This window comes from Anolis carolinensis, chromosome 3 (genome assembly GCF_035594765.1).
Source record: "Anolis carolinensis isolate JA03-04 chromosome 3, rAnoCar3.1.pri, whole genome shotgun sequence".
In the NCBI taxonomy this organism is placed as follows: domain Eukaryota; kingdom Metazoa; phylum Chordata; class Lepidosauria; order Squamata; family Dactyloidae; genus Anolis; species Anolis carolinensis.
The window spans coordinates 106,873,854-106,945,942 of record NC_085843.1 but is presented as its reverse complement, the minus strand read 5'-3'; the positions used below and the strand labels follow the sequence as shown (position 1 = coordinate 106,945,942).

General features: G+C 38.2%; 1 long non-coding RNA gene across 1 annotated transcript; it reads right to left on the bottom strand.

Moving 5' to 3' along the window:
• Positions 1–27,609: 27,609 nt before the first annotated feature.
• On the bottom strand, positions 27,610–68,031 carry LOC134297529 (uncharacterized). The gene is made up of 2 exons (XR_010004298.1): positions 67,345–68,031; positions 27,610–31,784 (listed from the first exon to the last, which is right to left on the bottom strand). It is a non-coding gene; the product is annotated as an uncharacterized LOC134297529 (long non-coding RNA).
• Between the last annotated feature and the right edge of the window lie 4,058 nt (positions 68,032–72,089).

The window sequence follows — 72,089 nt, the reverse complement described above, 5'->3', positions numbered from 1 at the left end:
CAAAATCCCATTGGCTTTTTTCGCCACCACATCATATTGTAGGCTCATGTTTAACTTGTTGTCCATGAGGACTCCAAGATTTTTCTCACATGTACTGCTGTCGAGCCAGGCGTCCCCCATTCTGTATCTTTGTATTTCATTCTTTCTGCCTAATTGAAGTATCTTGCATTTGTCCCTGCTGAACTTCATTTTGTTAGTTTCGGCCCATCTCTCTAGTCTGTCAAGATCATTTTGAATTCTGCTCCTGTCTTCTGGAGTGTTGGCTATCCCTCCCAATTTGGTGTCGTCTGCAAACTTGATGATCGTGCCTTCTAACCCTTCATCTAAGTCGTTAATAAAGATGTGTAGCAGAACCGGGCCCAGCACGGAACCCTGTGGCACTCCACTTGTGACTTCTTTCCAAGGTGAAGAAGACACATTGGTGAGCACCCTTTGGGTTCATTTGCTTCACCAATTACAGATCCACCTAACCATAGTTTTGCCTAACCCACAGTTGACTAGCTTGGGGTTGGATTTCCCCCAATCCTTCATCCACTCCATGTTGCCGAGGTTTTGGCAGGCTTTCTTTCTTTCCCCCCTACAGTCTGAAGGGGAAAGGATCGCAGAAAGAGTGGTATCTTAACTCTGATACTTTTAAATCCAGGTTTTAATGAAGAATATAAGGACAAATGATGCTATTGCCTAAAATGATGGGAAGGGGAGCCTGAGGAGCCCCTCATTGCTGCCAATGGATTGTATTTTCCAGCTGTGGTACAAAAATGGCTATCTAGTTACCCGCCCATTTTCAGGAGGTGTGAAAATACGAATACAGGGGTATCCGGCTAGCAGAAACGGATTGAGGTTCAGTCGACATGTACAAGCCTAGTTCCAATAAATAAGCTATTCTATCTCTGGATCCAATTTTAATTATTATAACATATCCATTTGTATCCTAAATGTAGTAGGATTTCAGCCACTCATTTCTCCCTGTTTGAGATGTTGCTTACAATGTTGTTGGTATGATTTCCCTTCATTTTTTGTACTATTCCTACCATGAATTCAACATGCTCCTTCATGCTCCTTCCCCAATATACCTGTCTTGCCTGACTTGTTTATTTATTTATTTTGTTGTATCACTTTAGCGACACTGTCAAAAAAAAGGAAAGAGACATATTCAGTTTAACAACATTTTATCTTTTAATTTATGTTTAAACTGTTTTAAAGAATTTTATTATCAGGCAGGATAATTTCCAAAGTTATCTTCATATTTTCAAAGGAAACACAGAGAATGTCTAAAAGGAAGAGGAACAACTTGCCTCTTCAGCAGAAACACATAAAAAGATTAAAATTAGATCAGAGAATAGATTTGAATTCTTTGAGGGATGGAAAAATGAATCTGTCTGTTTTACTGTCTCCCTTTCCCCTCTTCCTACGTCATAATCTTTATAACCTTATTCTTATCATTCTTCAATGATGAGAAGAATGTTTAGGAGTGTTCCATATCATGAAAGACTTTGCCCTTGTAGCTAGAGTGTGACTTTTTATAGTGAGCATAGATCAAATTTCTACACTACTGAAAGCAGATTGCAGCACTTTAAAAAATGTTTTTCTTCTTGAACTAATTTATATTATTTATTATTAATGAGTCTATGGTAAAAAAGGTTATAAAATTAGTGATGCAGTCAAACACTGTTCCAACCACTATGAACCCTTTGTAACTCCTGTATTGTTTTATGCTGTTCTACACTCTCTGTTCTGATTCATTTAGATTACTACTTTATGCATTGTACATTTTGTTGAAAGAATTTATTCTGTGCAAAATTTACAAAGGGTTGTTTCTTGTAGAAAACAGAATTTTATGCATAGGAAACATTTTCTTTGTGGCAAAAATATTCAGTGCAGAAATATTAATTCATGTACATAAAATGCTGTTTCCAGTGCAAAAATAATGCTTTTTAGGCAAATCAATCATGTGCAGATTTGCATAAAATAAATCTTCCACTATAGGATTTTTCACACAGACGACAGGATTTCCTGCAGTTTCCTGTGTAGGAAATCTTTTTTTTTTGGGGGGGGGGGGGGGCTTCCAAACAAATGCAAAATGTGATTAGAATTAGTCGTGAAATGGGAATTAAAACTATATAAACAGGTTTTTAAAATTCTAGAGACAGAAGATGAACCTGTAAGAGTACATGATGAGATGGGACCTATGGTCAAATGGAGGATCTTCTATTTTTTTTTCCTTAATATGGTCATCCATCAAACATAATGTAGCAATTCTGGTTGGAGACACTTACTGGTCTAAAATTTGTAAGCTGCCTTAAGTCCCCTGAGAGGTGAGAAAGGTGGGCTATAAATGAAGTAAATAAATAGATAGATAAAATTTACATGTTAACAAAAATAAAATTAAATGTAGATTTTCTAATGCTCCCAGAAATGTTTTGTTGGGTCTTATTGGGTGCTTCACAGCAACACAATGTGGCTTGAACCAGCACAAAAATGGCAGTTCTGAGCTCCATTATGGCTATGTGTGACAGCCCCTCCAAAGTTCTGTCATGTCGTCAGTGAGGACAAACCATGGACAAACGATGGTAAGAAGGTTTTGTCTTTGATGGGGATTATTGGGAGGCAGAAGGGCATGGAAGGCACTCTCATCCCAGCACCCCAAGCTGCCTGAGCTCAGGAAGCATGGAATGGCTGCAGGGACACCATCTGGGATCAAACTTAGCAATCTGAGCTGACAGCACCTGCAAAGATTTTAATCTTTGTAAAATATCCCATTTTTTTGCAGGTGTTTTTAAATCTGGATGTACGCCAGAGTAAAAGGCTTACCCTGGGACAAACCATATTAGTCCGGGTGCGTCATTTGGACATCCCAGGCTAATGTGTCAGCTGCACTGCATTATATGGCATTGTAGATGAGGCCATAGATAAAGACTTAAATAGTATAAATGATTACTTCTTTGATACATGATATCAAAAGCAAGAATACAGAGAAGCACTGGCCATGGAAGAATGAAACTTTAGGGTTGCTAAGTTTGCCCAAATGGCCAAATTAATGTGGGTTCTGAAGGACAAACCAACTGAAGATTTTTTGAAAGATCTGAAAACATTTATGCACTTTTTGAGCAAGAACAACGTTAACAGTTTAATAATATATGCCTATGATTATTAGTAATTTTAGTAAGATTATTTAATTAGATCTGTAGTGGTAGAATAATGTTTTCCCTCTTTATTTTATATTTTATTGGGTTCCTTTATTTGTCATAGCCCTATAGTATTTTCGTTATATGTCTTTTCCTCCTTTCCTTCTTTATTTTTCTGTTTTTTTAAAAAAAATGTATATTATTTTGATTGTAAATTAGATTGTGTTAAAATCAATAAATAAATGTATTGAAAAAAATGGAGGAAATTTATTAAACCTCTTTTGTTATTCAGCTTCACTTTATTGCTACTCATCCAGCCAATGACAATCCAGGCAACTCCTTTGACTTTACTGATAAGGAGATATTAAGCTGGGTGTTCATTATATAGTTTACTTTATGTTTTTGTGAGGTTCATTTTTGGTATTTTTTAAAAATACTAGGCTTCAGATTAATGTACTTTTTTCAAAATAGTATGTTTCTATCAAAGTATTGGTTTTGAACTTTTAAGGTTGCCTTTGTTACCCTACTCTTCCAATCATTTTGTTTTAGTCATGCACCCATATTGTGTTACTGCATGTACCAAATTATTTTTCAGAATCTTAACTCTTCAAGCTTTGAGGTACTTTCTCTTGCTGGTCTGCTTAAATGGCAGCATTCTGTCTCAGTGAACAATTTGAAGGTGTTTCCATTTCCCAACAGCAGAAGTATGCTGAAGGAATGTGATACTCCTCCTGTTGCCATAGCTTTATGGAGTTATTTTCCAATGCAGTCTTCAGCTGGATAAGGTGACATTATTTAAATGCATCTGATACTGAAATTAAATGGAAAAAGTGATAAGAAATCTGAAGATAACAGCACCATTTCTTCCCTACAAATTTAATGACTTGGAAATAAAATAAATTTTAAAAGTTAGGGAACATAACTGCATAATAGGCAAGGAACAATTTAGTATCTAAATTAAATGTCTGATAAATCTTCTCATCTATTGAGAAAGGAAATAAACAGTAGCCCTACGTCCCTCCAAAGCAATTCTTCCGCTCTCCTCTCCAGCACCTATACATACTATTGGCCCTTGGCCTAGTTCTGCTACACTGCTCACCAGCCTCAGATACACATGGGTCATTTCAAGAGGCAGAAACTGGGCTTTCAATGTGACATCTGCCCCAGACCTCATAAATCTTCTGAGTGGCCCTGGCTCAGGCTATGTGAACTATTATGAATGACTTCTCAGGCAAGAACAAGAATTATACAGGAAACATGTCACTGACGGAGCACCTGAGGAAGCTATGCAATAATTCTCAGCTTTGGGTGTCCACATAGTATTCAGCCAGAAACTCAGAATCACTGACCCTTCTCCATATTGACTGAATGTCTGGAAGTTGAACTCCAACAACTTCATTAGAAAATCACGGAGACAGAAGAAATGGCCTCTATCAGATATCTTACCTTTACCTTTTCATTACCTTAATATTTTCACTAGCTTGTTAAGATGTTGACTTCTCATGCATAAGTAAATGTAAAAGCCATTAGTAATCTTTTTTCCTGAGCTTTAAAAGCTGAAATAGCCTGCCTCATTCGTTCCTCCTCATCTAATTTATGTAAGCTAGCTCAGTCTCATTTAGGCAGTGAGTTTTTGCAAGTGAGGGAACAAGGATAGTCTTCACCAGCACCAAATAGATGCTAGATATGATGGAGGCATTCCACGCACATGATACATTTGTACAGTATACAAAATGAGCATTCCTATGTAGCTCTATGGAGCATATCCTATAAGATGACATTACTATTGGATTGTTTTGGGTGGTTGTTGTTCAGGTCCTCAAATGTTACAACTTATCTATGCAGTTTTTCTAACTTTGATTATGTTTATTGATTGTATGCTGTTTTCTCCTAACCTATGGATTATTAACATTTCACTTATTTTTTTATGCTGAATTTTGGAACTATAAAGCATGGCAAAATTTCCACATAAATTTCCATGAAAAGGATCAGACAAAAAGCAGTAGAAACATGAGTCACTCTACAATACAGAGTTCAGTGCACAATATCATGATTTTTGGCTCCTTTGGATGTCTATATAATTGGTTTCCTATTTCTAAGATCATACAAGAATCTCACTGTTATCCCAAAGGGAATCAGGGTTTTGTGAGTTTTCTAATTAGACACTTGCAAAGGCTTAATTCTTTTGTGAGACATGAATGTTGTTTTTAAAAAAGCTCATAGAAGACCTGTGAAGTATTTTCTTCCACCACTGTTTCTTCATATCATTGGACAGATGCCTAGGAACTTCTCTTGTAGTATAAGAGGTGAAGGTTCTGAGGGGAAAGTGTGTAATGGCTTTATGGCAGTTGTAGTGTCTCTTCCTACTGGGATCAGGCCACTGGTTTGCAGTAGAAAATGGAGGCTACATGAATAGTTTGTACCAGATAAAAAGCTGTCTGAGAGATACATGCAACTGGAGTTTTGCCTACGATGTTCTCTTTCCCACTGATGCTACAAGATTTTGGAGATAGAAGAGGGCTTTTTGTCCTCTGGATACATTGAAGGGTTTTTAAAAAACATTTTTTCTAGCTCAGAAGCAGTGCTTGAAAAAGTCATATTTTGAACTAAAGCTTTCAGATTCCCCCAGCCATCCTGGCAGTGTTTGAAACATTAATAGTTTTAATTCAAGTAATACCTTTTCTGAACTCTGAAAACTTGGCTAGAAAGTACATTAGGATCTGCATCTGTAGGTGATCTGGGGTTCTGTCTCACAACACAGTGATAGCACTTTTGATTCCACTTTATCTGTCATGGCAGCATCCAATGGACTCCTGGCAGTCTGAAGAGGATCATTGATAATTCTTAGTCAGAAATCTCTAGTGCATAGCCTAGGATGTAGCCAGAGTTGTTTAATGGAATCACAATACTATACCTGTGTTTTATGATGTCTTTTGCTGCAGTAAATTAGTAAAGATTTTGCAATTGTTTAAATAATGACAACAGCAAAATGACTGTATCCCCTTGCCCAAGGGGAAAATGTTGGGATGACTTAAGGGAAAGACTTAGAAGTACTATTCAGTTCTGGTATATAGATCAGGTTTGAGGCAAATAATTATTTAATTGCAAGAAGATGATTTTAAGCACCAAGCTGTGGTTAGTCATTTTCATTTTTTTTTTTAAAAAAAACTCCCATAAACATAAAATCTACTCAATTTTTCTCTAGAACAATATGGTCAGCACCTACATCGATATCAAAGAAGTGGTTTCTCACAGCCCTAATGCTTGTTATATAGGATGTTTCAAAATGATGGATGCTGTGCTTTTCCACTTACATCAACAACCTATTGTCAGTACCAATGATAAATACTCTTTGGCATTGACGGATCAAAGCCAAAACGCTGTTGAAATATATGCTGCACCACAACTATAGATTCAGTCTTACTGAACTGCAGACAAAATGGCGGGGTCACCATCTTGTGAATGACTGAGACTAAGGTCTATTGTATGCTGGGAGAGATATCTGGTCATTAGAAACGTTATGCCCCACCCTTTCAAGTGGTAAGAATTTCATTCATGGGCAGTTCGTGATTGCAGAGATACAGTGATTTAAAACTGAATCCAACTTTTTGGAACATCCTTTGTTTCATCTATTGATTGAACAGCTGAATATTTGGTTTAGAAGCAGGTTTGGCAACTTCTTTAATTGCTTCTACTCTTATGTATTTGGCACCAGTGTGATTTGCAGGCATTAGCAGGTGATCTCTTATACTTGAAAAAAGTTCACATTGATCCCTGCAAAGCAAAGGAGAAGATTTATTTCAATTAGATAGGTTTAGCACCCTAGTACCATTTTGAATGCCATGCTCATATACTTTGGAATCCTGGAATATGTAGTTTAATGACAGCCTAGATTTTAAATTGGTAAATGATTCAATTTTATAATTTTTTTAAAAAATTTTTTATTATTATTAATGAAGTCTGACATAGATGTACAGAACTGGGTACCCCTGTTACGAGCTGGTCATTGACCGTAATAAAAGTTTACAATTACAGTTACATAGATTTAGAATTCTGTTCCAGAGAGCTTTAGCCTCTCACCAAATACAAACATCAAAGATTCTGTAGGAGTGAGCCATAACCGATAAGGAGTTCTCAATGTCGTATCACTGTGTAGCATGAAGGAGATCCAGGACAGCCCCACATCCAGCCCCCACCAGAACATTTGCAACCCAATTTGGAAATGCCTATTGAGGTACCCTCCTTCCCTAGAAGCAGAAGTGTTCTTTTTATGGAAATATAAAACCATGGGGATTTTACATGGTGTCTGCATTCCAAAAAAACACTTTATCTTACAATTTTTTTTACAGCTTTTGGATTAATCCTCTTCGTTTTCTGTATCTTGGACAAACACGACATTGTCAGGCTAGATCCTCTCTCAAATCCCGTTTTAGCCAGTCATGGGAGTTATGTTTCTGAAAACAGGTACAAATCATGAAAACTCCCTCACATAAAGAGGGCTAAGTTTCCCCTTGTCTTTTGAACTCATTGATGTAACACATAGCTTGACTGCAGGATTAACATTTATCAAAGGGATTCATGAAGAATTATTACACTCTTTTTCCTTCTTTTGGAAATAAAGCGTCACTATATCTTGATTAAAATGCTTGTCTCAGAAGAGTTAATTATCAGCTTTACCTGTAATTTATTAGCCTTCAGCACAATGCTTGCTGCCACACAGGGTAGGCAAGAAATACCAGTTCACATCTACAGATGAGCCCAGGTTTTAAAAACTGGCATAGATCTATGTAAGCATGAGTTAGCTCCTTCGGACTCTAATCCTATATATGGGTCTGTTTCTGGACCTGATTTCAACTTGGGAAAGCTCTGAAAGACTGCATTAAAGCAGTGCATAATGCCAAAGCAAAATGGGTAGGGAGAAATATAAATCTTATTAATTTGCTCCTAGAGAACAACATTTAGGCACGTAAAGCCTTGGCAACCTGCAAATAATTTATCTGCTACGGAAAACATTGCCGTTCAGCAAAACAAGAGTTTTAGTGCCATGTAAAACCATTGTCTAACTTTGAGGCTGAATGCATGTAGCAAGTGGTTTTCCATGTCCAAGCCAGGATTTGAACCCTGATCACAAGAGAACACTTACATGCTACCATGTTGCATTGAACTCAATAATATTTAGTACTGAGTAGCTCTGCGTCGGGTTGTTCTTTGCTTGCATGGTGCTTTAAATCGAGAATATCTCTGTGGAGATTTTTTTTTACTCATAAGTAAGCATATGGAGCCCTGATGTGGCTTCTTTTCTAATGTTTACCCCTTCTTGCATAGGGATAAAAAGCTCAAAGTCTTAATTGTATTAGGTAGACTTCTTTTGTGAATATTTTGAAAAACAGGCTCTGAATGGTGAGATTCAAACCTTCAGTGTTTGTACACACTAGTCATGAGATGAATTAAGGCCTTGCACACATATGTGAAAATTGAGACACACACACACACATACACACACACAGAATACTAGCTGCATGTGAGGTATTTACAATCCTTAGAAAATGACTAAGAAAAGCTGAGACTATGGGCCTCATCACATGACCAGAGGGAAGCAGGGAGAATAATCTCTGCATCATATGAAATTGAATCGCTTCACTTTATGATAACAGCTCCCATCACACACATACGTTTTTCAGCTTTTTTGCTGTTCTCCTCAATGTTTGGAACCATTACACAGGCAAGCCTTTTCCCGCTACACACACATACACACACAGAAGAAAGTAATGAAAACATTATTTTTGGCGGTAATGGCCATGGAGATTCTTCTGGTCCTCCTCTTCAATGTTGAAATTGAAAGAATGAAGAAATCGTGTACTTGGGGAAATGTTAGTGGTTATTAAAAGAATGCTTGAACATGATGCCAAGCAATGGATCTCGCAGCAAGAGAAAAGGGAGAGGTGCTTACATGGCAAAGACAATCCCAGAGCTAAATAATACACAGTTAAATCAGGGTACTGTCATCTCTCAATTGTGCAATTTCTGTTAGTATTAGTGACATAAAAAAAGATTGCTCCATCTATGCTCACATGAATACCGCCCCATGGGAATGCCCACCACTCCAGGTCATTGAAACAAAATGTTAACTGTGGAATCTGACAGATCCTACCCCATGGAGAACTATGGGGTTTAACACAACCCCCTGCTTTACTGGCAGATATGAAGATTTGCGTAAACCTGCATTGCTACCAAATGTGAAGATTTCCACAAATCTCCCTGTTTCCACCAAGTGTGAGGACTTTCCCTTGTCTCCAGCTCTGCCACCAAGGTAAGGACCTCTTCCTGACCTGCTGCTTCTGCCTCTTAGATGCCCTCAAGGTACTTCATGAGATATTATGCAACATCTAGAATAATAGCATTGGAAGAGACCACATCTAGTCCAACTTCCTGCCATGCAGGAAAAGTGCATTCAAAATACCCCTGACCAGGAGCGGCCCTAAGTTTTCTCAGTATGTAAGCAAACCTAGGGCCGCCCCCCCCCAAAAAAAATTACGCCCCCCACCCCAAACTTACCGCTGCCGCCACCGGAGACCATTGGGTTGCTCGCTGTGGAAAAAGGAAGTATTTTGTATTCTTGTGAGATTTCTTCCTTGTTCTGCGGCAAGCGACCCAATGGCCGCTGCCACCGCTGCTGCTGCTGCTGCCCGCCGCCACTTTGAGTGCACCCAGGAAGGGCTGTGCCCGAAGCGGCGGCTTCATGAGCCTCAATGAAGAACCAGATCTGCCCCTGACAGATGGCCATCCATTCTCTGATAAAGCCTCCAAAGAAATACCCTCACTGGACATCACCCCTCTTTATCCACTGCTGCTGAATCCAAGCTTGCATTTAGCATTGCCAGAAGATAAACACATATAAATACAAAAAAAAATTACTTTATTAAAAGGAGTCAAACATAACAAATCAGATTGTTTATTTAATGTATTTAAAACACATCTCACATCCTTTCACACATTTCTCTTCCAGCTAACTCAGAATCCTTCTACACTGCCATATAATCCAGATTATCAAAGCAGATAACCCACATTATCTGCTCTGAACCAGATTATATGAGTCCACACTACCATATAATCCAGTCTAAAGCAGATAATTTGGATTTTATATGGCAGTGTAGAAAGGGCCTCAGATCATTAAACAATTTACATTAATTCCTAAACCAGACTGACTGGCTCACTCAGCCTCAATCCTCTGTTCATTCCTCTACCCACTCTCTATCCCAACTATATCAACTTTATTCAAATCCCTCAGCTATTCCACACTCACGCTCAATCCACACTCACGCTCAACATTCCGCTTTCACGCCCTATCTGAAATCTTCCTACCATATTAACTCTAAAAGATAGTGCATAAAGTTTACCTCAATATAGATAGAAAATAATACATTTTAGACCAAATTCCATGAAAAGGACTTGGAATGTCATTAAACAATCTTTCCAAGCCTTACATTTTGGTTAATGTTTTCTATATCTTTCTAATTGTTAGCAATGTTATCAGTGATTTTTAATAAATTCTTTTCCATGGATGTTACTATTTTATTATTTTTAGCGGATAGTTTTGTTGTTGGCTTTATTTATAAAAAAGGAAAAGTAGAATAAAAATACCTTCCCCGAAAATGTCTGCATGCCTAAAAGGATGTGTCTAAAAATATTCACTGCCCTTCTCTGTTTTCCAGTAACATATTTAAAAATATCACGCCAATGAGAAAGAAACCTATCTGATTTTGCTTGCAATCTCCTTTGGCACATTAGTTGTGTACATTGCTTTCCTGGAGTTTTTACAGTGAAAGCCTTCTATAGGAAAATGGCACCCTCTTCTGGATGAACTAGGTTCATGTTTTTTTCTGACCAAAAAAACTTACTGTAGATTGTTTTTGTAAATGCTTCTAAAGAAATGCTCACTTGATTTTGGGACTCACCATCCTTCCCCAAGCCATTTTGCATTTCATGCGCTTACCTTTTGTTTGAGATGAGTGAAATGGGTAAGATAAGAATCAAATCCCTCTGAGAATAGTGAGTTTTTAAAAAATGTTCTTTCTCTTTGTATAAAAAGTATATACCGAGTTACTAACATTGGACTTAGAAATGTCTCATAGTTACAAATGGAGTTGAGACAACAGGAAGTGAGAGAAATTTAACCCGAAAGGAAAGAGCATTTCATTCAGTTGTTTAATTGATTATTAGTTTTATTAGTGTCTTTGCAACAGACTGAAAAGTTTTCTGTGATTAAATAAGAAGTAATTATTTCTTTAAAGTTCAATTTCATATTCAAGTCTGAAGTAAATATATTTTAAGAGATTTTCTACCCCCCTCCCGCCCAAAAACAAAATGTTAGCAAACCTGAAACTTCTGAAAGGTGGTTTCCCCCATCTTGCATAGGGATAAAAAACTCATACACTCTCTGGGTCATGCTCCCTCTCTTCCTCTTTCCATTTTTTTCTTTCCATGAAACCATAGGATTAAGAATAAAAAATGATCCTAAAGATCATCTACTGCTCTGTTGCTTAAACTGTGGGTCCTGATGCCAAATGGGGTCCCTTTAGGTCAATGTTGGGATTATGAAAAAGTGACAAAAGCAAACACTTTCTGAATACCACCCATTTGCACAAATTTGTTAGCAACTACATGTAGAAAATGTTTTAGCTGGCCTCCACAAATAGGAAAATCAGCTTGTTTAGCAATCCTCAAAAACAATGATTTATTTTCAGTAATTATTTGATTTTTATACCGTGTGTGTGTGTGTGTGTGTGTGGCAAAGTATAAGAAACCCTTCTCTAGTGCAATCCCCTGTTGAAGAAGAAAATTCACAGCTTCCAACTGTTTTCTGTCAGCAAGAATGATGCTCTTGGAAGTGTTTCTGGATAACGATAATGATTTTGTCCTCTGTTTAACCTGTCAACTTTTCATGCCCTGTTCACTGGCATATCACTTCCAACTTTGCATCATGTGAAATTAATGTCCCTGCAGGCATTTAAGTTCAGTCCAACCATAAGAATCACAGATGGAAAGTGTCATCTTAGAACAGCGGTTCTCAAACTCTGCTCCGCGGCGCCCTTATGGCTCTGTGAAGCGGTCAGGAGCTCCACAGAGGATTTGTGTCCCCCACTTCTCTCTGCCTAGGAAGAATGAGGCCTCCCTGGTACCACCAGCAGCACGGTCTATGAGGCCTCCAAGTAGTCACTGCCTGCTGGGAGCCTGGCTGCAGACAAGAAGGATGAGGTGCTCCCAATGCTTTCACCTTCTTTGCTGCCAATGCTTTCACTGCCTCTACTGCTGCCCCTCTCTGCGCTGTCAGGCCTGGTTTTGCCAGGGAAGGAACACTCCTCCCGCATGGACACCGTGCTCGATCTGTCCTCCAGCGATGAAGTGTCCAACACGATGCCTGTGGAAGAGTGGTGGGAGTCACTGGCTGCAAACGGTGCCCAGAGAGCCCTCTTGTCCGAGAGCCTAGACCAGAGGAGACATCGTGCACCATGTTGCAGTGGAGGAGGTGGCATTGGGAGAGGCAGGGCCACCCAGCCCCAGACCCTCTGTCCTCTTTGTCAGTCGCATGGCTGGTAGGAGCAGGAGTCGCTGCAGAAGAAAGAGAGGGAGAAGCAGCTCCATCTTTATGCTTTCATCACTCACTACATTGCCTACCCTTTCAACACCAAGCAGCCCACTGACATGGCCCACTGGCAGCAGAAGGTGGATGTGGTCTGCAACCCAGTGAGACGGCATAACTGAGACCCAGGAACTTTGGCGCTGGCTGCAGCTGCTTGGATCACACTCAGTACACCTGCCTGCCTACCCTCCCCCTCTCTTTCTTTCCCCTTTTCTTTCTTTCCTTTTCTTTACTTCCTCCCTTTCTCCTTCCTTCCTTCCTTTTACTTTTTGCCTTCCTTCTTTCCTAACTTCCTTGTTTCCCTCTTTTTTGCATTTCTTCCTTCCTTCCTTTCTTTCTTTCTTTCTTTCTTTCTTTCTTTCTTTCTTTCTTTCTTTCTTTCTTTCTTTCTTTCTTTCTTTCGCACTACAAAGAAGACATGTGAAAGTACATAGGGATTGGTTCATGGTTTTAAATTAGTTTGCACAATCATTTTGTGAGGTACTTCCCATTTAATTTAAATAGTCAATTCAATTTTCTTTTGATTCTTTAATCTGGTGATAGATCTGCATTTTGCAATTTGTATGGCTAGAAATCCTCATGAACATTTGATTTCATATATTCATATGTTCAAAGTTCACAATGCCATCTTCATTTACTAGATGACTAGCTTCTTTAAGCGGTACGTAACTTTGTAACTGATACAGTTTGAAAACAAGTGTAATAATCTAAAATATAGTTATTGGCCTGCACTTTCCTATCTGATGCGTGGCAGCTGTCTCTTAGGGGCATGGAGACATACCTGGGAACCTGGTTAAAATTATGTGGGAATTTATCTTTGTCTTGGCCAAGAGAATGTGAAAACACAATTAAAAAAACATGAATATTGCAAAAATTTAACAAATATACATATATCTATAGAAGATCCACATTAACACTGCATTTCTATGAATGCATATTAAAATACACAAAATATACACCAAACCAAGGACATGAGTTTAAGATTTGTAGTTGAAAATTGTCTGGGTAGGCCTGCCAGAAGAGATGTGTATTTAGATGGTTTTATAATTCCAACAGCTGATCTAGGCCATTCCAGAGTCTTGGGCTGGCTAATGAAAAGGTCCTCTGGGTGGTGGTTGCCAGTTAGGTTCTGGGAGTCTGGAGTAGATGCCCCCCAGACAGAACTATAACTTATATTCTCTGACTTAGCACACACATATAGCATATTTTGCCTCCTTTCCTACGTCTAGATCAGAATTGGAGCCGCTTCCACAGCAGCCGCAATGGGCTATTCAGTGGATAAGATAAAAGCATTGGGCAGATGGAAGTCTGGGGCCTATCATGCATACGTGCATCATATGCCTTTGTAGTTATAGTTTTTGTCTTTTCAGACCTGGTCCTGTTGGCAAGTAGATGTCGAATGCTGGGCTGCGGGCACAGCTATATGCCCTGGGCACAATGACAGGCAAGTAAAGGTACCTACGGCCAACATCTCGGCTTCACTTCCATGGCCTTTGTTGTTTGGAAGGGCAGAAGAGGCCTTCATTGGGATGGTTTGCTCCCCTTGTTGTTCAAATCAGGAAAATGTTTCCATCCTGATGTGCTTGTTATACACCTTGGTGGCAATGATTTGTGACTGCTTAAAGGCAGGGCCCTGTTTTTACAAGTTTTGGATGACAAGCACAAGATTGAGGAGGCATGGCTTCAAACCCACTTGACATGGTTTGCAATTATTCCCAGGCCACGTTAGCCACATGGAGATGGAAAGAAATTGGATGGGGCTCGAAAAAGGGTCAATCGGGCCATATGGATGGTTTTTTAAGATGGCATGGGCTCTTGCATTCCACACAATGTTATAAAACACAATAAATCAGAGCTTTATAGCGGTGACAGTATTCATCTTTTGGAACTGGGCAACAAAATATTTTTGGCTGATCTCCAAAAAGGAAATAGGGCAATTCTAGAGGATTTGGTGGGGGCCAGGAGCTAAATAGACATTTGCCCCTGATCTGTGGCAAGCACAATAAGGAATTACATCTTCGGTGTACACCCCAAGGCACCTCATTTTGGTGTAGGCCAGAACCGGAAACTCTCACCTAGAGTTCAAACAATCCCAGCGAGGGGGAACGATTATGGCCTATGAATGGGAGACTATGACCTGCATTATCCTTGAAGCAGAAATCTCCACCACATTCCCCTTTAGGTCATCCAGGTTTAATTGAGCCAGGGACCTCGTGTTTTGCCCAAATTCACATAAGGGGTAGGTTGGGAATGACCACCACATGGGCTTTATGCCTCACCAAATTCCTAGAAAACACTTTAGAGTTAGTTTCAAGTTGCAAGTTTGAAAGACTTAATTAGGTTACATTCAATAAAATTGCCCTGTTTTAATCCCAAGCTTGTTGTGTCGGCTCTTTATTTCAGAGGGTTGGATGGCAATAGATTCTTTCCTGACTTAAACAGATTCAGGAGAAACCATAACAGTATTTACCCTGAAAACCACATGTTTCTTGGGACTTCTGAGGGTCGTATTTGCTGTTTCATGTTAACTTGTATGACATAGAGAATTTATAGATTTTAGATGTGAAGGGGTCGACATGCTGTGGTCTAGTGGAAGAAAATATAGCTTCCCAGGGTCCTTTTACACAGTCATATAACTCAGAATATCAAGGCAGGAAATCGCACAATATCTGCTTTGAACTGGGTTATCTGAGTCCATACTGCCATATATTCCAGTTCAAGCAGATAATGTGGGATTTTATTCAGCTGTATGGAAGGGATCCCAGGCTGCCAGAAGGTATCTACTTCTACTCCCAAAGTATCAGAATTGAAGGGTACTTCATTGATTTTGGAACATGTGCACCAGGAAAGCAAACATCCCTCAAGCCAATGCCCTCCACCACACAGTTTCCAACCGCCATATATCAGTGTCGATGGGGGAATAGTTTTCCCATATATTGTATCAGTCAGGTTTATTAGTTTCCTCCTCATTCCAACTCAGATCTCAGTTGCTGGTAGAATTAAACAATTGTACCTCTACTAAACTGCTGACTTTCCAGGCTGAGTTACTATTCCAACCCTGGAGTTTTAGCAATCTTAGTGAGCTGTACATCAAGAAGTTTCCAGTTGTCTTACATCCCTGTCCAAATCCTTACCAACCTCTTGTTTTAAAGCAGTAGTTCTCAGCCTGGAGTCCCCAGATGTTTTTGTCCACCAACTCCCAGAAATCCCAGCCAGCTTACTAGCTGTTAGGATTTCTGGGAGTTGAAGGCCAAAACATCTGGGGACTCTAGGTTGAGAACCACTGTTTTAAAGGTTATTGATTATATATTAGCAGTGGACATAATTCAAATACTTGCTACTTTAAAATTCAGAAGTTAAAGGTAAAGGTTTCCCCCTGGCATTAAGACTAGTCGTGTCTGACTCTGGGGATTGGTGCTTATCTCAATTTCTATGCTGAATAGCAGACGTTGTACATAGCCACATCCAAGGTCATGTGGCCTGCATGACTACATGGAGTGCTGTTACCTTCCTGCTGGAGTGGTACATATTGATCTACTCACATTTGCATGTTGTCGAACTGCTAGGTTGGCAGAAACTGGGGCTAATAGCAGGGGCTCACCCCGCCCCCTGGGTTCGTACCACCAACCTTTCAGTTTGCAAGTTCAGCAGCTCAGCAGTTTAATGCCACCAGGGGCTCCCTAACCCATTATAAGAGACAGTAATGAAAAAATGTATAGAGGCACAGCATATTTCAGGAAAATGTTTCATTTATATATTGAAAACATATTATTTGTTATTATTGTTCCACACAGACTCAGAGGTTTCTCTTTACATTTGTGTAACACACACACTGCAGCCCATACACTAAAGCAACACACAGTTTGGAAAACACTGATGTAGAAAGTTCTGGAATTTGCAAAAGACTCACCACTAGACCACAGAGTGTGCCCCCCACCCAGGTCTTGTGCTACTGTTGTCAGGATTAATAGAATAAGGTGATTTTACTTCTGCCACTTCCTCTCCAATTTGATATATTCATGCATTACTAGGAAAAAGGAATACTTGCCTTACCTGTGAGATGTTCATTTCAAGTTCAGCAGCTCAGTGATTTAATCCGCTGCTCCACCGGGGGCTCCTTTTAAAAATTTTTTGCACCTTTAATAAAAGAAATCAGTACTTGACTTTCTTGCTAAACTTTCTTGTTAAAGTACAAAAGTGTTTAGCTTATCTAAATAAGTACCTAATTTCTTAAGATTACATTTCCAATAGTGCTTATTCAGATATTCTTGAGTCACTTACAGGGAATTTCTTGTTATGTTTCTGCTTTAGTGCATAAGCTACAATGTTTTACTTTCTCAAATTCTTATTTTATGATAAAAATGTATGTTTACTATACATAAACTAATACACACCATGTTCCTTTTCTGTCTAACTCTTTTCAAAAAGACCTCTCTCTCTCTACACCTGATTTAAATAATGAAATATAATTCGAAATTTTTTAGAATTAAACTATTCTATACATAAATAAGAGATATATGCACCATACAAACAACTCATGATTTATATTAGAAATTTAAACACACTCATAGTATAGTCCAAGTAGCATTTAGTCTCTGTATAGCACCACTGTAAAGTACTATGCTGGAAATTCTATTGAGATTGAGCATGCTACACCAACATAACCCTTCAGGATACTGAGAGCACTGTCCTGATTTCCTTTGTGAAACAATGAAAAGTTTAAGACCTTGCATTCTAGGCTGGCTCTAGAACTCATTCCTCCAAATGTTTTCATCCCTCCTTTATTTGTATAAAATTGCCAAAGTTGTTGTTGTTGTTGTTGTTGTTGTTGTTGCTGCTGCTGCTGCTGCTGCTCTCCCTTCCCTTTCCCTCCTCCTTCTCTCCCTCCTTTTTGTCCTTTCCTATTTATGAGCATCCTAAGGCCAACCTATAACTGCATATTCTAAAGCTGAGAATGTGTGACTTAACCATTGCCAAGCAAGGATTCAAACCCTGATCTCCAGAGTAACAGTCCAAAACTACATCACACCACACTTCTAATGCCTTAAACAAAAGGGGTCACTGTGGCTAACAGATATTTTGAGCTTCAGTTCCCAGAAACCATAGTCAGGATGGTCAATAATATGAAACTGTGCTACAAAATATTATACAAATAACTATAATGATTAAGTGTTGTTTCTTTCTCCTCTTATTGTGTGATTTGAAGAACTTGGGTGAAGTACTTTTATAGCTTCAAAGTGTATAAAATAAATATAATGTTCTCTCCCTCCTCTCTATATATCTGTCATACCTTGTACTCTCCTTCTAGTGGCCAATATAGAAAACATTTGTTTGCTGCCTACAACATTTTCACACCTGTTGATTTTTACTAAGAAAAACATTTATCCTTTCAAATGATTATTGGACCCAGCACATGAGAGAGAGAGACTATTTTGGTTTGGCAGCTGCTCCTGAGCTGAGCTATGTAGTCCACATTAACAGGAGCATAAAGGGTTATGTGTACAACTGTGATAACAATACAATTGCTCTCCAGTTGTTAAAGTAATCCTGAATGCATATGCTGGGAAACCGTGCCAACATTCTGACTTGGAGTATAATTGACAGCCAGGGAATGATTCTGCGTTATAAAGGATGGTTGTTTGGCAGGATAGTTTCTTGGCAAAAGAGTCACATTTGTCACAGGAAAGTTAGGAGAACCTTGAACACGCAGGAAAGACATGAGCAATTGGCACAGCTGTGGCATCTGCCTGGGTATATCGAGGACAGATGGCATCTGCTGCAGGGACTTCAGCCTCCTCCTGCTACTCAATATTTTCTTAATGGTAGTACCAGCAGCAGTTTTGTGGCTCACAGCATGTCAGGAATTTAAGATATCTATCTCTGTTTCTAGCTATCATTGATCTATCATCTATCTGCAAAAATGCTTGTACTTATTTAATGAAAATCAAATAAAGTTGTACTTCAAATACCCTTTTGTATATTTTTAATTCTTTCTCTGTATGGCTGATATACCAATGCTGACATACAAGAGAGAGAGAGAGAAAAGCATGGGGAAACTCCAAGATTTGAAATAATAACTTCTCACAGACCATTGGGTGTGGTATTTCATTTTGATATTTGATTAGCACTTTGGTATCATTTGGAGTTTGGAAATACAATTTTGATGCACTGTTATGATAAAGCTTTTCATAATATTTGACATGCAATGGTAATTCATATATTGTAGATATTGGAATGTATTTTCCTTCTGTTAGTATTTAATATCTGGTAAATTGGTCAGAAAGCATAGCCTGAGAGTTTACATTTGATGCCAAAGTAACAAAACTGGAGAGACATCAGCAAACCTAAATCACTGGATATTTAGATGTATATTTGGAGTGTTGTGTTCTGAATCCATCATCATTGCATATGTGGGAATTATTGTGATTTCAGCTCTGGGACTAACTTCCAACAGTTTGGGCAAAAGCTCAGAAAAAAACATATAATCACTTGACTTATCATTCTGCCTTCAAATGAATCTCCTGAAGTCATTGGGAAATGTTGGAGGATTTGGCATACTTGCAAGGATCACATCACACTCCTCCGTTTCCCCTTTTCTTTCTTGGTAGCTCCTAACAGAATTCCACCTTGGTGGATGAAATGAAGTACAGTAGAGTTCTGGTTATTCAACCTCCGCTTATCCGACAGTCTGTCTTATCCAACGGAAGGACTTACTGTATCTGAAAAAGTCCATTTTGTAATTGTACTAAATGCATAAAGTTGTGGGTTTACTACAACTCACATCATGCCAGGCAACCCCAAGAAACTCCATTAATGCATACTGAAATGTCTCTCCTATCTCCTTCTCTTTGCGCTGGCTGAGCATGCAGCCCTTAGCCATGCCCACCAGGATGACAATGTGGCGCAGGGGAAAGGGAATGAAGCAGGTGCTCCTGGGAGGGAGAGCCCTCCTTTTCTTCTTGCCACCCTTCCCAGTTGTTAATCCCCTCCCAAAAGCTTCCAAACGCTGAGGGCTTCCCAAGGATCGAAGGAAAGGAGCTCCTGGCCTGGGGGGTGGGGATGGGGCCCGCTTTGGGATCCATGTCAGCTGTTGTTGCTGCAACCCAAGGAAAGAGAGAGCGAGAGATAAGCTTCTCTCCTTGGCAGAGCTCCCCATCTGCATTGCAAGGAAAACCCGGGCTGGAGAGGCTGGAATGGAAGGCGGTGGAGGAAAGAAGGGAGGGCACCCTTCGGGGTTGGCATGAAGCCTGCACTGCCGCCGAGTCAGTCAGGTGGGCCAGGAAGGAAGGGAAAAAGGGAGAAGAGGAAGGACAAAGTGGGTTTGGGGAGGAGGCCCCTAAAAAAATTTAATATCCTTCCTTATTATCCGTCATATTTGTTTATCCAACATTCTGTCCACCCGTTTGTGACGGTTAAGCGAGACTCTACTGTACTATCTTGGATAGGGGAAATATTTCCTCCCTGTGGAGGAGTAAGGAACTATTACATCAGAAGCTGCAAATATTTCTCTGTGGATTTATTTATTTCTAATTGCTTGGATGTGTGGAGACAACTCTTATTCACAGCAGCAGGTCCTGAGACTTCCATGCTCCATGGACTATGACTGCAAATGAAAGTACAGGTGTGATCCCCAATTCAAGATGGAAATGATCAAAGGAAGCTACAGTCAATGTATTAGTGTTGCTACAACCTGAACTGGTGTGCTCACATTTCTGAGCACTAATCTTAAAATAACAATTTCATTTCCAGTTAGAATTGGCTGTGCATCCTTTTTCTGTAGTCAGTCCCCATGGGTCTTCAGTTAATATTTTTGTTGGAACTGAAAACCAAAGTAAGTCACTCCAATTGGTACAAACATTGTATGTAAATGTATAGAGCATCACCATAGTCCCATAGCCCTACACAATTGACTTGTTAGTCACACATTTAGGGCAGTTCCAGATAGCACTTTAATGCAAGTTTGTACCCTCTCCACAGAAAGTGTGTGCTTTCTTTTCTTTTCTTTTTTTTTTTGGGGGGGGGGGGGTCCAGATGCCCTGCTGGGATTTTTAGCAGGGCATCAGGAAACAATAGAAAACGCCTTTAAAAAGCCTTAAAAACAGGAAAATAACTCGCACAGCAGCCATTTCCCCTTCTTCAGAGTTGTTCTGGCTCATACCAATGATGTTCCAACAAAAGGGGGGAGGAGGAAAATAGCTCCTGCATTGCATATACCTTATTTCTAACCTGGGAGTGAGGCAGTAGAAAAATGATAAGACAGTAATACCGTTCAGTCTCTACAAAAGTATTGCTCAGTGAAGGTATTATTTTGTTCTTGGCAACAGTTTGGCTTTACCTAATCCAGTATCAGCCTCAAGTCCTTACCCTTCTTCTTGGCCCCTATTTCACCGATGAAAGCTGGGCCTCACATAATTTCCCTTCAGTGGAATAAACAGCAGTTAAAACAGTAAATTAAGACTATGTTTCACAAATATAGATATCTTTTTTTTTCAAGTGGGGGATTGCATGTTTAATTAAATCAAATACAATCACTCAGAACATGAGCACGGCAATGCTCAACAGCATAAGAAACTTAACAGTGGAATCACATGCATTTCTAATAAGAAAAAAATTATATCAAATTCAATAACATATACACTTATGTAAGCAGGCACAACATTGCAATTTAAGTCTTTATTTCACTAAAGCAAAAGCACAACAATAGCACTGAGACAAAGGGATAACTTTAAAGTGAGTTCTTCCTGCAATGCCAAACTTTTGTGATGTGTTCAATACTTCTTTTTTTAAAAAAAAGATAAATAAATATATTAATAATATTTCTACCAAAGGAAATATAATATAAAATTTGGTCCCAACCTCATCCTACTTGACTGTTTTTATTTGATCCTGCTATGCTTGGTTGGTTACAGCTGAAAATATATAGTACTTGACAAGCAATGTAATCATCGGGTATAGCAGTTAGTAAAATACATCATTATTGCTAAAGTTATGAATTGACTTGTTAGAAAGGTAACTCTAGAATATATTTGGAATAAATTGAGTAACTTCGAACCACCAGAGGGCACCAGTCACTGCAGAAACGAAACCTTTAATGAGATACTGGAGTCATTTTTAAAGAATCTCCTTTTCATTATAAAGTACCAATTATAACTGACAAAATTCAGAGGAATCATTTAAATTACTGCAAAAAGCCATTAGTGTGCTTTTGATGAGTATCCTTCACACACTGAGTGAGGCTGAGATGTTCTTTTCTGTCCTATACAGTATTAAAATAGGTTCTTTTCTTTCTTTTTCTTTTTTGTCAGAGATGAGCAGGCTTGTTCTTAAAATCTCAGCTTCTAGCACCGTTGCCATGCTGTTTGTGGAATCCTCATCTCTGTACCATGCTAGTCCTTTTCAAATGCTCAGCCTCTTCCCTTTGGGTTAAATGCACATCTTACAAGCACTACTGCTTAAAATAATAATTGCAATTCCAATCACAATTGACTATGCAACCTTTTCTAGGCTCTCACCTCCATTGATTCCCCTGTTTGTGACCATATCAATTGTATGTATCTACATAATAATTCTCATACATTTGTGAGATGTTCTCAATGTAATCAAGAGTCCTACACATGTGTGCACACAGGTATATCCATGCAGATATATCTACAGAGGAGCACATGGTGGAAAGAAGCCTGGAGCCACTGTTCAACATGATCAAGCAAATATTGTGATCGATGTTGCCCCTGATTGCACCGTTCTGGTGGCCCCTTGTCACTGCCTTTTTATTCCTGTTGTTGTTGTTGTTGTTGTTGTTGTTGTTGTTGTTGTTGCTGTTGTTGTTGTTATTATTATTATTTGAAACACAACAAGATGAGTCCACAGCAGACACTCTGCTGGCTGTTGTATTGGATCACACGGACACTTCCCAAGTGTCTAGGACTGTGTGATGTATCAGTGAATAATGCGTGCAGATCCCAGTAAAATGGCCTTCTGCAGCTGGCAGATGGTAATTTTGTCAGCACCAATTGTGTTCAAGTGCAGGCCAGGGTCTTTAGGCACTGCACTTAGTGTGCCGATCACCACTGGGACCACCTTGACTGGCTTGTGCTACAGTCTTTGCAATTCAATCTTTAAATCCTCATATCATGGCAGCTTTTCTAGTTGTTTCTCTTCAATCCTGCTGTCACTTGGGATTGCAACATCGACAATCCATACTTTGTTTTTTAACACGATCGTGAGGTCCGGAGTATTGTGCTCCAAAACCCTGTCTGTCTGAATTCGGAAGTCCCAGAGTAGCTTGACATGTTCATTCTCTGTAACTTTTTCCGGCTTGTGATCCCACCAGTTCTTTGTCACAGGCAGATGGTATTTGTGGCACAAGTTCCAATGAATCATTTGAGCAATTGTGTTATGCCTCTGCTTGTAGTCTGTCTGTGCAATCTTCTTGCAGCAGCTGAGGATGTGATCTATTGTTTCATCTGCTTCCTTGCAGAGTCTACATTTAGGATCTGTTGTTGACTTTTCAATTTTGGCTTTGATGGCATTGGTTCTAATGGCTTGTTCTTGGGCTGCCAGAATCAGGCCCTCCATCTCCTTTTTCAAAGTTCCATATGTGAGCCACAGCCATGTTTTTTCTTGGTCAATTTGGCTCTCAAGTTTTCCCAGGAACTGTCCATGGAGAGCCTTCTTTCGCCAGTTTTCTTTTCTGCTCTGGATTGTGTTTTTATGGTACTTGCACTTGAAGTAGTTTACTACTGTTGACTTCCCTCAATGCTGGTTCTTAACTGCCTTTCATATAATCTTCCAGGGCATGTTTCTCTTCTTCTACCATTTGTTTTACTTGCAGAAGCCCCCTGCCTCTTGATTTTCTGGGCAGGTAAAGTCTGTCGACATCACTACGCAGGTGTAATGAGTAGTGGATTGTCATTAGTTTTCTTGTTTTTCTGTCCAGATCATCCATCTCTGCTTGTGTCCAGTTCACAATTTCAGCAGTGTATCCAATGGTGGGTATGGCCCATGTGTTGATAAACTTGATCGTATTTCTGCCATTTAATTTGCTCTTCAAAACCTTTCTGACTCTTTGAATATATTCTTTGCTGACCACATTTTTCACATGGCCATGCTTGATATTGTCTAACTGTAGTATGCCCAGATATTTATAGGCTTCAGGCTGATTGCATTTTATGGTTTGTCCATTAGGCATCTCTATGCCCTCGCTGTGAGTAATTTTCCCTTTCTTTAATGCCACTGTGGCGCATTTGTCTAGGTCAAACTCCATACTGATGTCAGTGCTGAAGATTCTGACTGTGTTGGTCAGTGATTGGAATTCTGTTTCTGATTTTCTGTAAAGCTTTAGATCATCCATGTACAGCAAGTGGGAAATTTTTGGTGAATTTCTTGCTGTTTGGTAGCCCAGGTTTGTTTTCTGTAGAATAATAATAATAATAATAATAATAATAATAATAATAATAACTATTATTCCCCACTTTATTTCCCTAAAGGGGACTCATTTTCCTCTTGGGAGCCAAAAACACATCTGCTGAAGAACTATTCACTTGGATTTCAAGAGAGGAGAGAGATCTAGATGGTACTGATCAGGGCTCACATGCCATAGATTTGAGGTCCCCAAATGTTGGTCATCCAGATGTTTTTCACTTCAGCTCCCAAATTCCTTACTGTCGTCAAGCTAGCTGGGGCTTCTGGGAATTGAAGTCCAAAACACATAGAGGGTCAAACTTCTGGAACAATTGCCTTAATCAGGTCCTGTTGTCAGTTTCATCTCCCTGTTATATGCAAGCTGTTGACTTCTGTTCCAACTAGTCTACAGGTTAAATGAAAAAGATATCATTCTGATACCATCACACAAGCCCCCACTGGTGTGTGAGCTAGTTGTTACAAGAAAACATTTTCCTGTATATTTTTGTTGTTATACTTTTAGAGCGTGGAAGGTGTTATACAGCAAGGATGGTCAGATGGCCAAGACCCAGCCTTGGTACATATTAATTTACAATGAAGAGATTATAGTTTCCTTACAAGGAGAAATCTTACTTAATCACCACTAGATTACCTTTCTGAAATGGGGGAATGGGAGGATACCCTAATTCTGGTCCATTAATTTATACATTCCTCTTAATAACTCAACACTGAAGAATTAGTTTTCTTTAACCATTTGGGTCAATGTATTAAAAGTAATAGTAAATCCCAGACTCTTTTTTAAGGAATGTACTGGACTACGATCCAACATTTTCCAACATTAACTATGTTGCCAAGGGCTGATGGAAGCTGCACTCTGAAAACATCAGGTAGGGCACATTCTGCCATCTTGCATCTAGCCATTTCATTTTAAAATACATATAGGTACAATGCAACATTGTAAAATGGAAACCTGTCCTTTGTGAAATTCTAGGGAAGGTAAACTCAGTTTCTCATTGTCACAACATCTTCATTTTAATTAATATCATGAGCGATTTTGACCTATAGGAAACAGATACCAGCTGCAATCCAACATGCCATCAGCATAACATAAATAACTGCAGGCAGAGTTATGCTGGACTAGCACAATGCGACTCTCATGCAGCATACAAATGAACATTGGTGGTACACACAATTTATAAAGTGCAATGTCCAACCACAATGCACAATGTATAAACACAATGTACAACATTACATTGTATACACAACTCCATTTCTTCTACCATCAGCAGAATATCTGTTATGCTATGACAAATAACTCATTCTCCATATGTAGTACAACATATGGGTCTGTGACCAGAAGAATGCCACCACTGTGTGTGATGAAGAATCATATAAGCTTATTCAAGTGCTTCTCGATTGAGTTTGTTACCATCCAGTATTTTTAAGCTTCCCACCACAATGTACAACATATTGAAAAAACAAATTAATAAATGTATTACAATCAACAGATCAGATAAACAAACAGAACTGAACAAATAATATTAATAACAAGATTATATAAAAATAAATATTATTAAATACAGATTAAAAAATTTCTTAAGTTTATGGTTTTTTCTGCTGACAAGTGAGCGCTGTAGCACAAAAGCTGGCTGCTTTAACTGTTACCATTGGATTTTGATCTGCCAACGAATAGTGTATGTAAAACTCATCAGTTCTTGTGGTGTTGACTCCACTGAGCCAACACCACATGAACATAAGTGTGTATCATAGAGGACATTGTTATAACTCCCCCCTAATAGGACTGAAATAATACATTAAATTTTGCTTGGCTGAATGCTTTTCTGTATTCTGGAAGAATTAAAATATTAAAATGACTTGCTAACATAAAAGACTGACCACTATCTCTGAATTCAGGATATACAGTAGCTGCACTTACATTGTACTGCAACTCATTATCTATTCGCTGGTATATTTCCTCTTTTGCTTTCATATATCTCATTGCCAAAATAGTGGTTTGTGAGAAACCCAGTTTACCTAGTTTCTCATCCAGTGTCTTTTTCCGTCTAGAATGGATCCTGTCAGTAAATATTAAAGGAGCCAATTCCACAGGGGTAAAAAACATTTTTAACCAGAAATTTAATTCAAGGATCCATGCCCGAGACTCAATTGACATTTGGCCTGTTTCTAATCGCAAGAGTGCATTTGGCACACAACTAGAAAGACCAAGGATAGATCTCAAAAATTTCATCTGTGTGGATTCCTGGGCAGCAAAATTGCTATATGCACACCAAATGCTTTTCATGAAGATGGTAAAACTAAAGCCACAAGTTTATAACAGAGCATCATTTATATAAAGTGCTAGACTTTTCAAAAATACATCTTTACTTAAATTATAAAAGAAATTGCAGAGAAAGCTATTTTTCACATAGTGCATACAACACTGTTTTCAGAATGTTTTGTGTTCAAAATGTTTGTCTTATTCCAGATTTTAAAGGTCCTACATTGAAATATTATTTCATCTACACATTGTTCACACACATATCTTGTTTAGTCAAGCTACAAACATTATGTTGGATCAGTGATATAAATAATATCCTGATTTTTTAACAGATTCAGCCAATCATTTATCCAATTGTAAATTTACCGAGGATTATTTAAAATGGTTAATTCTGCAGAAGAAAAGATTAGTGCGTCTACAGGGAATTTGTAGTTTGTGCAATGTTCTGTGAAAATTGCATTTTTTTTGCACTAAATCTAATCTTATACACAAAGAACATTAAGGTTCAAAATGCAGGACAATATCAAAAAAGGGTGAAGAGATCTTCTAAAATTTTATTCAGAAGAAGGGGGAAGCATCTGAAAAGCTATATGTAAAACATGGGATGAGCAAAAAAATATGTTCCTATAACATAATGAGAGGTCACTCTGCACTTATTGAAATATAACAGAAATGGTAATTGAAATAATTAATTTACTTCTGTATGGTAGTTACAGGGTTCATAGAATCACAGAATAATAATTGGAAGAAACCACATGGACCATCTAGTCCAACCTCATCCTACGCAGGAAAAGCACAAAGGACCCCTGACAAATGTCTGTGACCTATCAGATGGATAAAAAGAAATATTTCATGAAATATCAAAAATACCTGTTCCTATTGTGTCTCATGGTGTTGCCTTTTTCTGTTGTGTTTGTTGGGGCAGCAACCAAGTCAACAGGACAACAATGTGATTAGTAGATCATATCAATGGCTTGTAATATTCATTTTTTAAAAAATAATGAAAAATAACTAAAGATATCTAGCTTTGTTATTTTTGGAAAAAGAAGAAATAACTTCTTAGAAATTATAACTCAGTCAGTAACTATTTGTGAGACATATAACTGTAAATGTAACATGTCGACTTTTTAGCTAGTATTCGAACTTTAAAAGAATTGGCAATGTAATAATAATAAAAAAACTTTATTTATACCCCGCCACCATCTCCCCACGGGGACTCAAGGCGGCTCACATGGGGCAAAGCCCAGTCAACATAGTTCACAGAAGTAACAAGATAAATACATTTGCACAATATACACAAGTGAAAACACAATAAGGGAATAACACAAGAGTTAATACAACAATAATAATATCAAACTTCATAGGTGGAGGAACTGCAGCAGCAATATAGAGATAGCATCATCAGATTAAAATACCCAAATAAGAGGGACCTAATAAAATTCAGAATAGAATTATAATGAGGCTGGTGATCCAGTGACTGTCTCACCAAAGGCCAAGCTGAAAATCCAAGTTTTCAGTTGTTTCTTAAAGGAGGATAGAGAGGGAGCCAACCTAACCTCCCTAGGGAGGGAGTTCCAGAATGTAAGTACAGAGTTTACTTATATTGTCACAATACTCAACAGAGGCATTTGTGAAGGTATTATTATGTCTTATAGGCTTCAAAATGGCTGAACTGGACTAACAACATGATCCAAACATGCAAACTAACATTTGTTCCAGGGTCTCAATCTTTAAGACATTACAATGTATTACAGTGAAAGACAAAGGGCTGAAGTTCAATAGTATCACTCTAGGGAAGCTCTTTACATCTGTTTAAAAGAGAACAGAGAACAGAGAAAAAGAGACCCTAACCAAATATGTGTCTTGTTCTATCCCCAAACACCAGACTGATATTTGTTGACAGACTGGTATTCAGGCTTCTCCATTATGCAAACATTATAGCCAAACAGAATAAAAGCTGCATAAACTTTGAAATGGCCAGCAGCTGGCACAATAGCAATTTGCATTTAAATCGGATACCTGTCTGCTCAGAAGTAAGCCTAGTAGAGTTCAATGCAATTTACTCCCAAGTAAGTGACTATAGGACTACATTTGGGAGCTCTACTGGTTGAACAGAGTTAGGATTAGACATCAGTATTTTCAGCCAGCAGAGTCCTCTCATGCTAACTCCAAATCTGCAGGCAGAAGGGCCATTAAAAAGTGAACAAAGAATTGAATGAGAGATAAGCCAAATGAAGGGCGCTGACAATTTTGGCAGGAATCCAAAATAGTTTCCAACACCTTTAGACTGGGAAATGTTTGGATATACTGTAGCTTCATGACTGTGGCCCTTTCTACACTATCATATAAAATCAAGATTATCTGCTTTGAATTGGATTATATGGTAGTGTAGAAGGGGCCTAAATCCCAGGAGGAACTGGGATATTATATCATGGACTTCATGGACTTTGAAATCAAATGTCTAAAATACATCTGACATGAGATATTTAACAACTTCAGCATTTGACATCCAATAATTTGATCTTTATGAGATGACAGTGGATCTTATTTCATAGTTGCTCTTTTGAGTTCTAAAATTGACATTTTGTAATCTGTTTTCAAATAGCTAGCACTGAAAATGAGAACATGAAAGGCAGTATATGATGTTACTATGTAAAGGAAATGTTGTAGGATTTGGGAAAAAGGAAAATTTTGAGTAAGCCTTCCAGATGCAGGCTGGCTAAAGGAACAACCCAACTTTTGGGTTCATTTCCGTTTAGATGTTTTTTACCCAAGGAAAGTTGTGTAGGGGATAGGAAGAGACCTCTTGTCTCAGCTTTTCCCACACCAGGTCACCCACCCACTTTATAGCATCTCTTAAGAAGCAAAAAATTTAACTTTATTAGATCCAGCTAATAAAGTGGCAACATTTTACAACCCAATTTCTGTCTGGTCTCATTATTTCACAGGTTGGTCATCAAAACTGGTTTACCCACTTCTTATGATAAAGTCTTAGATTTATGCATGCATAAGGATTACAAGATTACATAGGGTTTGCATTTATGAATTGGACATCAGACATTGAATACTAAAAATGAATACTTTCAAACCACATAGTACCTCAGATTGAACTTATTCACACTTTTATCAGCCACCTCTTCCCTCTCAGAAGTTATTATTAGAAGATATGTGGAAAAGTTATCTTTCTGAAGTGAGGTAGGTCTGATTGATACATTTATGGAAAACACCTGCAAGTGCATACTGTCTTGAGTTTCATCAATGAAGGATAGATAGATCGATAGATAGAGTTTCAATCAACACAATAATAATAATAATAATAATAATAATAATAATAATAATAATAATAATAATACAGTGAAATATATTTGCACAAAGGTGCAGACCTATCCTCAGACTTTGTTAGGATACTCCTGGTCTTTCTCTTGTTTCTCTAAAAGCTTTAGAGCAATATATACATATATTTTTGATGCAAACATTTAAGCAAGCAATAACATTTTTCATTAATTTCTCAGTCTTAAAATCCATGGGTTGCAATATAATAAAGCCTACAAATCAGGGCATTTCTTATTTCTAGAGTTCCAGGACCTAACTTATGGCCAGTAAACTTTTATCTTTTTCTCTATGGGAGTAACCCTAGTCCATTTAAACATGCTGGGTTTAACTGAGCTTGGCAGCATTTAATCAGTTCTCAGTGAAGATTGCTTCCAATTAGTGAGACTTGCTAGAGTTTTCTTGAAAATAAATGATGGCTGCATACATCAACAAAATTTTGTGTTGGTGTATCTCTGAGAGAATGCACATTGTGTAACGCTCACCCAAAGGCACGAAATATACACAAACCTTTATTGACCTGACCTGATAAATTTGAAGAATATCCCACTGTCATAGTTCAGAACAATCCATAGGAAAACTATGAGTGTAACTGCATTATGTTTGAGTAGTCTGATACTATGTTAACTGCTATGGCTCCATCCAAAGGATTCCTGACATTTGTAAGGTAGCCTTGGAATTCTCTGCTAGAGTACTCTAGTGCTTTCTACCGAACTACTGCTCCAGAACTCTCTAACAGAGAATTCCAAAAACCTTACAGCAAATTCCCAAATTCTGTGGGATGAACCCAAGACAATCTAATCTAAGTAATGCATAGCACTGCCACAATTACAAATTGTACATAGAAAATACTAATAAGCTGTTATAATTGTTATAATTTGTTAATTTTATACATGCTGTGGTGTATGACTGTATTTTATGTTATGTAACTGCTCTTTGTTTTATATGCTGTACAACACTTTGAGTCCTGTTCTGGGAGAAAAGTGGGATAAAAATTAATTAACTATTTATGCAACTGCATGTGAAGAGTTATACTTGGAGAACCACACTTATGTAACTGTAAAGTAAATGTAGATATTTATCCATGCTCAACAAGCAAATAAACAAATAAATACACTTTCACGCATGAGGGGAAATTATGTATGCATCAAGCGCCCAACAGATTGCTAGCCATGGTTTTATTCGGTTGCACCAAAACTTTGATATAGTGCAACTCCCATATCCAGAGGGGATATGCTTCATAATTCACAGACTCACTGAAATAGATTATACCATGTAACGATTTATGTGAATAAAACTGTGTCTTAATTCCAATCAGTGTATCCAGCTCTTACATCAAGACAACAATAAGCAATGATTATGTTTGTCAAAGGTCAGACACCAGCCAGTAAGATAAATATAGTTTATTCAAAAATAACTCAAAAAAGCTCAGCACAAAGTCCAGAGAGCTCACAACACTTTAACTTCAGTGTAATTAAACAGTTCAGAGCAAGAAACCTCAAAAACGCTAACCAGAATATAATCCGGATTATCCGGGGATATAATCCGGATTAAAACCAAAGTGCTTGAAAACAGCTCAAAATTGCAAGGCAAAGTCAAAACAGTAAAACAAACATGGGCAAGAATTCCCAAAGGCACAAAACCTCTCCAAAACCCAAAAGTACAGCAAAAAGCCCAAAACTAAAGAGAAAGCCCAAACCAGGCTAAAGTTCTTCGCCAAAAGCGGTGCGGACGAACAATGTTGGAAAACGCTGAGGCAATTGCGACGAGCCGCTGCGGAGTCAAAAGCCAAGCCAGATGTCAGGGGAATGAAACGTTGTAGCGAAGTTAAACCGGTCCGGAGTCAGGATTGGAGAACAGCGTCGGAGTCGAAGTTGAAGCCAGCGGTCAGCAATAGAAGTCAGCCACAAACACGGGAATGATGCCAAGCCGAGTTTAAGAGTGAAGAGATATGCCAAGTCGAGTTCCAGTCCAGGGTCCAAAGGGTGAAGTCGTCACAGCGAGGTCGATGCTGTGGGATAACACAAAGAGCTAAGACAATGGAGGTGAGCAGTAGTTAATGCAAAATAGTAATAACAATGCAGTCCAAACAGAAAACCCACACAGTTCCAGCCCTCCATCGTAGAATAACCCGGATCAAACTTACATCGGTTGCAAAGTCCCAAGCCAGTCTTCAGAGTCAAATACAGGAAACCCAATGGTGCCGAACAACACCTTGTCACATGCAAGGAACAATGGCCAAAAAACCCCCAATTGATTTAGGTTTCCTTGGGCGTCCAAACAACCAATGCCTTAGGATCAGGTGTCCCAAGATCCTCATCAGAATCCGAGCTCCAAACAGCCAACGCCTTAGGATCAGGCGTCCCAAGTTCCTCATCAGAGTCAAAATCACTCTGCCTACGCCCAACCCTGTCCACACCTACGGAATCGCCTTCATTCCTCCAGGCAGACCATGTGGGGTCTGCTTCTGAAGAAACCCAAGCCTCTCCTGTGTCCTCAGCATCCATGGGCCCAGTTTCCTCCCCAAGATCCTCTGGATCCTGTGCCCAGTCAATGCCAACCCCTTCCACCACCACCGGGTCCTCAACAGTCATTTCCACCTCAGGATTCTCTTCCAACTCCCCAAATGAATCCTCATCTGAGGATTCCTCATCTATCTCCCTGACTCTCTTCCTATGTAAATCTTCCAACGAGCCCTCCTCGCGAGGATTCTTCCTTCCCCTCCTGATCCTACCATTATCACTCACAGCCTCAGAAGACTCATTCACAACAATGTTTTTCTCATGTTTTTGATCTACACCGCTTACATTAGTTTGCAAAATCTGGAGTACCTAGGAGTAAGTATCACTGGGACTTAATTCTCCATGAACAGGACTATGATGGTGCTGTTGGGGCTGGAACTACAAATTTTATACACAAACACACACAGGATTTTCTTAATCAAAGCTTTTCACATAACACTGCTATATCGGACCAGTACAATCTTGGCTTGATTGATGCAAGGTCATATGTTTTCTGATCTCTATGGAGTAAATGAGTTTTCAGGTCTCATTTAGCCCTACAGCTTCCATGAGCCCATGGAGAGTACCATCAAAAACAAAATACTATGGCTTACAAATATCAATGAATTTTCTTCCTCTAGAGATCTATAGGCTGTTTAGATATTTATATTTGGAGAGATAGTGGTAATGCCGATTTTGCTTTTTCTGTGCTAAACTTGATAAATAACTTGTGTAACAGAGAGCACAAGGGCGGGGACAGCAATAGCCCAATTTCTTGCAACTTGTTTCATCTCTCAGTTTTCTTATCCAACATAACCCCCTGAAATAGCCAGTAGACCCAAGGGATATCAAAGTGGGACTGCTGATTTGGTGAATATTTATGGACTCCTTTCCCAAGTGACAATTGTTCACGACTGCTGATAAGATCAATACATTGCAGACAGATAAAAACCTCTGAATGACCCAAGGTGTGTTGAGCTGAAAGATTTCTACATTTCATTCACAGATGAATGCACCAACATATCGAATAAAATCAAAGGCTGTAACCTGCATGCTCATATTATGAGTGAGCGAGGAACTGAAGAAGAAAGAGGTAGAGCAACAGAGGGAGCTGTTTTCAAATGGGAAAACAAATGCAAAAGAAAAGAAAGAGGCATGTTGCTTTCCTTAGATACCTTCCCTGCTCTCTGAGGAAGAATTAATTATATGTTTGTTTAAATAGATACAAAATAAAACAGCACCAAAATAGACCAGCCACAATTGTTATATGCCACTGTTTCATTCAGTGACTTGAATCTTGTACACATTCATTTTTTTTAATAGTAGAGTGTGGTTGCAAAGAAGTATGCAATGATTGTCTTTAAAAAAGTGAACACAGCAGCTGCCCTGCAACCAAGCCACCCATATCATTGACCTAATTAACTGTATAAAATTCAGCAGGGTGTCATTCCGGTTCATTCGTTAATTCTGAGAAGAAAAGCTTTTCCATGCTGAGAACAGAAAATGAGACAACAAGTATCATTGAGAGCTCTCTCACTGCTAAGTTAAGGATCAAAAGCAGAACCGTATCACCTAGCAGGCACCACTTGATCATTATTGTTCCTGCATTTTTACTAAGGAATACAATTCTTCACTAAGTTTCTTCTCAAAAGTAGCAAAGATAATTTTTGTAATTTTATTTCTGCTGTGAGAAAGTCTAGACAAAGCACAACCTTTTTGAAAGAATTTTATGATGCAGACTTATTTTATACAAAATATGTGGAGAAAATAGCATTTTCAGCACAGGAAATATTTTTTTGAAAAAAAATAACATTTCAAAGTAGAAATAATCAGTTATGGGCTAACATTATTATTATTTTATTGTACGACACAGCAAACAAGATAGATATGCTGGATTTAGTTTCACAAAATCACAAGTCGAACACTTCCCAAGTGTCTAGGACTGTGTAATGTATTTTTAGATGATGCATGCAGATCCCAGTAGGGTGGCCTTTTGCAGTTGACAGATCATAATTTTGTCAATGTCTATTGTTTCCAAATGCCGGCTGAGATCTTTTGGCACGGCACTCAGTGTGCCCATCACCACCGGGACCACCTGCACTGGGTTCTGCCAGAGTCTTTGAAGTTCAATCTTGAGGTCCTGATAGCAGCTGAGTTTTTCCTGTTGTTTTTTGTCAATGCGACTGTCACCTAGGATGGCGACATCAATGATCCAAACCTTTTTCTTTTCCACAACTGTGATGTCTGGTGTGTTGTGTTCCAGAACTTTGTCAGTATGGATTCGGAAGTCCCACAGTATCTTTGGGTGCTCATTTTCCAATACTTTTGCAAGTTTGTGATCCCATCAGTTCTTTGCTGCTGGGAGGTGGTACTTGAGGCATAAGTTCCAATGAATCATTTGGGCCACATAGTTGTGCCTCTGTTTGTAGTCTGTCTGTGCGATTTTCTTACAGCAGCTGAGGATATGATCAATGGTTTTGTCGGTTTCCTTGCAGAGTCTGCATTTTGGGTCATCAGCTGATTTTTCAATCTTGGCCTTAATTGCATTTGTTCTGATGGCTTGCTCCTGGGCTGCAAGGATCAGGCCTTCTTCAGGGTCCCATTTGTGAGCCATAGCCAGGTCTTCTCCTTATCAGTTTTTCCTTCAATTTTGTCAAGGAACTTTCCATGCAATGTTTTGTTGTGCCAGCTGTCAGCTCTAGTTTGTAGTGTGGTTTTCTTGTACTGGTTTTCTGTCTGCTGTGCTTTGAGGAGTTTCTGATTTTTGACTTCAATCAAAGCAGGTTCTTTGCTTTACATATTCTGCCAGGGCATATTCTTCTTCTTTGACTGCTTGTTTTACTTGTAAGGGTCCTCTGCCCCCTGATCTTCTAGGCAGATATAGCTGGTCAACATCACTGTGAGGGTGAAGTGAATGATGAATGGTCATGAGTTTTCTTGTTTTTCTGTCCAAGTTGTTCAGTTCCGCCTGTGTCCAATTTATAATGCCAGCAGTATATCTTATGACAGGTATGGCCCAGGTGTTTATGGCCTTGATGGTGTTGCCTCCATTGAGCTTGCTTTTGAGAATTTTTCTGACCCTTTGTGTGTATTCACATGTTCATGCTTGATGTTGTCCAGCTGTATTATGGCCTGATATTTATAGGCCTCTGGCTGGTGACACTTTATTGTTTGGCCATTAGGCATATTTATGCTCTCACTTTCAATGATTTTTCCCTTCTTCAATGCCACTGTTGAACATTTGTCCAAACCAAACTCCATGCTGATATCAGTACTAAAAATTTCTGACAGTGTTGGTCAGAGACTGGATTTCAGTTTTTGTTTTCCCATACAGTTTCAGGTCATCCATGTACATCAGATGTGAAATTTTGTGAGATTTCTTAGATGTTTGATAGCCGAGATTTGTTTTTTGTAAGACTGTTGACAGAGGGATCATGGCAATAATGAAAAGCAGAGGGGACGATCAATGTCCCTGGAAAATTCCTCTTCTGATGTTGACAAGTCCATAAAGGCTTATTGGAAATTGAATTGACACAGCAAATGAGATCTATATGCTGGATTATTATTATTATTATTATTATTATTATTATTGACACAACAACATTGTATGACACAGCAAACAAGATAGATATGCTGGATTTCGTATCACAAAATCACAAGTCAAACACTTCCCAAGTGTCTAGGACTGTGTGATGTATTTTCAGATGATGTGCGCAGATCCCATTATTATTGTTATGTTTATTAGGCTTGAGCAAATTTTTCATTAGTTCGTTAAATTCGTTTAAAATTCGTTTCATAATTACTTTTGAATTGATATTGAACCATCTGCTCACTGCCTTACAAATATTACGAATTTGAATAATAAAAGTACCTTTTTTTCATTTGTTTCTGATGTCTTCGGATGTAGCTGTAGCCCCTCTGAGAGGAGAAGCCATGTTGGCATGCCTCTCAGCCAATCAGAGCGGAAGAGGGAGGGAGGGAGAGGCTAGCATTTTAAAAATGCCATTGAGACACCCCCCCCCCCCCCGCGGGGACCACACCGGCTCAGTAGAAGCCTTCCGCGAAGCAGGGAGGGAGCGAAGAGAAGAGAGAAGAGACATGCCTGCCTGCGCTTGGCCTTCTCCTCGCCCTGCCTCGCCCTGGAGCTGCCGTTTGGTTTTGCTTCTTCAGCCAGGCTTAAAGGGGAATACCAAAACCAGGCTTGCCTTCCTAAACGGAATCCTTAGAGCCAGAGGATATCCCTTTAAGAGATATCTCCACTGAGGAGATCTCCCGGAAAGGATTCTGGCACCAGCTCAATTGCAACAGATTCAGTGCCATGTCATGTGAGCTGTAGTTTTACAAAGTCCCTAGCCTTCCCTGCAGAAGAGAGCCAGTACCATGCCAAACTACAACTCCCAGTTTTCTGTCAAATTGTTTTGGATTTCAACTCCTACAATTCCTAACTCCAGACATGGGCAAAGTTTGCCCTTGCCTGGTATAGAAGCATTCTATTCTTCTCCAGACATGCCAACAGTATTAAGTGATAAAATCTTGGGCATTTTTTTCCTTTAATGCTAAAAGTTCATAGGTTGTTCAGCAACAGCCTACTGGCTGGGTTGCTATGAGTTTTCTGGCCATGTGCCAGAAGCATTCTCTCCTGACGTTTCACCCACATCTGTGGCAGACATACTCAGAGGTTTTGACGTCTGTGTGAAGCTAGGCAAGTGGGGTTTATATATCTGTGGAAGGTCCAGGGTGGGAGAAAGAACTCTTGTCTGTGGGAGGCAAGTGTGAATGTTGTAATTGGTCACCTTGATTAGCATTGAATAGCCTTGCAGCTTCAAAGCCTGGCTGCTTCCTACCTGGGGGAATCCTTTGTTGGGAGGTATTAGCTGGCCCTGATTGTTTCCTGTCTGGAATTCCCATTTTCTGGGTGTTGTTCTTTTACTGTCCTGATTTTAGCTTTTCTGTAGCTAAAAATGCATATAAAATTGATTCTATAGGGAGGATAAATGATTGGATTTCAACTCCTACAGCTTAGCTTTCTCTGCCAATAATGGTACCATACCAAACTAAAGCTCCCAAGATTCTGTAGCAGTGAGCCATCTTGGATATTGTAAGGGAATTATTATTATTATTATTATTATTATTATTATTATTATTATTATTATACCTTGCTCCCAGAAAGGTGCCTTCGCTGTGGCTCCCAACTTATCTATCTACCTTTCCACATATTCTCCACATTGTGTGTATGTGTATGTATATTATATATACATGAGCCCCGATGTTGAAGTGTGTTAAAGCACTGAGCTGCTGAACTTGCAGACCGAAAGGTCCCAGGTTCAAATCCCGGGAGCAGAGTGAGTGCCCGCTGTTAGCTCCAGCTTCTGCCAACCTAGCAGCTTGAAAACATGCCAATGTGAGTAGATCAATAGGTACCGCTCTGGCGGGAAGGTAATGGCACTCCATGTAGTCATGCCGGCCACATGACCTTGGAGGTGTCTATGGACAACACTGGCTCTTGGGCTTAGAAATGGAGATGAGCACCAACCCCCAGAGTCAGACATGACTGAACTTAACATCAAGGGATACCTTTACCTTTACCTATACACACACACACATATGCAGGGACTATATATATATATATATATATATATATATATATATATATATACACACACACACACACACACACACACATACAGTATATATCACACACACACCAATTTAACAAAGTTTCAGCCACAAAAACAAAGTTTCTGAAGTAGAACAATGACTTTCACAGTAAAGGCAACCCAATTTAACAGGAAATAAGACTTTCAAACCAGGAACAGATTTCTGCAATTATTAAAAAATGGTTTATTATAAAAGCTATGAAAATTCGCCAAAAATCAGAGGATAAGGGAAACATTCCAAATTTTTGTGAGCTGTCAGTGTTAAATGTGTTCTACCACTGTACCAAGTTTGAAGAAGATCACTCAAAAAATGAGGGCGGGAGAGTCCTGTAAAATCTCCCTTCGTGCTGTTTTTTTTGGCCACTGCGCATGCGCGTCCGCCATTAACGAATTACTTTTGAAACTAATGAATTTTCGTTAATTTCGAATTTTTTGGGGGGCAAAATTCAGAAATGACATCAGAAACGAAACGCTGGCGCCCCCTACTTTTGAAACGAGTTTAGAATCAATTTTTTCATGGATCACTCAAGCCTAATGTTTATGTATATCCCACTTTTTCTCTCCATACGGAAACTCAAAGCAGCTCACAACTAAGTGCAATACAACTTAAAATATACAAATATACAAACATGAAAACAGTATTAAATATCATTAAAAGCATATAAAATCACAGCAGCCCCTGACACTCTTAAAAATCTTCTTCTTTAAAACCCTGCCTGTAAAATTTTTTTTAACCTGCTACCTGAAGGACAGCAGGGAGGGGACCATCCTGGCTTCCCTGGGCATGGAGTTCCAGAGTCAAGGGGCAGCCACCGAGAAGGAAGACCCTCTCTCTCCTCCACACCAACTGAGCTTGAGATGGAGGTGGGACTAAGAGAAGGGCCTCTCCTAAAGATCTCAGGGCCCGAGAAGATTTGTACAAGGGGATGCAGTTGGCCAAATAGCCTGGACCTGAACTTTACTCTGAACAAGTCCCCCATTGCAGCATTTTTGCACAGTACTCAATATTTTTCCAAGTAAATATTATTTTCTAGGCAGAAAATGCTGTCTTCTGGCCAGAAAATGCTGTTTTCTGCATGAAAAAACCACATACTTTTTTTGTGGAATAAGTCTGAAATAGTAAGGATTCCCATCATTTCAGGATTCCTTTCATTAAGGTTTCTCAGCATTAGAAATATATGATTTTTGGAAGATATTTTAATATTCCTCCCATCTTTAATTTTTATTTATTTATTTATTTATTTATTTATTTATTTTTGCCAATAAGCAATGACTGTTTAAAGACAGAGTGGAAGTGATCCTAAGCAGCTTTGCCATTTTGATTGTGCCAGAAAAAAATAGGTGAAACTCTCTTTCCTTTTGAGTAAGGAATAATCTCTTAGAAGTAACACTCAGAATAGAATGGCTACAAAGACTCTAGTAAGTATCGTGTACAGTAACTGGAAAAGGTTCATTTTAATACCTTGGTGCTGGAGAGTGGTATCTACTTTTCTTCCCATGGGTTGTGAGTGAAAAGATATGGGATCAATGAGGGGTGTAAGTATGTAGCTTTAATGCATAGTAGGGGATGTTATTGTGTTTATTCATGTCACCAGTTCCTTGGCACGAACTTTTCCCAGAAGGGCTCCAGAATGACAAATTCAAATGAGTGTTTTTGTTACCTTTTTAAACCTCTGGAAACTATTAATGAGTTATACATTTGAATACATTTCAGAAATCCTATAGCTATTGCATAGAGATCAAGAATCGATGTTGCTATATCTGTTAAAAGCAGTACAGTCAATATATCCTTGGTTTGTTCTTTTGGTAACAGATGTGTTCTAAAGCCAATACTATTTGGTATTTTTTAAATGGAACAATTAAACAAAAGTCATTGAGATTCACTATATTTGAAAGAGCTTGTTTCCATCATGAGGACTGCATCCATGTCTAATAAGCCCAAATGGAAAAATTGCATGCTCTTATCTTAAAAAAAATATGAAGGCAGAATCTTGGAAACAGTACAGAAGGGTTAATCAAAAGCACATCTACACAGAACATTTAATGCAGTTTCAAACTGGTATTGATAGAAAGTGGTTTCACTGTTACATAGGAAATTCTGAAACCAGTTTGAGGCTCAGATGATGATAGCACAAACCTCAGAGCACTGATGCACATTAAGGGCTTTCTTTTGTGAACATTTGAGGGAGTTTGTTGTCCGGCTGCCACAGTTTGAAGATAGCACTGAACTGCATTAAATGGTCAGTGTAGATAGGGCCTTATCCGTCTGTAAATATGTAAAGATACCCAAACAAACATCCACCAGCATTCTAGCCGTGGGCTGGAACAACTTCTGTATGAGAAGATATTACAATGTTGGGATCTCTAATTAAGAAAAAAAAACATCACTAAACTGTAGATTTTGCTGCCTTACACTGGTGTAATAATGGTGTGACAATGGGTGACATCATAGACACTTTATTTTTAAAAATGGATAAATTTATGGACATTAGGGCCAAAAGAATCCTAAGTGAGGTCTGCCGAGAAATGGCCCAAGGGCATGGCTGGGAAGCAGGTAGCTAGTTGACCCCCTGTCACTTTCCCTTTTTAAATCCCACCCATCTCTAGTGTGCTGATGTGCATATCTGTAGAAAATTTTAAAAACACTGCAAAGTGATTGAAACCACATTTTGTTACAATGTAATTACCATCCTGGCCTCAAACCAGTTCCAGGCATGGCAATCTGATCCTCCAAAACCAGTTTCAAGATGCATTATAGTGTCAGTGTGAATGTTGCCTATATATCCTCAAGCAATAACAGCAGTATGCCTTTCTTATATTAGTTTCTATGGAGCACGAGATGCAGGAGGAACTTCCACACATGGTCTTTCTGGTAAACCTAAAAAAAGGTTAGTGGATGGTGGACATTGTGCAAACAAAATGTTGGACTAAGTAGATCCATCATGTGCTGGAGACCCATGATGCACAGAATGAGTTTAACTATGGATATAGTCAGTGGTGCTTCCCATTGAAATTGATATCACTACAACTATTCGTTTTTTCACCACTAAACAACACTTTACATCACTAGACAGCAGGAAGCATGCACTGGGTCAGAGATTTCTTCTTCCATGTAAAGTGATTCTTATATGCTTCCATCATCAGCCCTAAGCCGAACAAGTTCTTTACAATATCATCTTCTCTCACAGAAGAATCAAATCCAGGCAAGAGTATAATCCAATCTTTTTTTTTTCTATTCAGCTTATTTATATATTGCCCCCAAGGTGGGTGGAAGAGATACTTAAGGCACTGAGGAAACTTGGCAGTTTTGTCACACTGGGAACATAGACCTTAATGGCTTCAATCTTCCAGCCACTTAAAATAAAGGTCAATTCCGACACCCAATTTGGAGGTGGAAGAGTCACTTTAAGGTGATTCTCCCTCTCAATTTTCCTTTGATAGAGAAGTGTTATTCTGAAGAATGAACTCCCATGCCCTGAAAATTGCCCATGTTTCTCTAACCTCAATCTCCTTGCTTCTGGTAGGCATTTGGAGGATAATAACTTCATATTAACACTTACCTCTCATCACCCAACAACCACCCTTAATTGGTGGTGTCATTTTATTTTCCTGTTTGTGTTTCATGCTATAGCACTGTTTCTCATCTCAAGCATTTTGGAATCTTAGAACTCCCCATCCTTTTCCATCCGTGTTAACATCACATCATACCCATGTAATGTTATGAGCATATATAACATCCTGTCCCTCCATCTGACAAACACAGAAAGATTTGAAGTCATTTGTCCAAAAAGCAAAATGTGCTTTTTCTACTACACCTTTTTGTCTGTTATATTTCTCTGTGAAAGGCAAACTCTCCGGGATCTTTGTTGCATGCTCTATTTTCAAGATTAGTTTCATTACTGTTTGGTACTACTATTAGACTTGGTAAAATCCCAAAACTGTAAAAGCCAACATCTCAAATACAAGAAGAATATGTTTATTTTAATAAAGAATACTTTCAAATCTGCAGATCAACAGAGCTGAATGTTGATACCCACTCTCATTCCTCCTCACCTGCAAAGCCAACCCCTTTGCAAATCAGTTTCCAGTGGGTATTACTTTTGCTTTGCCAGCACCAGATATGGTATCATGAAATTACAGCTGATATCATTCTTTGGTCCATTGGCCTGTACTGACTGCATTTCACTTCCAACTTGTAAAATTTGATGTTTGTAAATGGCAAGCCCATCATTTCTTATTGGGGCATGTCCAGCATAACTGCCATTAATTATAAAACTCTATCATTTTGGGATATTGTACTGAAATAACCATGAGATTAAATTGTTGCCAGGGTTTCTGTCATCTGTTAAATTTTATTTTCAGCTAGTTCCTTTAAAGAAAAAGGAGAAGAAAGAGGGAAGAAAACTATACAGTGTAATATGGATTATGGCACTGATTTAGCTTAGTGGACATTACTGACTTCTTACTGTAATTTTAATAGATCATTGTGTGGATTTTGTTGGAGTGGGTGGCAGCGAGAGAGAATCAAAACAAAACTATTTTCAAATGTCTAGCATAGTTTGACCTGCTATGTCTACTTTTTAAAAATAAGCTAGTTGGCTCTGTAATGAAAGAAACTTTAAGTCAGACAAATATTAATTGTAGCACATGAGAACAGCTACATCCACAACATCTCTCAGAACAACACAAGCAAAGAAAACTATAAAAGTAAGAGTACATGCAATGTTGTTTTTGGGGTTTCTTGGAGTCTTGGTTATCAGGCCTGTTCTTGGGGTTATTTGGGGTGCTAATTCAGAAAATAATAATAATAATAATAATAATAATAATAATAATAATAATAATAATACTAATAATAACTTTATGCTTATACCACTCCATCTCCCCAAAGGGAGATGTATGCTGACTTTTATGACTGTTTTACTAATGTTGATGTTTTATTGATGCGATTTTGTTTTATTGTCTTATTACTGTTATTGTATTGTTGTGTCGGGCATGGCCCCATGTAAGCTGCTCTGAGTCCCTTCGGGGAGATGGGGCGGGGTATAAAAATAAAGTTGTTGTTATTATTATTATTATTATTATTATTATTATTATTATTATTATTATTAAAGGGACTTGGGGCAGCTCACATGGGGACTAAGCCCAGCAATACACAATAAAATACAATCACATAAATACATTTAAAACATATAAATATACAATCATAGAACATATACATTAAAACATACTCAAAACCAATAGCTAAAATTACATTGGATAGACCACATCAGCTCTAGTTTCTTAAATATGGTTTATCCTAGTTTTCTATGGGTGAGCAGATGGTGACTGGTATATGGTAGAGGTGTGAATTTTTTAATTTGCCTCATAATTCAGATCAAATTTGTTAAATTTTGTATTTATGAGGTGATATCTGACACATGGGCATGGCCCACACCAAAAATTAAGAATTGAAACTTGCCCCATGCTTTTTCGTTTTTGTTTTGTAAATTCTGGAAGGTTCCCAAAGTCAGTTTCCTTTTCAGCTCAGGGAAGCAAAGTCAAGCCAAAAAGGTTGCCTTAGTGCACACTTACTGTAACAAAATAATAACAAAATTTCATTACTCTCATTATATTAATGATTTTTTCACTAACTATATTTTACACTTTAGAAATGAAATGCCAGAGCCCTGCAGTTTTGTAATGACCTTTGAACCATTTTTAATGGATCGCACATCCCTAGTATATGCCATATGTTCTGAATTTCAAGAATTAGGTAAGAGAAAACTGGTGCCATTTTTGGAATCAGTTCAAATATACCCAAATATACCCAGGTCTAATATTTGTGGCACCAAATTTTGTGTGTTGGCTATAATAATGTCTTGGTTATCTCCCACCATGGATCATGGCGGGGAACAACAGCACATAAAAATACAACATATACAATCAGCTAAAACATATATCCATTTAAAAGAACATATATATATCTGAACAGTCAGTACATAATATTGCCAGAAATGTTGCCAGATGAGTTCAATGCGGACTTAATATATTAATGCTGCTGCAGCTGCAGTTGACAATTTTTAATTCACATTTTTTAGAAATTCGAGCTAGTAGTATAAAAACATTTTTTTTAAGAAATGCAGCTTCTTAGTTAAAAATTATTTTAGGAACTCATATATGCCACTCAGTAATTTCTCTATTCAGACCAATTAACAATATATGAGTATTTTTGTCTATTTTCACTTTACGCTCCCTCCAAAGATGATGATGGTTTTCATTTATATTCTGCCTTCCTCCTAATAATAAGACTGAAGGCAGCTAACAATGTATTTGCGGACAATACAATGAAAAATTAAACAAAACAGGCAATAAGACAATTCAGTGGTTTCAGAACCCCTGTGGATATTAAAGTACATAGAAACTCAGGTCTCATTATATACAGTTGTGCAGTAAAATGGTGTCCCTTACATATAATGCAAATGCATAATCAAAGTTTGCTTTTGAGAGATCGATAGATAGAATACCCTATCACCAATACAAAAATGGTGTTTAAAAACACACTTGCTATTCAGAGAACATATCTAATAGAAGCTGTATGAAATATAAAGAATAATATATTATTGTGGGATGCTTCCAAAGTAGATATAACAGATTTATGAAAACGAGAAATTATAGAAAGGAAAAAAAGGAAAGATTTCTTATTGTAATTGCAGAGATCTCCGCCAAGCATAAAAAGTGGAGATAATAAACTTTATGAGCAGAATAAGGCCCCAGGGGATGCATGTAACCCCCAAGGTTGTTTTCATATCACTTAAACTCTCCTACTTCCCAGACTACACTTTTTATATCATTTCTGCCCAAAAGAAAATGATGGATTAAAATGTGCTTCTTGGAAATATTCCAAAAATGTTTCAATTTTTATTTTTAGAAGTAATTTTTCAAAATTGCTTACCTCACAAGGGTTGATTCAACTTCCAACAATCCCTTTTATCTCAAAATCCCTTTAGAGAATGAACACAAGTTTCCCCCAACCAAAAAACTTTCAGGGAGGAGAAGGAGGTGGCACAAGGTGGTAAGCAAAAATTCTGGGAATTGTAGTCTGGGAAGGTGAGGACCCCTGTGGCAAAGAATTCAAAAGGCCCTACCCTAAACTACATTTTCCAGAATTCTGCTTGCTTTCTTTTTAAAGCCTCAATGTGAGTGTGGTTTCTGCCTGTCTCTTTCTAGGCTGGAGGGGCTTCTTTCTTGCCTGGGCCACCCTCTCTGCTCCCTTTGGGGAATGAATGGGACTTCTCCCTCCACTTCAGTCTTATCATCCTTCTCAGGGTCCTTTGGGGGAACCAAACCCAGCCATTTTGGGGGAGAAATGATGGAGGCCTGGAGCCTTATGTGAGACATAACTCCTCCAAAAGTCATAGGTCAGGGTTTTTAATCTTACGTTTTTTCCATGGGTGCCCCTTGTGTTTCTTAATATCACATTGTATGTACGAATCTTACAAAATAGATATGAAAAACAAGGTACAAATGAAATTTTGCACAGCTCTATCAGTTATACACAACTGGATATAACAATTCTCTATCCCAATCTTGCCATGTAATTTTAATAGATAAAAATAGGTTGTTGATTTAGTTGCTTGCTTGGCCTCAATTAATGCCTTTCATATTGAGAGAGTCTCAGATGCACTTAGAGCTACAGAGTCAAAGCAAATGTTTCAGTTGTAGATTTTGCCATTTTGCTTATAGAGGTAATTTAAAGTGATTTTGCAAAATTGAAAAAAGGGAAAATCTCATAATCATCACCAAGTATCTGAGTGAGTGAGATCTTTACCAGGCTTGGTTATCAGAATAATTTAATAATGAAAAGAGGAAACTTTACTTTTGTAAAAGATACTTTTGTAAAACTGGAATCGTCTTGATGCTAATAGCATGGAAAAAGTGTAGTACCATTCTGTTTGAAATCCATCAGCAATAGAAACTTCTCATTTCTTATATTTGCTATAACATTAATCATTTCCTCTAAGCATAAAGATATCTAAAAATGTTGCTGTGATATGCTAAGATGGCAAAGGTAAATATGAGACAAAGTATCTCCCTATCCTTTTGGTGAATTTCACAGAGATCCACATAAAACTTCAAAAACTGTATTATAAGTATTAGACTTACCTGGGAGGAGTTTGCACACTGTCACTGACTTTTGCTATGACAAACTGACAACAATACCCAGTAACACCTTGTTCTTTTTGCTGTGACATTTGGTGAACACTTTGAGTCCTGAACTGGGGGAAAGGTGAATAATTGAAGCTAACCAAGGATAAAGAGAAATTGGGAAATTGGGACATATTGCATCAGCCGAGAAAGCAGGAAGAAAGAAAATTATTTGTAGGCATTTCATCCTAACCAGGATACTTATAGGACAGGCATGGGCAAACCTTTTTTGCTTTGGGGCTGCATTGCAGGCCTGGCCAGAAGGGCCAGGCCAGGAGAGAGAACAGCTAGGCACAGACTGCTCACCCCATCCTTATGCTATCTTCCTCCAGATCCTCCTCCTCCAATCCTTGGGCTGTCCTCGTGGCATTATGCCAGGAGGAGGGCAAGATAGGTTTAGATTGTTCCACTGCTGTGTGCCTTTCTCGAGTCATCTTCCTAATATCGTCCTTATGCTGGGAGGAGAGTGAGACACACAGTGGCTGAGAGTGCTCTAAAGGGCTCTCAGCTGCTGAGTGCATTCCTCCCCCATTTTTTTGGCAAAAGGATGTGGCAGGCCAAGAGGACAGGAAAAATGAGAGCCTGAGATAAGTGCCCAGGGGCCTGCATCTGGCCCCCAGGCCTTAGTTTTCCCATGCCTATTATAGGGTATGACTTTGGTAGTGGCCAGACAAAACAACATCAGTCTGAGACAAACCTTCAGGATTATAGACCTCTCATTTTGGTGGAAACTATATGGATGAGAATGTGTGACTGGGAGCTGTATGGGAGAGCTATAATAGCTGATGGCTGTTGATGTATCGGGTATGCCGGCTGTTGATGGGCCGGGCTGTAACACAGCTGGTTAATAGCCAGCAGGAATAGATCACTGCTGACTGGAAGGTGGCAAGTTTGAAGCCTGAGTCGAATTGAGCACTCGACTGTTAAACCTAGTTTACTGTCTAACTAAGCAGATATATCTTGAAATTTAAATCATGATCTAAAAAAACCTTTCTTTTCCTAAGCAGTCAAGCTCACAATTCATTTGTTTTATGTAGACACAAATATACGTGATAGATCTTGAACTCAAAAAGGGCACATTCACATAGCAGACACCAACATTAGAACATGTGGACAGTACCTTCCAAACTGTGCACCAGGCACTCTCTCAATCTATTTTTTAAACATACTTCTAGTTATTTCTTCCACAGATACAATATACCACAGCCAGTACAACTGATTCATGAGTTGGCAAGTACATTGATTTATGTTGTCTGTGAATGTCACAGCCTCATTCGTATTTCCATTAAAACTAGGTTAATTTTCTATGGGATTCATTGGTCCTAAAGATGGGAAGAAATAGGGTTGTTGTATGTCTTTCGGGCTGTGTGGCCATGTTCCAGAAGCATTCTCTCCTGACGTTTCGCCCACATCTATGGCAGGCATCCTCAGAGGTTGTGAGGTATGGATAAACTAAGTCAGGAAAGGAAAGAATATATATCTGTGTAGAGTCCAAGGTGTGGCAAGAGTTCTTTGTCACTGGGAGCCAGCATTAATGTTTCAGTTAATCACCCTAATTGGCACTGGAAATGTTTTGTCCCTTGCCTGGGGGCATCCTTTGTTCAGTCAAGTCCTCATTGTGTTGGTTCCCATCTACTGTTTTGATTTTGGAGTTTTGTAATACTGGTAGCCAGATTTTGTTCATTTTCATGGTTTCTTCCTTTCTGTTGAAGTTGTCCACATGCTTGTGGATTTCAATGGCTTCTCTGTGTAGTCTGACATGATAGTTGTTAGAATGGTCCAGCATTTTTGTGTTCTCAAATAGTATTCTGTGACCAGGCTGGTTCATCAAATGCTCTGCTATGGCTGATTTCTCTGGTTGAATTAGTCTGCAGTGCCTTTCATGTTCTTTGACTCTTGTTTGGGCGCTGCGTTTGGTGGTCCCTATGTAGACTTGTCCACAGCTGCATGGTATCCGGTAGACTCCTGCAGAAGAGAGAGGATCCCTCTTGTCCTTCGCTGCTACGGTCAGCGAAGGACAAGAGGGATCCTCTCTCTTCTGCAGGAGTCTACCGGATACCATGCAGCTGTGGACAAGTCTACATAGGGACCACCAAACGCAGCGCCCAAACAAGAGTCAAAGAACATGAAAGGCACTGCAGACTAATTCAACCAGAGAAATCAGCCATAGCAGAGCATTTGATGAACCAGCCTGGTCACAGAATACTATTTGAGAACACAAAAATGCTGGACCATTCTAACAACTATCATGTCAGACTACACAGAGAAGCCATTGAAATCCACAAGCATGTGGACAACTTCAACAGAAAGGAAGAAACCATGAAAATGAACAAAATCTGGCTACCAGTATTACAAAACTCCAAAATCAAAACAGTAGATGGGAACCAACACAATGAGGACTTGACTGAACAAAGGATGCCCCCAGGCAAGGGACAAAACATTTCCAGTGCCAATTAGGGTGATTAACTGAAACATTAATGCTGGCTCCCAGTGACAAAGAACTCTTGCCACACCTTGGACTCTACACAGATATATATTCTTTCCTTTCCTGACTTAGTTTATCCATACCTCACAACCTCTGAGGATGCCTGCCATAGATGTGGGCGAAACGTCAGGAGAGAATGCTTCTGGAACATGGCCACACAGCCCGAAAGACATACAACAACCCTGTGATTCTGGCCATGAAAGCCTTCGACAACACATGGGAAGAAATGTCATTGGATTTTATAATTTCAAAGAAAGTAACAATGCAGTATCTCCTATAGTTTGTTATAAATTATTTGTATCACAGAGAGGTAACTTTTCTTATACTTGGCAGAGCAATGATGGGAACATCCCAACACATGGCAACTTTAAAGAAATGACCATGACAATTTCATGAGGTGATTTTAAATGTGAAATTGTTCCAGGGTGATGTTTGACATTTTTTTAGGTTGAGAATTTTGACGGTACAGTGGGATTTCTTCCTGAAATAAATTTCAGATGCTATCCTTTCACATGAGAGTGATTAAAATAATTATCTCACCAGATTTAAATTACTTTAAATTCATTCAGTCTGCATTTGCTTGGATAATTTTTATTTCTCTGTGTTATCAAAGCAATCGGATTATGTTCTAATTTTCCATAAGAAATAGAAGATTGAGCAACAATTATGTGGAATGTCAACTTGGTTCAGCACATTTAGCTAAATAATTAAAAATAGTTAAATGTCTTTTATATTTATATTTTATGTTTATCTTGTATTATTATTAGTTTATTTAAGGAAGATAAAGAGCAGATAACTTCTACATGTGGATTGCACATATACTTTAATTCCCTTTAAAATGTTTTACTTGTTTTTTAGGCATTTCATGTCTAGATGAATAGGTTCAAGAGCTCATTTCAATTATTTTTATTATGCCTAGCCACAGTTTGCAGCTATTAGAAAAGCAAGCACTCAGTTCATTTCAAGATTCAAGATTTCTGTTAAACATAATTCACATCGTTTTCCCCATTAACACTCCAGAAACCCATGGGATACAATTGATTTATAGGGATTCAGGATGGAATCCTGCTTTTGTACGATTATTGTTTTGTGTAAGGTACATTTCACACCCATAATTGTAAACAGTTGACAATGAAACAGTTTCAACTTCTAACCAAATTCTAACACTGTGTTTGCTAAATGATATGAAGACAACTTTTTCTTTCTAAACAATAGTTCATTTGCATGCATTTTAGGTGCTATTTCTTATAGTCAGTGAAACTTGTCAGAATGTGAAATAAAGAAGCAAATTCTTAGATAAAGAATTAAAAATCAATTAATAAATAAGGTCTATAATGGGATAATCTGAGGTTAGTATTTATAACTCAATGCCTGTCTGCAGCATCACTATTATCTTGTAGTGATATTATGGTGGAAATCTGGATTTACTAATCCAGACAAAAAATTGCAATTAGTGTTGTCATGGGCTCCTCGAAACCAATAATTTGCACTCTATTTTAAGCATTTTAAGAATTTTTCATAGAGCTCTTAATAAAAATCTTCCTTTTTTGTAGGGTAAATATAAATGTATCTTCTATTATTAGCAGTATGAAAATGGAGATACAAGCTCAGGTTTTGTATTCACTATTTCCTCCCATTATTATTTACTATACATCTTTCCCCGTCGTTATCATGTTTTCATGAAATTTTTGGCAAAATCAAAATGTAGACTGAGTCCACATTTGAATTACCTGACTCCTACTCAGCACTATAAATAATCCAATGGTTTTCAGCTTATTCTCTATAGCAGTGGTTCCCAACCTTTGGGTCTCCAGATTTTTTGGACTTCCAGAAATCCCACCCAGCTTACCGGCTGTTAGAAACTGTGGGAGCTGAAGTCCAAAACACCTGGAGGCCCACAGGTTGGGAACCACTGCTCTATAGAAAACTTTATGCCTCAACTGTACTTATAGAAATAAATTTTAATTATCAAAAATTACTTTGATTCAATGTTTAATGAAGAAGATACTCAGCAACAGAAACATTTTATTTACATAGATTATCATGCACTGAACATTATAATGATTACAATGAAATGTGTGGAAATGTTGAAGCATTGAAAGGGGAAACCAAAGTATGTCCCATCCTCCTTAATATTTACACATTCTTTTCACTTACTAAAGCTGGATAATAGAAATAGAGTTCATATTTGTCTTTTCTTACTGCAAAAGCTTTGAAAAATACAATGGTACTAAAACGGATTTTTGATTGCTATCATTAAGTTTGGCTTTTAACTGTGGTGAAAGGAAATATTCAGCTAATATTTATCTCATAATTATCACCGTACAGCCCTTTTACACACTGTTTACCATTTTCCACTTTAATTTATATATTAGGCATACAATTTAGGTCACATCATCTCAAAACTGAAACTCCCTCTGCAAATGCAGTCACAAATCACCTGCTATTTATTGTACATATTTTCCCCGTCATTATCATGTTTTCATGAAATGTTTGGCAAAATTCCTTTCTGTTTCAGGAATGAAGTAAAATTAAATAAACTATTAGCCTAATTAATCTTACAGTGAACAAGAAATCCAATCATAATGGCCCTAGACAGGACATAAGATTGACTTAGAGTACTTTCCATTCTATGAAGAGCAACATTTATTCCATGTCCACAATTCCATGAAATTGCTTTCTGCAGTGCCTGACTTATATTTAAAGGAATGAATTTCTTGGCTCATAGCAGTCACCAAATGTATGGTGTCTTGTGGAGACATAGAAATCTCATATAACAATGTCTTGAATCCAAGGGGTCAATTCACCAGAAGAGAACAGAAGTGGGCTAATGATAACAATGTGCTATCACCGGTCATTATTATCTATTAGGAGTACAGAAATGACAACAGTGAACAAACCCTGTTTAACACAGTAGGCAGTTCTTGGGAGTAAACATGGACATGTATAAGTTTACACCGAGTAAAAGCATAAAAGCTTTAAAACCTATAAATATACAATTTAGCAATGTATCACAGTATATACTTAGATAATTTTAGTTTCTATTTGCAGAACAGAATAACCCTAATTCAGGTTATGGGCTTAGATGAAAGGGAGAAAATTCATAGATACCAGGATTTTTTTTTTTAGTGGAGGTGACAGAATTGTTTGCAATACCATGGACAAATGAAATAAACCTGAAAAATGACATAAGTAAATATATACATCTGAATACAGTAAGTGTGTGTGTGTGTGTGTGTGTGTGTGTGTGTGTGTATATATATATATATAATAGAATCATAGAGTTGGAAGAGACCACATAGGTCATCTTGTCCAACCCTCTGGCATGAAGGAAAAGCACAAAGTACCCCTGACAGATGGTCATCCAGCCTCTGTTTAAATGCCTCCAAAGAAGGAGCTTCCACCATACTCTGAGGCAGTGTGTTCTACTGTTATACAGCTCTTACAGTCAGTAAGTTCTTCCTAATGTTCAAGTGGAATCTCCTTTCTTGTAATTTGAATACACCTCAACCATAATTCTGTGATATCCAAAATCCAAAATTGTCCACATGATTGGCTGAAATATTGACATCATTGTCTTCTGATGGTTCCATGTAATCAAACTTTTTGCATGTACAAAATAATTAAAAGTATTGTATTAAATTACCTTCAGGCTACGTATATAAGATATATTTGAAACAAATGAGTTTGGTGCTTAGATTTGGGCCTCATATCTGATATCTCATTATGTACATATATGCAAATAACAGGAAATTCAACCCTGTCCCCCATAGTTAAAAAAATACCACTTCTTAATTGCAAACATTGTTGTAAAAGTATCTTCAACAAGTGAATGTGCTTAACTGAATAGTATACATAAAGTATATTGATCCAATGGTTCTATTGTAGTTACACATTCCAATAGAGTTTAGCCCATACTGTCACAATTATAACCCAGTTCATGTGTCATTAAGATCTCATCATATGTGCCACCGGAATCACCATAGATTGTAGTGAATCCAGTGAAACCCATACTATCCAAAATACTAAAGTTTTCTCCTGCAGTCACTCACCAACTGCCAACAAGAAGGATCCTAAAAGAAAGTAAGCATGTGGGAGAGTGAGGAGGAATGGAATAGAATAGGTGGAAAATGACACAGTAATCCACACTCAAGTCATTTTGTTGCAGATCCCACTTATCTATAGGTTTTATATCTAGATAATAATAATAATAATAATAATAATAATAATAATAATATACATGTTATTATTTAATTATTATTTATTTATTTCCTGCTTCTTGGCAGGGGGTTGGACTGGATGGCTCATGAAGTCTCTTCCAACTCTACTATTCTATGATTCTATTACAACAACAAAGTTAAAAATATGAACATAAAATTTTACAATAAATTACATAGCTAAAAACCACAAAAATATATATTTTAAAAACTTGCATGAAACACAGATTTGGCATATAGTAGCAACATAATATGAATCAAAACTCATGATTGACTAGCTAGGCTGCTGGAAGAGATGGGTCTTCTGACAGCTCATTTAGTTGTTGGATCTCTTCTGGCACGTCATTCCACAGCTGTGAGATAGGTGATGCAAAGGTCTTCTGGGTGACAGTAATGTTAGCAATAGCTAACAATCTGGGAGGGAGGGCTTCAAATTCCTGATCAGCCTGTAAAGCCACCGGGTGAACTTGAGCGATTCTCTCTCTGAATAACTCTTTCCTAAAAAAACCTTATGATAGGGTTTATATAAGTCAGAATTGATTTGAAGGCACTTTTTACAGTGTCTCCAAATATTTTATGACACAGAGGTTTTTCATCCATGGATTCAACCAACTAAGTCTCAAAAATATTTTTAAATATCCCAAAAGCAAACTTTTTTTCATGTGCTGAGCACTATGCTAATGTGTTTGCATATGCTCCTGTAGCCTTCTGCCATTTCACAGATCTTCAAGCTCTGGCACTCATTTGAGTTGTTCACCATTTTATATAAGAAACACCCTTTTACTACATCATTAATATGATGGGGGAGCCCCGGTGGCGAAGTATGTTAAAGCACTGAGCTGCTGAACTTGCAGACCGAAAGGTCCCAGGTTCAAATCCCGAGAGCGGAGTGAGCGCCCGCTGTTAGCTCCAGCTTCTGCCAACCTAGCAGTTCGAAAACATGCCAATGTGAGTAGACCAATAGGTACCACTCCAGCGGGAAGGTAACAGCGCTCCATGCAGTCATGCCGGCCACATGAACTTGGAGGTGTCCACGGACAACGCCGGCTCTTCGGCTTAAAAATGGAGATGAGCACCAACCCCCAGAGTCAGACATGACTGGACTTAACATCAGGGGAAACCTTTACCTTTACATTAATAGGATGGGGCTTGAGCATCCATGGATGTTGTTATTCATGATGGGGTCTTGGATAAGTGGATATCAAGGGTCTATTTGTACTCAGAGATGTCATTTCTCAGGCATCTGAATATTGAGCTTAGTTTCTGCTCCTTCACTCATACTAAACCAATATGCCAAAATCAGGGAACAAAGCAGTATTTATTTGGAGTCTTGATACTCTTAATGGAAACTCAGTCAAGAGTGGATATATGATGTGAAATTGCAAGTGCAGTGAGGTAAAATGATTTATGACATGGATAGCCCCTCAATTTAACAAGGATTTTATCAAATCGGAAATCTTTTTTCATGCTCATTTCGTCTTGTAATCAAAAGACCTGTAGGGAAACACCACATTTTCTTCCACACTAATGAAAAAATACAATAAGAAAAGAAAGACAAAGACAAAGAAGGCATGATGTAGTGACTGGTAGATTTTTTTCCCCAGAAATGGTTGTTTTAAGAGTTGCACATATTCCCTTTTCTCTAGAATGGCTTCTGTTGGTTTCTTGAGAAGAGTGGCAGGGGCCCATGGTGCCACTTGATCTGAAAGATCTAGTGATGCTGAATGCCTTGCTGGTCCAATAAAGTGTCCAAAATTATCCATTTACAATATCACACAGACTCGGAGATGGGGCAAATTATGTTCTACAGATTTCATTAGTTTCTCAGGGGGAAAAATCATCCCAAATATTACAGTTTGAGACTCAGTCAACCCAATCAAATCACTGTGTGGGATTGATGTTACATTGCTGCAAGATGAGTAGAATTTGTGTGGCTGTCTCATGATAACATCTAATGTAGCACTTCACTAAATGGCCTGCCTGCAGTGAGCAGTAGTATCTATATGCCAACATTTTATGTAATGTCATTCAAAGATATCATTGGTATCAAAAAGGAACCAAACCTAAGTTTGTGTCTGAATAATAAAAAGTATTACAAGAATAATTTTTTCTCTCTTGTACCTATAATTAATTCCCTTGGTTGGAAATTCCTGCTTTATTTTTGGTTTTTTTTTAGAAGCAATTTATTTGTATTAAATATTTATATAAAGAAGTTGCATGAATATCTTGTTACACTAAATCTGACTCCAGTGCTTAATGCCTATCTATCTATCTATCTATCTATCTATCTATCTATCTATCTATCTATATAAATGAGCGATGGCATCACGGCGACCGACAAAACAACAAAACTACAGACCCCCCAACCTCGAAATTTGACAACACAACCCATCATCCACTCCTCTAGGTTGATACAACAAAAAGAAAAGAAAAATAAAGTCCTAATTAGAGGGAGAACAATAATTGTTTTTATCCAATTGCTGCCAGTTAGAGGGCTAATCTCTGCCCACTTGGTCTCCTAGCAACCAACTAGGGCCAGGGGACAGGCAGACTTAGGCCTCACTTAGGCCTCTTCCACAGATTATCTAATTTGCACTGGATTATATGGCAGTGTAGACTCAAGGCCCTTCCACACAGCTATATAACCCATTTATAATCCTATATTATCTGCTTTGCACTGGATTATCTTGCCTTCACACTACCATATAATCCACTTCAGTGTGCATTTTATACAGCTGTGAAGAAGGGGCCTCATATAATCCAGTTCTAAGCAGATAATATAAGGTTATCAATATACAGTAGAGTCTCACTTATCCAACATAAACAGGCCGGCAGGATAAGTGAATATGTTGGATAATAAGAAGGGATTCAGGAAAAGCCGATTAAACATCAAATTAGGTAATCATTATACAAATTAAGCACCAAAACATCATATTATGCAACAAATTTGACAGAAAAAGTAGATCCATGCGCAGTAATGCTATGTAGTAATTACAGTAGAGTCTCACTTATCCAACGTTCTGGATTATCCAACGCATTTTTGTAGTCAATGTTTTCAATATATCATGATATTTTGGTGCTAAATTCATAAATGCAGTAATTATTACATAGCATTACTGCGTATTGAACTACTTTTTCTGTCAAATTTGTTGTATAACATGATGTTTTGGTGCTTACTTTGTAAAATCATAAGCTATTTTGATGTTTAATAGGCTTTTTCTTAATTTCTCCTTATTTATTTATTTATTTATTTATTTATTTACAGCATTTATATTCCGCCCTTCTCACCCCGAAGGGGACTCAGGGCGGATCACATTACACACATAAAGGCAAACATTCAATGCCATGACATAGAACAGAGACAGAGACAAGACGCAGGCACCGGGCTGGCCTCGAACTCATGACCTCTTGGTCAGAGTGATTTGTTGATTTGTTGCAGCTGGCTTGCTTTCCAGCCTGCGCCACAGCCCGGTCATAATATATGATGAGCTATATTAAAGATTGAACCCAGGTCTAAATATGAAAATAATTTATGTTTCATAAATATCTTGCACACATCACCTGAAAATAATTGTAGAAAAAGTATGGGAAATTGAGCACCAGAAAGTAAAAGCATCAGTATTTCAAATATCCATATGGCTGATTTCAGAATTCCGAATAAGGGATAAACAACCTGTACTCATAAAGCAGTACTGACCATAATGATGGCTATGTAATATTTTACAAATTTGGGCAATGCTTGTGTAATAATCACCCCCTCCATATAAGGTTAAGGATTATTTTCCACTGCATTCACAAAAATCAAGTAAGGTATACACAGATCCACATATGTTGCTGATAACACAAAAAGTTTCAGGCTTTTTTGCAAATTCCATGACAGCTTTAAATTTTAGAAAAATACATTAATAAAGATGGATAAATAGTTTCTTTTCTGTTGTGCCGTGTACTGTCCATTCTAACTCATCCTGCGCAATTTACAAAAATACATGGGTCCGAAATTAGCTGTGAGGTGAGGAAGAATAAGTTCCCCGACTCTGCAATCTGGATAGAAAGAAAACGTGCTCTGGAACAACTTCCAAAAATAGCTCAAGTCTTCAACCTGTACCTTATTATCCAAGATATTCGCTTATCCAACGTTCTGCCGGCCCGTTTATGTTGGATAAGTATGCTTCTTGCTGATTTTAATGATTGTTTTTTTTACTGATGTTGATGTTTTTATTGGGTTAATTGTGCTCTTGCTTTGTATTGATGTTTGATTGTTGTATCGGGCAAGGCCCCATGTAAGCCGCCCCGAGTCCCTTCGGGGAGATGGGGCGGGGTATAAAAATAAAGTTGTTATTATTATTATTATTATTATTATTATTATTATTATTATTAAAACATGGACTACTAAAAGGCAGACTGCGTTGGATAATCCAGAACATTGGATAAGCGAATGTTGGATAAGTGAGATTTTACTGTGATATGAAATAATTACTGTGATAGAATAATAGAGAACAATATAATATCTAAAACCAGGACAGTAAATAAAGAACAACACTCTGAAAGCAGGGAAATTGGAAATTCCACAAAGGAAGCAATCAGAGCCAGCTAACATCTCCCAAGAAACAATTCTTCCAGAAAGGAAGCTGAGAAGGGAGTGAAGCAGTGTGTATTACCAACGTCATTATTATTATTATTATTATTATTATTATTATTATTATTATTATTATTATTATTTTGCTGTGAACTGTGAACATGAATACAATCTGGCTCCAAGTACAGTAGAGTCTCACTTATCCAACATAAACTGGCCGGCAGAATGTTGGATAAGCGAATATGTTGGATAATAAGGAGACATTAAGGAAAAGCCTATTAAACATCAAATTAGCTTATGATTTTACAAATTAAGCACCAAAACATCATGTTATACAACAAATTTGACAGAAAAAGTAGTTCAATACGTAGTAATGCTATGTAGTAATTACTGTATTTACGAATTTAGCACCAAAATATCACAATGTATTGAAAACATTGACTACAAAAATTCGTTGGATAATCCAGAACGTTGGATAAGCGAGTGTTGGATAAGTGAGACTCTACTGTATTCAAAAACACTAAAATCTGAATATATAAAAATTACTGTGGTATATTAAAACAGAACAATACAATCTCTAAAATCAGAACACTAAATAAAGAACAACACTCTGAAAATAGGAATTCGACACAGGAAACAATCAGGGCCAGCTAACACCTCCCAACAAAAAATTCACTCAGGGAGGAAACAGCCAGGCTTTAAAGCTGCAAGGCCATTACACTAATAATTTCCCCTAATTGCAGCATTCATACTTGCCTCCAACAGACAAAAAAACCCCCAGAATAATTGTATATTCACAACCTTTAGGAAATAATATCCCCTGATTGTGCAGTGTGTTAAAGCGCTGAGCTGCTGAACTTCTGGACCAAAAGGCCACAGGTTTGAATTGGGGGAGCGGAGACAGCCCCCACTGTTAGCCCCAGCTTCTGCCAACCCAGAAGTTTGAAAACATGCAAATGAGAGTAGATAAATAGGTACTGCTCTGGCGGGAAGGTAACGGCGCTCCATACAGTCATGCCAGCCACATGACCTTGGAGGAGTCTACGGACAACGCCAGCTCTTCGGCTTAGAAATGGAGATGAGCACCAACCCCCAGAGTCAGACACAACTGGACTTAATGTCAGGGGAAAACCTTGACCCTTTACCTTAACTACCACCAATTCCTCAATACTTTATTTCCCATACCACCATACTTCGCCACAGCAACGCGTGGCCGGGCACAGCTAGTTTATCATATTTACTTGATTGTAACACACACCTGTTTGGGCCAAATTACCTTGTGAAAATTGGGGTGCATAATATATTTGATGGCACATTCGATTTGACTGCAAACTTTAAAAACACTGCTGATCATGCAGTGATTCCCAAAGTGGGCATTACCGCCCTCTGGTGGGTGCTGTAGCAATCCAGGGGAGTGGTGATGGCCACAGGCACATATATCTTTCTGTTTAATTGCTATTAAAATTTTAAAGAAATTAATTTCCAAGGTGCTGAGTAATATTTTTTTCTGGAAAGGGGGTGGTAGGCCAAATAAGTTTGGGAACCACTGCTAAAGTGTCTTCACTACTACTTCCCCCTCTAAACTACCCTCATTGTGTTGGTGTCCTTTGTTCAGCTTACAAATCCTACACTACAAACTTTTTAAAGAATCATAGAATCATATTCCATTCAAACAGAGGGAATCCATCTGTCAGGTGATGGCAACCAGCAGTTTCTCTATTATCTGTATCAGAGTTGTTTTGGCAGGCTTGGTGGGGAATAGGAGCAAAGTGGATGCTTGCTCCTAATCTGTGGTGGGAAACTGGGATGGAAATGGCCTTGGAGCTGCAGGAGAATTCTAGCCCTGTTGAAGCCTTGTGACTTAGGACTGGAATACCCTTTGCAGCTTCCTGAGAAGGTTGCCCTGGAAGCCAATCATGTGGGGTTGCACTCAGGGGACTCGGGTCTCTCACTGAAATTAGCTGAGGAGGAAATCTGGGATGGCCACTGCCTCAGCTTATCCCACAACAAGTGCATACCCCTTAGCAAGTTAGTTAAATAGGTAACCCTAATAAAGTTGCCTCTAGTTATTCCCATATGGTTGTCTGGTCTCATAATTTCAGTGGTAGGGGAGCAAAAGGTTATATATAGTGGTGCACATTGATTTTGCCCAGAATTTGAGGAGTGATTTACTTTTAAAGAAGGAAAATTTTAAGATCAAGTGAGGGAGTGCTGTGGTTTTAGCTGGATGAACTGGTTTTTAATTAATTTTATCAGTTTATTTTCAGTACTGTTCATGTTGTATTCTATTTTAATGTTTGTATATTTTAAGTTTCACATTATATTGAGTTGGTTTTATTGTGAGTCTCTTCTTTAGAGAGATAAAGTGAGATACAAATTATTATTATTATTATTATTATTATTATTATTATTATGACAACAACAATGTAAGGCACTATTGCTGAATGGCTCACAGGTATATTTAGTTAGTTAATGTTTAACTTTGAACACTATGGCACTAATTGCTCAGCATAGTGGTAGAGTATCTTCCTGTCATTAAATTCATGGGATAATCAAGAACTGCTCAGTCTGCTTTTTGGGGGGTAATTTCAAAATATGGTAGTAAACATTGTGAGGGTAGTGACACAGTTAAATTAAACAATTAAAGAAACTAAAAGAATAGATAAAAACTAAGAAACAAAGTAGACCCAGTGAGACTTGATCTCCTCATCTATAGAATGACAGGCAGACGCTTTACCACTATACTATTTGTCTTATGACAATGCCATGGAATCCAGAGCAATGAGTGGAATGACATTCAAAGTTGAATAAATCAAAACTTGTGATCTACTCGATGAAAGTATAGAACATGGGTCTAATAATTTCTTATAGACAATGCATTCTCAAACTCGGGGCAAAACTGGTGTATTGTAAAGAATGCATTTTGCCACTGTTCATTATATTCTCCAACAAATACTTTTTAGGGTTTTAAGGTTTTGAAAATTGAGGTGCACATTAGATTTGATGGCACATACGATTTGTGTAAATACAGTAAATAATATAACATTTCTCATCATGTCACTTCCATCCTGGATTTAATGGTGATTTATTGAGAGAGAAGCCATATTCGCAGCACAAACATTTGTGGATTCCAGACTATTTCCTTGTATGCATGACCCGTTCACTTCAGCTAATTTGTGTGGGGAAAAGAAAACATGGATCTGCACAATCAGTAATTAGTTAGTCATATCAAAGCAGATTAAATTCATATCTTGCTATTTGAGTTTCCTAACAAATTGTGTTTATTGGAAAAAGACTTTAAAATAAATGAAATAAATCTGTATAGCAGATTTCAAAATACCTTTTGAGATACCTTTCAAATGTTTATTTGGAAAAATGTAAATACATTTGGCTTAAATGTTGTAAAAAGAAAAAGAAGAAATTAATGAACATAATATAAAATGAATTATAAAATTGATAAAACTAAAAACAATTGAGAGGAAATTACTGCAGAAAAGAGCAATAGCCTACTGTGGAGCAAGTATACAATTTGTTATAATTTGTAATGAATGCAATAAAATAAAATAAACATCCTAATGATTTTCAAAATAAATTATGAATCATATTAAATCATACCTCTCCCCTGATCTGGCTCTATATGGTTAAGTAATGAGTAGCATCACAGTCATGCTACTTCCTTCTCACAGGAATTTTGGTTCCTCTCTCTGTCTCTATTGGCATATATGGGAACAAAACATTTCAACAATTTCTACATACATAGTATTTTTCCTTATCTGATCTTGCATGTACATGCAAGCAGACAGAGGTTACACTAATTTTTCTCCATGCATCAAAGTGCTTTGGAGGACAAATATAATCTGACCCAACCTGAGAAGTCACTTAAACCACAGTTTCTTGGATGTGGATAAAATTGGGGGAGGGGTGACTCCTTCCTCTGGTTTATAATAAAGTGCTACATAAATTTACAAAGAAACTCTCTCTATATTGGCATAATAGCGAAACATAGGCCAAAATTCCATTATTAGCCTCGTCTACACTACACCAATAAAATCAATAAGAGTTACCAATGCATGTACTTACAATTTAATAGTACATCCTATGAGTTTATTCTCATTAAAACTAACCAATAGGAGTAAGCCTATAGTATATTAATAGGCATACATTTGGCTTTATTGTTTTTGGAACTTATCTAAGAAAATTAGACAACCAACTCAGATGAACAAAAATGTGGCCATCCTGTTTATTATCTAATGCATAAAAGTCATTTAAAATGAGAAACATTTTAATATCATGATAGGATTTTTAAATTTAAAAATAGTTAATAAACAGATTTCTTTTATATATTTTGATTGCTAATCAGGCTGCAGAAGTAATGGAATAAACATAGGCCAGTAGCTGGGGGAGGGGGGGGGGGCTTAAGGGTTCAACCCCCCCCCAAAAAAACCTGGTTTACACATTAATTTTAACTGGTTAACCAATTCAAAACAGAAACCTGACACATTTCAAGGGGGGGGGGGGTTGAACTCTTAACTCCCCCCCCCCCACAAGCCGGAATATACAGTTTCATCCTTTGTAGTTTCATGTTAAATTGTTAGTTTAAACATTTTTATTTTGTTAAAAAGGAAAAAAAGATACCAGCATGTTATTCCCTGAAGTCAAACCAACATAATGCATTTAGTCTATTGGCTGGTATTTCAACCATTAAATTAATATTCTCAAAGTAGATTCATCAAGTCCCTAACCTATAATTGGGATTCTGGCCATGTTGTTGATTAGACAGTGAAAGGAATCAGTCCATGGAGAGAAAAAAACGTTTCATTCCAAATCCAATCAGGGAGAGCAAACATAATTCTAGCAGAGTTTCTGTGGTAGATAGATATGGTTATTTGACATCTAAATGGAATGAAGAAACAGGAATCCTAATGACCCCATGCTAGTTAATTTTATCACTCCATACCCTGTTTGGGGCATCATTTTTGTACTTCTTAGACCACAGATTAGACATGCTTTCTTTATCAGATCTTATACTGCATCTTCTTAGAAATTAATATCTGAACTCTACTGATGACACTATCTATTTTTCTATCTCTCTACCACATCTATCAATCTATCAATGTACAATTTACAAAGCTAAATTAAAACCTAAAAAGTATTGAAAATAAAGCCACATCAAAATGTGTGCAGTCCTTTGGGAGTGAGATCAAGAGAAAAAACTGCCCCAACTTGCAGTTACTTTCTCCAATTTATTTTAAGCCTTTATGTTATGCTCTCTGGCATAGAGATCATTGAAAACAAGATATTGTAATCCCAAGACAGTCCCCCAGAACTATAATGTTCAAGGTTAGACAGAAAAAGCAATAGGTGTCTGAAGAATACGTCTCTTGATCTTATGGTTTTAAACAACTATCGCCCAATCTCCAATCTCCCTTTTTGGGCAAGGTTCTAGAGCGGGTGGTTGCCACGCAGCTCCAGGGTTTCCTTGATGAGACCAGCTACCTAGATCCATCGCAGTCTGGCTTCAGGCCTGGTCATGGCACCGAGATGGCTTTGGTTGCCTTGGTGGATGACCTTCAAAGAGAACTTGACAGAGGGAGTGTGTCCTTGTTGGTTCTCTTGGACATCTCAGCGGCTTTTGATACCATCAACCATGGTATCCTTCTGGGTCGACTCTCCAGAATGGGTATTGGGGGCACTGCTCTGCAGTGGCTCTGCTCCTTCCTGGAGGGTCATACCCAGTTGGTGAAGCTGGGAGACACCTGCTCGGACCCCTGGCCTTTGACCTGTGGGGTCCTGCAAGGTTCTATTCTATCTCCTATGCTATTCAATATTTGCATGAAACTGCTGGGCGAAGTCATCCAGAGTTTTGGAGTGTGGTGCCATCTCTATGCAGATAACACTCAACTCTACTACTCTTTTCCACCAAACTCCAAGGAAGCCCCCCAGGTCCTGAACCAGTGCCTGGCTGCTGTGATGGTCTGGATGAGGGCTAACAGGCTGAAACTTAATCCTGACAAGACAGAGGTCCTCTTGGTCAGTTGCTCGACCGGTCAGGGTATAGGGTGGCAACCTGTGCTTGACAGGGTCACACTCCCCCTGAAGGCACACGTCCGCAGTCTGGGGGTCCTCCTAGATTCAGTGCTGACGCTTGATGCTCAGGTGTCGGCGGTGGCTGGGAGGGCCTTCACATAATTAAAGCTTGTGCGCCAGCTGCGACCGTATCTCAAGAAGTCTGACATGACCAGGGTGGTCCATGTCTCAGTTACCTCTAGAATGGATTACTGTAATGCACTCTACGTGGGGCTGCCTTTGAAGATGGCTCGGAAACTACAACTAGTTCAAAGATCAGCAGCCAGATTGGTAACTGGAGCTAGTTACAAGGTGAGGTCAACCTCTCTGTTTAAACAGCTCCACTGGCTGCCATTAAGTTTCCGGTCCCAATTCAAGGTGCAGGTGCTTATCTATAAAGCCCTAAACGGTTCGGGACCGGCCTATCTTCATGACCTCATATTTCCCTGTGAACCTGTGCGATCTCTAAGATCTTCTGGGGAGGCTCTTCTCTCGCTTCCTCCCCCTTCGCAAATGCAGTTGGTGGGGATGCGAGAGAGCGCCTTCTCTGTGGTGGTTCCTCAGCTCTGGAATTCCCTCCTCAGTGAGATTAGGTTAGCACTGACCATCGCTGTCTTTCGGAAGCAGTTAAAACATGGATGTTCTGTCATGCATTCGATTAGACAAATCCGTTATATCCTGGCCCTTACCCATATCAAAATTTGTCCTGTCATGTTATAGTTTGATTTCCATCCCATATTTATTTTCCCTACCTGCTTTGTCTATTTGATATATGTTTTATTTTGATATAGACACTCTTTTTATCAGTTTGATTGTTTGCCCATTTATGTCCATATTGGACCTTTTAATGCTGTGGATGACTGTTTATATTTCCTGCTCTTAATTATGTTTTTTAAATTATGACCTGTTTAATTTGTTTTTAAATGTGATGCTTGTTGTTTTAACTGTTTGATTTTATGATGTTATGTGATTTGTATTGGGCTTGCCCCTGTGTGAGCCGCTCCGAGTCCCCGTTGGGGAGATGGAGGCGGCATACAAAAATAAAGTTGTTGTTGTTGTTGTTGTTGTTGTTGTTGTTGTTGTTGTTGTTGTTATTATTATTATTATTATTACAAGTCAGAACCATATGGTATAGAATGAGCCAGCATTTTGTAGATGATTTCCTGCTCCACTATGTAGTCTAACTATAAAAGATAGAATCCCACCACAAAAGATGCTATCCCTTGTTCGGTGACAATCATAATGTAATGTTGTTATCCATATATTGTTAGGAAAAGAAGTTAAATACTTGTCACTGGGAATAAGCAGGATCAAAAGTCTGGACTGTGTAACTATCAGATATTATGCAAATGCAATCTATCTCTCTGCCTGACTTGATGGATTATTTGGCATTTGAATGCCAGCAGAAAAAAAGCCAAACTTTGATGGAACTGGCTTCTCAGGAAGGTCCCTGGTTTGTTCCTGCTGCAGTCTGATGGAAAGGAAAACACAGGAAAAACTGATCTGATGAGGTGAAAGCCAGAATTGTGTTTAGCTGGAACATATAAAAACAGGTATTAGGAGAAGAAAATAATTTAGATAGAAGTGTTTCTAACCTGATATTTATAAGACAGAATTTTCAGTAGTACTTGGAACATATGGATAAGTTTCATAAACTCCTTGCTGGTGATGTGTCTAAAAATGTGTGAATAATTCAAGTCTCAAATGATAATTTATATGTATCTCTTTGCAATAATGAAATAATTTATATTTTAATAGTTCCAAACAGGTGAAGTGATCACAATAATTTATAACAGTCTGATCAGACAAGCTGCTGCATAGAGACCAGCACCAAAAAGATTGAACTCTGAGTTTTTGGCATTGAAGTAAGGAGAAAATTGACACCACCTTCCTCTGTTGCACATTTGAATTGATAGTTCTACTGTGCCTGCTTGATCTTGAACATGGGAAGAGGTAGAAGAGAGGGTATCTTTTGTCAGGGTTCAAGGAGCAAAAAAGAATACAACTCTATTACTGCAAAGGAAAAAAATGTAAATATTCATATCTCATCCTACATCTAAAGATCTTTGGGTATTGTACAACATGATCAATGTGAATAATTTAAAATAATTTAAAATTTTTAAAACAAGAAGACATGATTTATAAACCAAGAATATTTTGTATTGCTATTTCTCATTAAATTGACACCAATTTATGACATCGCTTTGAATGAGAGATATTCAAATCACCCTGTCATTAAGTCTTGTAGATCCCAGGCTGTGGATTCCTCGATCAAACTATCTACCGCATTTCTCCAATTGTAAGATGTCATTGATTGTAAGATACAGCCTAATTTCAGTACTACTAACTCCAACAAAAATGCAGGCAGTCCCCAAGATAAAAAACAAGATAGGTTCTGTAGGTTTGTCCTTAAGTTGAATTTGTATGTAAGATGGAACAGGTACATTTTAAGTGTAACTCCATATATATACATACACACACACACACACACACACACACACACATGCTTTGGATAGCATAGGGAAGGATTAACATCCCTGTGATGTTTGTTTTGCTGCCTGTACCCCTGTTCAGAAGATTTCGCCTCATGTTCTGTTCCTGTGAGAACTGGATTTTGAAAAAAATTGCCTTGTTGTGGTAACAAGGATTGGTGAGAAAGCTTCAGTTGTGACACCTTTTTCCCATGTATTCCATCTGTTTTATTGTTAATAAGGATTGTTAGCTTTCAGACTGTCTCAAGATTAATTACTCAAATCTCTAAATAATGTAAACATGGTGCCAATTGCCCTCTAAACAAACCTGAAATCTTTCCATAACTATCTTAATAAATCTCAGTCAGAAATGTTAAGATATTATTTACTGAATATATTGGGAGACCATGGTTTTTATCTCTTCGATGATTGCTTCTGAAATCCAAGTGACAGACAGTGATACCTCGAGTTAAGAGTTTAATTCAGTCTGTGTCCAAGCTCTTAACTCAAATCACTCTTATCTCAAAGTGATTTTTCCATTGAAATACATTGAAATGCTAGTAATCTATTCCTGCCCCTCGAAACCCCCCTCAAATGTTTTTGTTACATACTTTTAAATAAGAAAGCGTACTTTATAAATATCAAATAATGTATAAATGCACATTTGTTTGGAACAATAAAAAAGAAAGATCAACTTTAAAATGTGGCCAGGAAGCACAAAGTACAAAGTAAAGAGGCAGAAGTATCATTTTCTTCATACTGTACTCAGTTCAGCCTCCCTCCCTCCCTGGATGGACAGCACTGATCAGATAAGAGGCTATCTCTGTGACTGTGAGGAGTGTGGCTGTTATCAGGAAAGTCCTTGTACTGTGCACAGAACATGATGAGAGAAACCAAAAGCAGTCATGAAAGGATTTTTTTTTTTAAAAAAAGACAGCCCTATAGAGAGGCTATATTATACTATCCCATCCCGCTTGTCCATTCCATTAAAATCAAAGACACAACACTATAGCTTTTCTATGACAAATTGAAAGAACTGGGGGACTTTCGTTTTTTGCTTGCTTTTGACTTGGCCCTAGAGTGGGAATGTGCACATACATATCTGGGAAATGTGAGTGATTCCAAAAGTGATCTTTGGGCCTTCATGGGAAAGAAGACCTTCTTCACCTTAAACATCTACTGTAGTTATTGTTGTTAATGGCCTTCAATTTGATTTTGACCCTATCTTTCAGACTCTGGGCTGTTGCTTCCCTGATTGAGTCTATCCATCTGAAATATGGTATTTCTCCTCCTCTGATTTTTATCTTGCAAAGAATTATTGTCTTTACAATCTGTAGACTTCTAGAGAAGTTATAATATTAAAACTTAATAATACTAGATTATTCAGAATAACAGCAAACAAATTCAAACTCACCAGCAAGAATGATGTTGATCTCAGTGTTATTTTCCTCTCTGTCTCTGTTGCTAGGCATTCATATCCACCCACTCTACTGATTTGAATCTGCAAACTTTTTCTTATTCCTATACAAATCAGCACATGAAGGATTTCATTGGATTATGGTAGCATAGGAGTGAGAAAAAAAACCCTGTACCCATGAAATGGGTTCTTGGTGAGGGAATCACCAGCAAGGATCATTGGAGCAACATTTTAGCCTTTGCCAACTGATTTTGAATTGGAGACTTTTGCTTTTCCTATGCAAATTAGTGGATGCATATCAAAGACTGTCAACTTTATAATACTGTCAACCCTACTTATCCACAAATTCAATCATGGCTCAAAAATATTGGTTTAAACATACCCAAAAAGCAAAGCTTGATTTTGCTGCATGCCTAGCATTACGCTGATGTGTAGACATAATTTGCTCTAGTCTCCTGCCATTTCAAAGATCCTCAGGCTCTCTCCAGCACTGGTTTGAATTATTCATCATGTTATATAAGGAAAATCATTTTACAATCCCATTGTATATATGAGTAATGGGGCTTGTGCATCGACAGATTTTGGTATCCATGGTGTGTTTGTTTGTGTGCCCTGGAAACAAAACCTAGAGGACACCAAGGACCACTGTGTTTAACTTCTCCTCATAGATACATTTCTAAGTATGCAGTATAAAGAAAAAAAATATCAAAAGCAAACATTCTCAGAGAAAATGAGTTATAGAAAGCTTGCTGATTCAGGAGGACCCAATTTGAAATTGTATTAATATCAGACTCCAGACTCCAGTGGCTCTCCTCCACATTCATTAGCTTCAGACTGTTTCGGTGTACTTTGTTGTGCTGCTAACTGCAACGACTCTTTATGATTCCAGTTTTACATTATGCCTTTATTTATTAAACTAAGCTGTCTTTGTTCTCAATAAATACAGAGCACACAATGATCATCACTATGTCTTATCTTCCTTTAAAGACAGTCTTAAAAAAGGGGCTAATGTTTATGTTTATTATAACACTGTCCTTCCTTCCAGAGGAATTAATTAAATTCAAGCAGAGCACTGATACTGCGTCAGTGGTGGCTGAGGTTTTGCACTCCATTGTATCATGTTTACCAGAGTGTATGCAAATTATTTTTGTGCCATTTATTCTACGAAGCGTGAAATGTTGGCCTTGAGAAAAAAGGAATCCCACACACTTTCTCCAATAAAACTCAGCAGGGTTGAACAATTTTAACATTAAATCATCACAGAAGAATTTGGGGTGCAGAATAGTATACTCTCAGCTATTCATATAAACAGTTTAAATGTAACTTATTTCTTTAGGGAATGCATCATGCAGTGATGCAGAATTGCTTAAAACTGCAGCTGCAGCAGCCTAGGTATTAATTCATTTGTATACTAGCTCATAAGTTCATTGGCCTTGGGTCCTATTTAGGACTAACACTTCTCAATTTGGACTCTAGATTTCCAACAGCAGCTTCATTTCATATTGACTGATAGTTTTTAAGAATTGCAGTTAATTATGCTTTTCAAATATGTCATATTTTCAGTGGGCTAGGAGTAGATTATTTTTGGAATTGTTTGGTTTGAATAGTGATTTTTCACTCTAACAGCTCATAGAGCTAAGAGAATCATACTTAGTATTTGTTAAACTGGTATCAAGTGTTTCACAACTGTAAAACCTGGGGTGCAAAATATGGGCATAAGTAGTTCTAGATCTAGGGAGGCAAAGGAGTGTATCTCTACACTGTAGAATGAATGCAATTTGACACCACTGCTTAATGTTATGGAATCATGGGAGTTGTTGTTTTTATGTGATCTATAGTCTTCTCTGCCAAAGACTGCTGGTGCATCACCAAACCACAAATCCTAGGATTGCATAGCATTCCACACACTGAGAGAGGCTACTGAGAAGGCCTTTTCCCCGTGTCCTCACCAGATGCACATGTTATGAGGATGAAAATAAGAGAAAGCTCTCTCACACAGCTTAAAACTTTTGTATATTTTAATTTAAGTATATTTGAAAGCAATCTTTCCTCAGCCGTACCCTATTTTTGGTGAAGGCACAATGGAAATGTAACATATTCCTAGAAGAAGGCTGAAAGTGTATTAGCATATGTGAAAAAACTTAGGAGTTTACCACATGTTAGGTTTGTTCCATGATTGCACTAGCTTAATTCTGTTTTTGACCTTTCCTTATCACATGACACTGACTCTCACATTGTTGCATTGTATTTCCAGTAGGTATGAGCAAATTCTCTATTTGTCTCTAATTTCGGATTAAAATTGTTTTGTTCTTGCCTTTTGATCCGCTATCCGACACGTGGTATCACGGTGCATCAAGCATTGTAATATGAAACAACGTTGGCCCTCTCTCGGAATGGCTCTTAATATGTATCGTTTTCCCCCCCAAATTTTTTTTTATATATATATATATATGATACTGCAACCTATCTTGAATGGGAGCGCAGCCCAACCTAACATGGCTGCTGCTCCCCAACCAATCAGAGGAGTGCACGTGGACTCAAAGGTGGGGGAAAACGTCCTCAGCGTGTCCACGCAGTACTCTTCTATAAAAGCCTGTGTTGGTGCTGGCCGGAGACATTCGGGGGTTGGCGAGCACGCGAGAAGGGTGGCTTGGGCTGGGAAGTGGTTGGAGAAGGTGAGAGCAAGGGGAAGCGAAGCTGCAAGCAAGCTAACAGAAGGGAGAGCAGAGCAAGAGGGTGGCTTCTTGGGCTGGGAAGCGGAGAAGGGAGAGCAGAGCAAGGGCAAGCCAAGCTAATAGAAAGGAGAGCAGAGCATTGGGTGCTGCACTGCTGGAGAAGAGAGTAGGCTTGAAGGGAAATTATTGTCAAGGTCAGCTGTGCTAGGGTCTAGCTCGCTGTGGAGCTGCTGACCCATCAGTGTTCTTTTTGCAAAAATATTTTAAAAGGAACATATGGTTCTCCAGGTTACATAGCTTTGCCTTCTTCAAACAGTGATCCATTTCCAAGCCAAGGGATTTGGGTTATCAAATCTGGTAGAGCTTTGCAAGAACAACTATAGATTTCCAGTGTTCATTTTGCAGAAATATCAAAAAAGGAACATATAGTTTTGCAAGTTACATAGCTTTGCCTTCTTCAAACAGTGTGTCGCACCTCAGAATAGTTCGCCTTGCTATTGACACCAAGCCACACACAGAAGATAGTCTTTTTAGTTTTATTGAGCAAAAGCAGTATATATATATATAATATCAAAGCAGGCAGAAATATAGTTCCCAAAGTAGTTGTAAAATAGAGTCAATAGATCCAGTAATCCATAGGCAAAAAGCAAAAGTCCATTTCCAAAGCTATAATAGTCCACAGGTTACAAGAATTCATAAACAGGAGGATTTCCAAAGCATGAAGACATAGACCATCCACTCTAATGAAGCGAGAATTTCCTTTGACAGAGATTTGTCTCTCAACGCACAGTTTTAAAAGCAACCCAAAAATGCATTTCTCTTCCCCTCAGTGGCCTCCCATTTTCCAGCTAATCTCAGGCTATGCCGAGGCATTCCTTTCCATTGCAAACGATCTGCCCGAGATAGCAATGGAGCTTCTTGACTGTTAACGTCAAACAGTTCATTATCTTGCACTTGAACAGGAGCCTGAGACAAATCCAGCTCATTATTTCCCATGGGAATGTCTCCCTGGTTTTTATCTATGACAGGCTGGTTCAAGAGTTCATCCACAGGCTGCGCTTCTGAACCAGCCTGTATAAATCCATGATTTCCCATCCCCATGACATCATCCTGGAATTTATCTTGCATCCCATCATCTGCTGTCTCCTGCGTCTGTAACCCAAAATCCCCTTCCTCATCTTCACTATGGCTCTGCTGCTGCTGAGTCACAACACAGTGATCCATTTCCAATCCAAGGGATTTAGCAACTCTGGTAGTGCTTTGCAAGAACCACTATAGATTTCCAGTGTTCTTTAGGCAAAAACATATAAAAAAGGAACATATCGATTTCCAAGTTACATATACTGCTGCTTTAGCCTTCTTTGAAAAGTGATCCATTTCCAATCCAAGGGATTAGGGTTGGCAAATCTGAGAGCGCATAGCGAGCACGACTACACATTTTGAGTTGTTTTCTTTTATAACATATAAAAAAAGGAATATATAGTTCTCCAACTCACATATACTGCTGCTTTAGCCTTCTCTAAAAAGTGATCCATTTCCATCCAGGGGATTAGAGTTGACAAATCTGAGAGCGCATAGCGAGAACTACTATACATTTCCAGTGTTCTTTTTCCAAAAATATTAAAAAAGGAATATATAGTTCTCCAACTCTGTACTGTAGCTTTACTGTAGCTTTATGCACACCGGTGTAGTCTAGCCTTCTTTGAAAAGTGATCCATTTCCAATCCATGGTATTAGGGTTGGCAAATCTGAGAGCGCATAGCGAGCACAACTACACATTTTGAGTTGTTTTTTAAAAATAACATATTAAAAAAGGAATATATAGTTCAAGTTACATGTGCACTGCACACTGGTATAGCCTTGCCTTCTTCAAACACTGATCCATTTCTAATCCAAGGGATTTCAGTTAGCACATCTGCAAGCCCATTGCAATGAAGCGTTCGTGGGGATGTGGGTCATTCAATGTCATTGAAAAAGTCTTTCAATGACTTTCAAAAGTCATTGAAAAAGTCTTTCAATGAAGGAAAATAGGCTTTCTTTCAGGTATCAGCAATGAAAATACGCCTA